This window comes from Nicotiana tabacum, chromosome 17, assembly GCF_000715075.1.
Source record: "Nicotiana tabacum cultivar K326 chromosome 17, ASM71507v2, whole genome shotgun sequence".
Taxonomy (NCBI): Eukaryota; Viridiplantae; Streptophyta; class Magnoliopsida; order Solanales; family Solanaceae; genus Nicotiana; species Nicotiana tabacum.
Genome location: NC_134096.1, coordinates 69,955,047 through 70,027,135, shown reverse-complemented (window position 1 = coordinate 70,027,135; position 72,089 = coordinate 69,955,047). Strand labels below are relative to the sequence as shown.

Below are 72,089 nucleotides of genomic sequence, written 5' to 3'. Positions count from 1 at the left end.
AAAGGCTATTGCAATGATTGATGGACATATAAATGATCAATTTAGTATATTATGGGATTATTGTAATGAAATTGTTAGAAGCAATCTCGGGACTTCTGTTTTCATGAAACTAACTCCTAACAAGCCGATGAGATTTCAAGAATTTTATGTTTGTTTTACAGCTTGTAAAGTTGGTTTTAAGGCTGGTTGTAGGAAAATTGTTGGGGTCGATGGGTGTTGGCTTAAGGGCACTATGTATGGGGCACAATTACTGTCAGTAGTTACTTTAGATAGGAATAACAATATCTTTCCTATAGCTTACGCAATTGTCGAGAAGGAAAATAAAGAAACATGGCAATGGTTCTTAACCTATTTGATGAATGATCTTGAGATAGAAGAGCAGTACTTATGGACTTTTATGTCAGATAAGCAAAAAGGACTCCTTGAAGCTCTTGAAACAGTGTTGCCTGATGTTTCTCATAGATTTTGTGTGTGACATTTGCATACCAATTTCAAGAGAGCTAGGTATAGGGGCATAGCTTTAAAAAATGCTCTTTGGAAGGCAGCTTCAGCAACAACTGTTGACAGGTTTGATGCTTGTATGGATGATTTATTTGAATTAGATGAAAATGCATGTGAATGGTTGTCTACTAAATTGCCTAGTGAATGGTCAAGACCATATTTCTCTTCGCTTCCTAAGTGCGACATTCTTTTGAATAACTTATGTGAGGTGTTTAATAAGTTTATTCTTGATGCGAGAGACAAACCAATTTTGAAACTTTTAGAAACCATTAGGCACTTACTCATGACTAGAATTAATTCAAATAGAGAGAAAGCTGAAAAATGGAATTTGGGTGTCCTACTATTAAGAAGATGTTGGCCAAAACTATGAAGGATGCTGCTAGTTATATTCCTAAAAAGTCGAACACATGGAATTATGAAGTCATTGGACCTATCAAAGGTGATACTTGGGTTGTTGACTTATATAACCAAACATGTAGTTGTAGGAAATGGGAACTTTCAGGAATTCCTTGTAAGCATGCTATATCGGCCATTTGGTTGAAAAAGGATGAGGTTCTAGACTATGTTGATGATTGCTACAAGATCGAGACATATAAAAAAAATTATGAAGCTTCCATATTGCCTATAAATGGCCCTGATTTATGGTCTAAGTCACCAAATTCTCCACCATTGCCACCTTCTTACTTGAAGATGAAGAAAGGAAGGAAACATAAATTAAGAAGGAAAGAAGATGATGAGCTAGGAGCTAGCAAGACAAAGTTAAAAAAGAGACCAAAATCAGTTGATTGTAAGAAATGTGACAGACCTGGCCACAATAGTAGAACTTGCACTTCAACATTAGATGCTATTGAAATTCATCCATCACACTACCCTTGCAGTTTGAACTCTATTATGGCTGAGGGAGCGTCAAGTTTTCATAATGTTGAAAAGCTACCGCTAAAAAAAATTTATTTCAGTTTTTTTAATTTATTACAGTTTACAAATAAAGAGAGTCATATTTAGTATTTTAATTTGTTCTTTCAAGTTAAAAGAGGCACATCGCTGGTCACTCAACAAAGTTGCATCTTTTCATCATCTCAACAAAACGACAATTCTTGAAGAATTTTGCCTTCTCATTATATTGAAGAAATATTGATACTTTCTTGTCTTTACTTCGGTTTCTGGTGTTTGGAGTTTTTTTTTTATTTCTTATTAATTAGCTACTGGTTTCTGCGTTGGTGTTATGTTGCTGGTTGTTATCTTTAACTAATCAATGGTATTGCAGTATATGAATACTGATTTTTGCTAAAGTTTTTTTTTTTTTTTGCTCTTGTTTGTTGTTTTCCCTTGCTCATTATTGCCTTTTGCTGGTGCTCGTGTGATGTTCTAAAGGTATCAAGTAGTAAAGGGTATAAAGGCGTTCTTTGCTAGTTTTTCACTGATTTTAAGTATTAACAAAGATGAAAAGTTAATTGACAAATACTTTATTGCAACGTCTCACTGCTTCACTTAACAAAAATAAAGAATTAGTGGTGTTAGTGCACTTGTGAGAAAAAACAAAATGATACTCTTAGGCAGACATACTACTTTTTATGAAAGTGGAAGATGATTGGGCAGGAGAGTCACTCTTCGAAACTTTAGGAGGAAACCCACGTGATTGGTATGCTCTTTTTCTTGGCCATTAGTTTTTTTTGGAAGGATGATTATTGCAATAGCTTAAATAGTACAAGGATATTTTTTGTTCACTAAAGCATCACAAGGATGTAATATAGGTTTGGGCTATAGTTCAAGGATGATTTTTGCCAAAAAGTCGATGAATGTGTACTATAAAGCTTTGATCTTTATAGTTACATAGATATTGTGTTATAAAGAATTACATTGACTGAATAAGAAGGGGAAATTTTTTTCTAACATTTAAAAACCTATTCATTCTGTTCAAAACACAACATTATAATGTGTAAAATGGACATGATATTGACCTTTAGATTTAAATTTGATGCATCTGATTTGCAACATTTTTAGTAGAGGTCTCAGCATATTTACTGAGTAATCTTGTTGTGATTGAAATTGGAATTTCCAAATCAGCTGGTCAAGTTGTCTTGATGGACACAAAGCCTTCGCATGTTGATTTTGTTCCTCCGAGTTTCTATTTTTTTTTAATTAGAAGTTATAAAAGATGAATTACAATTTCCCAGAAAGAAATTCTGAAAGAATCTAATCTGTTTATCTTTACAGAATATTTCTTTACAATAGCTTTTTATATGAAAAGAAGATTTAAGATTCTTAGAATTAAAGGTAGAAGGATCTATTTTTCTAAAGAATGATTAGTTAGTAGAAAATTAAATAACAAAAATAAATTAGAGACCACTTGAAAACAATTACAATTTTCTTTTTTAACCCATTGTTAATGAAATATCACTTTCGGCTTTTTAAAGCTGCTATAACACTAGGGATTAGGGGAAGGGAGAACGGGACTAGTTCAAGACGGATTCATTCAGTTGAAATTGACATTTTATTAATGAACATTCAATTAAATACTTATGTAAATCGACTTTTTTTTTCTTTTTATTAAATTAAAATCACCTTTTTTGCAAATTTTTTGTGTCTTAAAAGGACCAAACAAAAAGAAAATCAGGCAAACGGGAATTGAATAATTTCACTATCCAAGCATGAATTTATTCTGCCTAATCCAGATATGGTTCCCAATTGTAAACAAAAGAATCTCCAAGTACACTTTGCCAAACTCCATATATTCATATGATACCTGCCACCCCAAAACAAGGTTTTAGTAACAGTAAAACCAAACAGCAGATATAGAGAGAGTGATGGCAGAAATCATAGGAGCACCAGCTGCAGCAGCTATGGTTAAAACAATATTTGTATATCCCATCAAATCATGCCGTGGAATTTCTGTTTCTCAAGCACCTATCACTTCCACTGGTATGCTCAACTTTTCCTTTTAACTCTTGAAATGAAAATTGTTTCTTTTTCTGTCTACTTACTATAGTTTTGGAATGTAAAGGGTGTCTTCTTGAAATTAAGATGGATTGGTGACAATTAAAGGAAGGAAAATAAGATAATGAGGAAAGAAAGAGAAATTTGGTTGCCAAACTTCCAAAACACAAAGTAATAGAAATGAAATATGTTATTCTTGTAATTAGCTAATTTGTTTTTGGTCACCTTCTAATATGGAGTACCTTGGACAAACTTTAAGTGCTATGGTTTTTCTTACTTTTAAGTAAATAACATTCTTCCTTAAAATTGTTAGTGAACATTTTTTGTTCCTAGACTTGTTTCTTCATTCATATTCTGCTTGAAAGTTGATGTCTTGTTGGATTTAAACAGGATTTCGATGGGATCGACAATGGTTAGTGGTGAATTCCAAAGGCAGGGCCTATACTCAAAGAGTTGAGCCAAAGCTTGCTCTGGTTGAAGTGGCCTTGCCAACTGAGGCATTTTCCAAGGGCTGGGAACCAAATAAGGATTCATATCTAGGTAGCATCATAGTTTTCAGTCACCTCGTCCAAGATTAGGTTGCTGTTTAATTTCACTTTTTACTATTGCATTAGTCATTGCTGCAGCATCTCTTTTAAGCTATGGGATGCTGAAGTAGCAATCTATTGCTACTTCTGTGGTGACAAGAAAGAGAGAGAGGATAAGAAATGTTGAAAGATAGATAATTTTACTTGCAAATGTTGATATGCAGAGCTAAGAATCAGTATTTGGTTCCCCGTGTAACTGTTAAGAGTTTAAGATATAGGATATTGATGTTCAAATCGTACTATCATTATTGTTTGTTTACTGCTGTAACATCTCCGTAAGCTTTGTGGTTGATTTTGTGAAGTCAGTGAGGCATTGCTCAGGATCTACCGAATCAATCATACAAGCTTATTGTCATACTGAAAGCCCACAAGAAAATGAGAGGGGGAGAGAATTTTAATGATTGGCCTTTCTTTTCCATAACTCAAATTACTTTTGTGGATGTAATGATCATGTAGTTATCAGGGCTCCCGGCATGAGTCCACTGAAGATTCCACTAAGTAATCCATCTGAAGTAACGGACGGTGTCTCGGTCTGGGAGTGGTCTGGTTCTGCCTTGGACGAGGGAGCTGAGGCAGCAATGTGGTTTTCCACGCATCTTGGAAAACCATGTCGGCTGGTTCGCTTTAGTGAAGGTACAGCTCATCCCCTTAATCTAAATATTACTCATATGAAATCACTGCTCTTAACTTCCAATATCCTTGTCTGAAATTCGCTCTGTATATCTCTTCCAACAGTTATGCTAACTTTTCTAGAAAACTTGTTCAGATTCTTAATGGAATTTCGATCTTTATATCTTGTATTTAACTATATTTTCTTGGAACATATTTCCTGCATTCGTTTCATCTGGCTGCTTTCAGTAAATAGTTAAGAAATCAACTCATGCTCCATGCCATCTTCTTTGCTAGTTGTTACTTTTGCTATTTTTACTCTTTTTTGGGTAATGAAGTTTGAGCAAGCGTGTAGTTGCACAAGTAGTGGGAGCTACCATTTTGCCAGAAGCTAAACAGAATTGTACATCCTTAAGTTTGTTAGAAAGAATCAAAGAATTAAGAAAGCTCTTCACGATAGGATAAACCTCTTACTATGAACTAAATTTGTGTTCCATTTGATGGCTCTTTTGGGGCCCTCAAGTTTTGATCTCAGAATGTCACCGACTGAATCTGAACAATATCATTGCGCAAGTTAAATGAAGATGAATCGAGTTCCATTTTGTCTAAGTTTTCACAACTATGAAATAAGTCTTGGCATTGAGCAGACCCATATTGCAAAATTTTGTGTCATAGATTAGCTTATCGTTTATTATTAGGTTTATGCTGTATGCTTTTTTGTAGAGAACTGTTGGAAATAAATTTGACCAAAATAAGTTGCTTCCTCTTGATTCTTCCAGTGAAAGAAATGAGGGTTGTAGACCCTAATTATGCTCAAGGGTACAAGGTTATGTTTTCTGATGGATATCCATACCTTTTGCTATCCCAGGTTAGTGATGTCAGCATTTAAATTCAACAAGCATATCCATGAAACAAGAGTCTCTTAGACTGGATTTTTTTGGGTCTATCTTCTGCAGGGCTCATTGAATGCGTTAAATTCTCTTCTCAAGGAGCCTGTTCCAGTTAATCGTTTTAGACCCAAGTATATGCTTGTCTTTCTTGTCAAATTTGTTTCTGATTGGCTATATATTTTCTTTCCTCTATTTGTACAAAGTTTTAGCTCTTTAGATTAACTAAGTTAAATCTTTAACATTACCTTCTTTCGTAGTGTCCTTGTTGATGGATGTGAACCATTTGCTGAGGATTTGTGGAAGGAGATCCGGATCAATAATTTGACATTTGAAGGTGTCAAACTATGCTCTCGCTGTAAGGTAAAACCTTACGAATTTAATTTCTTACTGAACGGCTTAATCTGTGCAAACTGGAAGTGGTTTTCTCCACCTGATTTTTTGTATAAAGTTCATGCAACATGGTATTGGAGAGAAACTTAACATATTTGAGGGCATGTTGTCAGGGGCGGAGGCAGAAGCCGAGCTATGGGTTCGGCTGAACCCAGTCATTAACACTTGAAGCTGTCGTTCTAATTTCCAGAACCTATAAGTCTGAAATCATAGCTCTACCTCTGCATGTTATAGGCAGAAACAGTTCAGATTTGCCAAACTACGAAAACAACTCCATCTGTGTTTTTGTTTTCCAGACGTCGTGTGGCAGACATGAATTGGGATCTATTAATTCGAGGAACTTGTTTAGACAAGATGAAAAGAGTCTAGTCATGTTTCTCCCTTTATAATGCTATGCTGAGTACCATTGGTACGAGCCGTAACTAAGAGAATGGAGTTGATTATGAAAATATAACTTTTGAATTTTTGTAGTACTTCACCTTCCTAAGTAACCGGCATTTGAACACTCATGAGTCATGATCAAGTTGAACCTTTTTATATCTGACATTGATTCTGCTCATTATTCAAGGTACCTACTATAAATCAAGAAACAGCAGTAGCAGGCTCTGAGCCAACAGAAACTCTCACGAAGTTTCGATCCGATAAGGCCTTGCGTCTGAATAAGAAACAACAAGGGAAGGTAAGATCAAATACCATGAGAAGTTCCATGAGTATAAAATATTACCAAGCCCTTAGAAAAATCACAAGTATACTGATTTTTCATGTTATTTTGCAGGTATATTTTGGACAGAACATGGTTTGTTCCGATGCTCTTAGCCGTGGAAAAGGAAAGATAATCAAGGTGGGAGATCCTGTTTATGTCCTTAAGGTTGTCCCTTCTAGTGCTGAGGCTCCAGCTTGAACTCAAGTTCTATCACTTTACTGTGAAGTGATCATTTGAATAAAGGTGATTGGAAAAGATTAAGAATACTAATGTAAGGAAAAAGGGTCTTTTAGGCTACTGCTATATATCTAAATAAAAGGATAGCTTGAATATCTCCTTTCCTCGTTGTGAATTGCATCAAGCCCGGTATAAAACCATGTAAATGTGAATACTAACAACTATATCTCAAATCCAAGCAAGTTGAGCTCGGCTATATGAATGGATGTCGCTTCAAAAGGGGAAAAAGAGAAGTTCTCTAACCATTTAGGTCATGTCTGAGAATGCAGTATGTTTTGCATAATAAGTGCTTTTAGTACCAAAAAAGCTTTAGGATGGTGTTTATAACTTATTAAGTACTTTTAGTTTGGAAGATTTCAGACCAAAAACTTTTGGTATGACATTAAGTTCAGAGCTTTTGAGTTATACTTGGGGCACATTTCAGTAGACAGTTGTTACAAGCATTTAACTGATCCTACCATAAGTTTTACATTATGGGTGTGTTTGGTATTCCCACTTTTCGTTGGCGTAAATGTTTTGGAAAATATTTTCCTTATGAACTCAATTGGAGGAAAATATTTTTCCTATCAAGAGAAAGAGAAAATGTTTTCCAAAACTCTTTTTCAACATTTCCCACCCTATTCCCTATTCCCCATCCCCACCAATCCACCCCGACCCACCCCCACCCCACCCTGACCCACCCCCACCGTCGCCCTCACCCCACCCCACCCTAAATAGAAATATTATTAATAGTACTTTCTTTTCATGTTATAGATAGAATTTTTTTTTCATTTCAACAAATGAGTATTTTCTTTTCATGATACAAAAAAATACTTTTTTTTTATTTTAACAAAAAGTACTTTCTTTTCGTGATGTAGAAAAAGTATTTTCTTTCATTTCAACAAAATGAGTATTTTATTTTGGGTAAAAATTATCTACACCCCCGAACTTTACTTTAAAAATCAAACTCCCCCTTCTACTTTTAACAATTGTCATTCTCCCCCATTTCTCAGTTGATTTTTTTAAAATACCTATTTTAACCTTTATATTATCAACATTTATTTCTTTTTGGTTTTAATCTTTTACCTTTTTAACATCATGATATTTTTTTCTTTTCTAATATTTATGCTATGTACCTATATAATAACTAAATTTAATTTTCAAATTGAAAAAGTAAAAAATGATAACCAAGCATATAATTTAATGACGTTGATGAGAAAAATAAAAATAAAAATAAAATAATTTAATCTTATTAATAATGTTATTAATGGAAATTAATTTTTTTTTTTTTACACAATCGAGAATAAAAAATTGTGAGAACCTTATAAATATATGCTCAATGCATGTAATACAAAATCTTCTAATTATTAAAAATAAAGACAGATTTTATAACAAACTTCTAAAAAATTATCTATTTAACACTAAGAAAATGTAACTCAAAGATATACTTAATGCGCGTAAAAATCATAAAAGTATGATAGATTTTTTGACAAATTTATAAAAAGGACTATTCTATTTATAATTTTAAATAAATCTAAATTATAATTTATAATAAGATATAACATAATTTAAATTATAGGTAAAATCATAAAAATAGCATATACAATAAAAAAGGATTTGAGGATGGAATTGAAAATAACAAGGGCAACATAGACATTGTATAGGATAAAGGGGGGGGGGGGGAGAGAATGATATGATCATAGTTGAGGGAGGAGTTTGATTTTTAAAGCAAAGTTAGGGAGTGTAAATGATTTTTACCTTTTTATTTTCATGATGTAGAAAAAATATTTTCTTTCATTTCAATAAAATGAGTACTTTATTTTCATGTTGTAGAAAAGGTACTTTCTTTTTCAACCAAAAAAAATATTTTTTTTAAAAGTTATGGAACACAAATTTCAACGTTGTTTTTGCGTAAAAAAGTAAAGCAGTACATTAGTTCATTTGGGTTTGTCTGAATTTTTAGAAGAATAATTAAATTCTTAAACAAATTAGAGTCTTGAAAACGTTGGGTATTTAGGAGGGAGGGGGAGCACAGGAAACATGGCTTGGGGGGAGGGGATGAGGAGAGTAGCATAGAAAATTATTTTCCTAAAAAATATTTTCTACTCTCTAACCAAACACTAGAAAATATTTTTCGGAAAAAATTTTTCACTCACTAACCAAACAAGGAAAAATAAGTGATAAAACCACTTATTTTTTATGAAAATATTTTCTAGGAAAATATTTTTCTTCGTACCAAACACACCTTATGTTATTCCATAGGCAATCCTGCTAAGATATGATTCCCTATTGTATCAAATATAGATACAATTCTAATAACTGATGCGTACTTTTTCTAGTAAAAACACAATCAATTAATCAATCACGCCTCAATCTGGAAATAGCTGGGGATACGTTATAAGAATCTTCCATGTCCATTTCATGCAAAACACAATCGAATAATTTTTGGTAAGCTGGCAAAAACAAACCGCATAGGCGCATAATCATTAACAATTTAGTAAGCTATCATTGTTATGAAAATAATTATATTGTGGATGTTTATTTATTACTCCGCTATAGATAATACTCTGTTGAAGTTTATCTACAAGCAGCCGATGCAGGCAGGTTGCAAGCAGCTCAATGAAATGATTTACAGCAGCTTCTTATTAAACAGGCAGGTTGCAAGCAGCTTACAAGCAGCTAAAGAAAAGCCTTGCAGCTGCTTCGTGAAAAGCCTCGCAACTGCTTCCTTTCTTCTATAAATAAAGGAGTTTTCAGTTCATTATGTACATAAGTTTGAAGTTTGAATAATATATCAGTTTCTCTCTATACTTGTCTTTACTTTACAGTTTTTATTTCATAACACGTTATCAGCACGAGACTCTGCCATCTCGAGAAAATACTTTGAAAGTATCAGAGGTACGAACTTTCTTTTTCTAAATAATGTCAAATCTTTCTAAACTTAAGTTTGTATCCCTGGATATATCGGGCAAAAGCTACATGTCTTGGGTGCTTGATGCCGAAATTCATCTTAATGCGATGGGTCTGGCAGACACCATCAAAGATAAAAATCAGGCATCAAACCAAGACCGTGCCAAAGCAATGATATTCCTACGCCATCACCTTGATGAGGGCCTGAAAATGAAATATCTTACTGTTAAAGATCCAGTCATACTGTGGAATAATTTGAAAGATAGATATGACCACCTGAAGATGGTCGTTCTTCCACAGGCACGTTATGATTGGACTCATCTAAGGCTACAAGATTTTAAATCTATCAGTGAGTATAATTCTGCTATGTTCAGAATTATTTTCCAATTGAAACTATGTGGTGATAATATTACTGATCATGATATGTTGGAAAAAACTTTCACCACTTTTCATGCCTTGAATATGCTCCTGCAGCAGCAATATCGAGAGATGGGATTTAAAAAGTATTCTGAACTTATCTCACATCTTCTTGTAGCCGAGCAACATAATGGGCTATTAATGAAAAACCATGAAAGCCGACATATTGGTTCTTGTCCATTCCCTGAAGTGAATGAGACGAACTTCTGCCAAGCTAAGCGTGGAAGAGGACGTGGCCCCAGTCGCGGTCATGGCCGTGGTCGGGGAGGAAACTCTAATCGTGGTAATAATAATGCACCAAAGAACCCTCCTTACCACCAGCAGTGGAAAAGAAAGGAACAAAAGCATGAAGCGGTGTAAGAAGCAAAGCCAGAAAATACATGTTATAGATGTAGAGGAAAAAGGCACTGGTCACGTACATGTCGTACGCCAAAGCACCTGGTTGAGCTGTATCAAGCCTCCCTGAAGCAGACAGAGAAAAATGCTGAAGCAAATTTTATTTCTGAAGATAATTTAGACTTCATGCATTTGGATGTAGCTGATTATTTTGCACTCCTAGAAGGAGAAATAAGTCATGTGATCGGTAGTGAATCTGTAGAAATGTAAATATTTTAATTTTTATTGTTTGTAGTAGATAGTATGGTTATGTAATTGTTGTACATAAATAAAAGTTATGCTTTGATAATAATGTTTACTATCATATTTATTTTGTTTATGTCATTTTGAAGAATATGGATAATTCTCAAATTATGTTTGGATCAAAGACCAATCATGAAGATATTTGTGTAATTGATAGTGGAACAACTCATGCCATATTCAAGGATCAGAAATACTTTTCTTATTTGCATAAGGAAAAAGCAAATGTTTTTCAATTTCTGGTAATATAAGTTTGATTGAAGGCTCCGGAAGAGCTATTGTATTTCTGTCTAAGGGAACAAAACTTATTATAGACAATGCATTATTCTCCTCCAAGTCCCGAAGAAACTTGTTGAATTTTGTAGATATCCGCCGAAATGGGTATCATGTTGAGACAATAGATGAAATGAACGTGGAATATCTTTGTATTACAAATAATATTTCTGGCCAGAAATGCATTGTAGAAAAGTTACTAACTTTATCTTCTGGCTTATACTATTCAAAGATTAGTACAGTTGAAGCACACTCTATCGTAAACCAGAAGTTTACTGATTCAAATACTTTTGTACTTTGGCATGGCCGTTTGGGCCATCCTGGATCAATAATGATGAGATGAATTACTGAAAATTCGAGTGGGCATCCATTAAAGAACCTGAAGATTCTTACAAATGATGAATTTTCTTGTGATGCTTGTTATCAAGGCAAAATGATCACTAGACCATCACCAATGAAGGTTGGCATTGAGTCCCCTACCTTTTTAGAACGTATACATGGGGATATATGTGAACCTATTCACCCACCAAGTGGGGTGTTTAGATATTTTATGGTCCTAATAGATGTATCTTCAAGATGATCTCATGTTTGCCTACTATCATCTTGCAACCTGGCATTTGCAAAGTTATTAGCCCAAATAATTCGATTAAGGGCACAATTCTCAAATTATCCTATAAAGGCTATTCGCCTTGATAATGCTAGATAATTCTCATCTCAAGCTTTTGATAATTACTATCTATCAGTTGGAATAAAAGTTGAACATCCTGTAACTTATGTTCATACTCAAAATGGCCTTGCAAAATCATTTATTAAACGACTGCAATTGATAGCAAGACCACTACTTATGAAAATAAAATTGCCCACAACTGTTTGGGGCCATGCTATCTTGCATGCAACATCACTTATCCGTCTCAGACCAACACATTATAATAAATATTTTCCGTCACAATTAGTTTTTGGTCATGAACCAAATATTGCCCATCTACAAATTTTTGGATGTGCTGTATATGTGCAAGTAGCACCATCACAGCGCAGTAAGATGGGCCCCCAAAGAAGGTTAGGAATATATATTGGGTTTGAATCACCCTCTATTATTCACTATCTTAAACCATTGACGGGAGATTTATTTACTGCTCGATTTGCAGATTGTCGATTTGATAAAACAAATTTCCCACAATTAGGGGAGAGAAAAAGGAAATCAAAAGAGAAATCGTGTGAAAAGTTTCATCATTATCTCATTTTGATCCATGTACCCCTATATGTAATCAGGAGGTCCAGAAGATCATCCATTTACAAAATATAGCAAATCAAATGCCAGACGCGTTTACTAATTTGAAAAGGATAACTAAGTCACATATCCCTACAGAGAATGTGCCTATACGAATTGATGTCCCAGCAGGACCATCTACTAGCATAAGAACTAGTAAACCTAAAGCACGCCTGAAGCGCGGTAGGCCTTTGGGTTCTAAGGATCGAAATCCTAGAAAAAGAAAATCGACAAATGATCAAAATGATATTATGAAGGGATCTCCTGAAGAGACCCAAGATCTGATTAGTTCTGAGATTCCTGAAGAAATCAATGAACCCGAGACTCAAGTGAGTGAGGAACTTTTAATAAGTTCTACTGGTGATGTGATTAATTTAAATCGATCTGAAATAGTGATGGATAATATTTTTGCATATAATGTTGCACTTAACATTATGCAAGATAGTGAGGATTGTGAACCCCGATCTATCGAAGAATGTCAACAAAGATCTGATTGGCCAAAATGGCAATGGGCAATTCAATCAGAATTGAACGCACTTGCTAAAAGAGAGATCTTTGGACCAGTAGTCCAAACACATGCTGGTGTAAAACCAGTTGGTCATAAATGAGTTTTTGTGCGAAAAAAGGAATGACCAAAATAAAGTTGAAAGATACAAGGCTTGCCTTGTCGCACAAGGATTCTCACAACGACCTGGAGTCGATTATGAAGAAATATATTCACCAGTTATGGATGCCCTAACATTTCGATATCTCATCAGTTTAGCCTTACGTGAAAGACTTGAAATACATATGATGGATGTGATTACAACTTATATGTACGGGTCACTTGGTAATGAGATTTACATGAAAATCCCTGAAGGATTTAAAATGCTTGAAGCATATTCGAAATCTCGGGAAATATATTCAATCAGATTACAAAGATCTTTGTATGGTTTAAAGCAATCTGGGCGCATGTGGTATAATCGCCTTAGTGAATATTTACTGAAAGAGGGTTACATAAATGATGTTCTTTGTCCATGTATTTTTATAAAGAAAATGACATCAAAATTTGTTATACTTACTGTTTATGTTGATGACATAAATCTTGTTGGAACTCCAGAAGAGCTCCAAAAGGCAATTGAATACCTTAAGAAAGAATTTGAGATGAAAGATCTTGGAAAAACAAAACTTTATCTTGGATTGCAAATTGAACATTTAGTAAACAGGATCTTTATGCATCAATCTGCCTAGACAGAAAGGGTCTTAAAATGCTTTTACATGGACAAAGCGCACCCATTGAGTACACTAATTATTGTTCGATCACTTGAAGTGAATAAGGACCCGTTCCGACCTCCAGAAGAGGATGAAGAACTCCTTGGTCCTGAAACACCCTATCTCAGTGCAATTGGTGCGCTTATGTATCTTGCTAATGCTACAATGCCTAACATAGCATTTTCTGTTAATTTACTAGAAAGATATAGCTCTTCTCCTACTCGGAGACATTGGAATGGGATTAAGTATATTTTGCGATATTTAAAAGAAACTCTTGATATGGGTTTATTTTATGCTAACAAAGGTAGTACAGATCTTGTTGGCTATGCAGATGCAAGTTATTTATCTGATCCCCATAAAGCTCGATCTCAAACCGGGTACGTGTTTACATGTGGAGGTACTGTCATATCATGGCGCTCCACAAAGCAGTCAATTGTTGCTACTTCTTCAAATCATGCTGAGATAATAGCTATTCATGAAGCAAGTAGGGAATGCGTATGGTTGAGATTAGTGATTCATTTTATTCAAGAAAAATATGGTTTGGAGTGTGATAAAAGATCCACAATTTTATACGAAGACAATGCTGCATGCATAGCCCAATTGAAGGGAGGATTTATAAAAGGAGATAGAACGAAGCACATTTCACCAAAATTATTCTACACACACGATCTTCAGAAAAATGGTGACATTGATGTGCAGCAAATCCGTTCAAGTGACAATCCGGCAGATTTATTCACTAAATCTTTGCCAACTTCAACTTTTGAGAAGATGGTATACAAGATTGAAATGCGGAGACTCAAATATTTGAAACAAGGTTTTCATCAGGGGGAGTAAAATACGCGATATACTCTTTTTTCCTTACTAAGGTTTTTTCCCACAGGGTTTTCCTTATAAGGTTTTTAAGCTATCATTGATATGAAAATAATTATATTGTGGATGTTCATTTATTACTCCGCTATAGATAATCTTCCTCAAGAAGATTATCCATTTAGTACTCTCTTGAAGTTTATCTACAAGCAGCTGATGCAGGCAGGTTGCAAGCAGCTCAATGAAATGATTTGCAGCAGCTTCTTATTAAACAGGCAGGTTGCAAGTAGCTCATGCAGACAGCTTACAAGCAGCTCATGCAGACAGCTTACAAGCAGCTAAAGAAAAGTCTTGCAGCTGCTTCGTGAAAAGCCTCGCATCTGCTTCCTTTTTTCTATAAATAGAGGAGTTTTCAGTTCATTATGTGCATAAATTTGAAGTTTGAATAATATATCAGTTTCTCTCTATACTTGTCTTTACTTTACAGTTTTTATTTCATAACAATCATCAATTTCCAAGGTTGAAGAGGACAAAAAAATAAACAAAACAAATTAGGAAGGGTGTCATCTTATTTGAATGTGATCATTCAATTATATGTTCAAATGACGCAACATTAATCCTAAAGAATATTCTCCTACAAACTATATTTCTGTTTTTTTTCTATATATGCATAGAATTATTTTTTTCCTTTTTTGTTAACTTTATAAATAAGATTTATTTATTTATTTTATAGGTAAGTCTATAATATAGAGTAAAAAGAGAAAAAATCATAATATTAGAAAAGATAAAAATTAAAATTTAGAGGATAAAATAGATATTTGACCACAAAAAGTTTGAAAAATCTGGTTAAGTGACCTCCTGAGTGCTATAGAAATAGTTAAGCGATTTAAGAACATGACTTTGCTAGGCCATTTTGAATAATTGAGAGACCATTTGAATAATTGACTCCCATCTTTTTTGTCATTAAAATTAATACAGGAAAATGACATTGTGCATCCGCTCTCAAAATAATAGCAATATATATATATTGCTATTATTTTGAGAGCGGATGCACAATGTCATTTTCCTGTATTAATTTTAATGACAAAAAAGATGGGAGTCAATTATTCAAATGGTCTCTCAATTATTCAAAATGGCCTAGCAAAGTCATGTTCTTAAATCGCTTAACTATTTCTATAGCACTCAGGAGGTCACTTAACCAGATTTTTCAAACTTTTTGTGGTCAAATATCTATTTTATCCTCTAAATTTTAATTTTTATCTTTTCTAATATTATGATTTTTTCTCTTTTTACTCTATATTATAGACTTACCTATAAAATAAATAAATAAATCTTATTTATACACGGACTAAATTATCCCGGGATTATAATCCCAAGACTAATTTATACTATATGGGAAGTAGGATAAAATAATCGCAAGTTTGATGGGATAAGACGGGATAAGATGGAATATTCTGATATAAATTTATACCCTCAACCAAACACGATATAAATTTAATTTCACATCTTATCCTATCTTATTCCTCGTACCAAAGTGTTTTGAAAATGGACTCAGAGAGACTATTAAAAAAATGTTGTATTATAAAGATTCAAAAAATATTTACATGTGACCATACATGTCTTTTCAACAGATACTAAACAATTTAACTTTTTTGTTAATTTCTTACAAGTTTAAACACAGGCTTTTAATTTGAAGCACAGGACAATATTTCGAAGCTCAAAAAATTGAAAAACAAGTTTTTTTTTTACTTTTAGACAAACAAACACGTTTGTTTTTTTTTATTTTTGAAAACGAATTTCTCTCGCTAGAATGATGAAAAGAAAATTAAAAGAGCCAACCGCAAAGGGGTTTTAGGCCGAGTTCACTTCAAAATTCAAACCCCACCCCCACCCCCACCCCGGTTTTCTGCCCTACCCACGCTTGCCCCTCTCGTGTTTTCTTCTTCCTCGTCAGCTTCTCTAGGTGCAGAGACCTTCATTTTCTTGAACCTTAGCCTAAGATTCTTGAATTTAAACCCCAAATGATCATTTCCAGAAGTCTTTTTTCTCTCCACTTCATGAGAATCTGAGTTGACAAAGGCATGCCCTTTTGCATCCTTATAAAAAAGGCATGCCCTTTAACACTTTCACTACCAAACAGTTCATCAGCTCAAACCTAATCCCATGTAAGTCTTTCTCTAACTTCACCATTTACCACTTCTTTTCAGCTCTTTCCAACCCTTCTCATACTGACCATGAAATAGAAGCTGCCCCTTCTGATAGTTCTTTTAAAGTTGCCGCAAATCCCAAGTTGGGTTCTCCTGAAACTGACATAAAAATTCCCCCTTTTGATAAATCATTTAATGTTTCCTCAAAACCCAAGCTGGGTTCTTGTGAAACTGAAATAAATTTGCCCCCTTTTGATAGTTCATTTAAAGTTGCACCTACACCCAAGTTGGGTTCTTGTGAAACTGAGATGGAAGTACCAATTTCAGATAAGTTATTCAAAGAGGCCCCAAAGTTAGGTTCTTTTAAATTGGGTGATTCTACATTCTATTCCCTTGTTGAGAAATATGCTAATTCTGGGGACTTCAGGTCTTTGGAGATGGTTTTTGATAGAATGAAGAGCGAAAAAAGAGTCTTTATTGAGAAAAGTTTTATCTTAGTGTTTAGAGCTTATGGAAAAGCCCGTTTTCCTGAAAAAGCTGTCGAATTGTTTGATAGAATGGTGGATGAGTTTCAATGTAAACGAACCGTGAAGTCGTTTAATTCTGTTCTTAATGTGATAGTTCAGGCAGGTTTATATCGCCGTGCATTAGATTTTTATGCTCGTGTTGTAAATAATAGTAATATTATGCCGAATGGGCTTTCTTTTAATTTAGTTATTAAGACTATGTGTAAGCTTCGGATGGTCGATAGAGCTCTGGAGTTGTTCAGAGAAATGCCTTCTTGGAAATGTGAGCCGGATGTTTATACGTATTGCACTTTGATGGATGGCTTGTGCAAGGATGACCGGATTGATGAGGCGGTTATTCTTTTGGATGAAATGCAGATAGAGGGATGTTTTCCTGTTCCAGTAACATTTAATGTGTTGATTAATGGGCTTTGCAAGAAAGGTGACTTAGCTCGAGCCGCAAAGCTTTTGGATAACATGTTTCTTAAAGGGTGTGTTCCCAATGAAGTGACTTATAACACACTTATACATGGTTTGTGCCTCAAAGGTAAGTTGGAGAAAGCTGTTAGTTTATTGGATAGAATGGTGTCAAATAAGTATGTCCCGACTGATGTAACCTATGGAACTATTATCAATGGATTCGTTAAGCAAGGAAGAGCAGGTGACAGCCTGCAGATCTTGTTGGCAATGCAAGAGAAAGGGCATCTGCCAAATGAATATGTCTACTCAGCGCTAGTTAGTGGGTTGTTTAAAGAGGGAAAACCTGAAGAGGCGCTAAAAATATGGACGGAAATGATAGAAAAGGGAGTGAAGCCTAATACAGTTGTTTATTCTGCTTTTATAGATGGCTTGTGTCAAGAAGGCAGACCTGACGAAGCTAAGGAGATCCTTTCTGAGATGATTAAAATGGGTTGCACTCCCAATGCCTACACTCACTGCTCTCTAATGAAAGGGTACTTTAAAACCGGTGACAGCAACAAGGCTATATTTGTATGGAAAGAAATGGCGACCAGTGGTATCACATGTAATGAAATATGCTACAGTGTACTCATCCACGGATTGTGTCAAGACGGGAAGCTCAAAGAGGCTATGATGATGTGGAAGCAAATGTTAGGAAAAGGATTGGTCCCTGATGCCGTGGCTTATAGTTCAATGATTCACGGCCTTTGCAATGCTGGGTCTGTGGATCAGGGATTGAGACTTTTCAATGAGATGCTATGTAGAGGATCTGATTCTCAGCCTGATGTAATAGCATATAACATAATTCTTAATGCTTTATGCAAGGTGGATAGAGTTTCTCTAGCAATTGATCTTTTGAATACTATGTTGGATCAAGGTTGTGATCCCGACGCAGTTACATGTAATATTTTCTTGAAAACTTTAAATGAAAAAGAAAATGTATCCCGAGACGTGGAAGACTTCCTGGATAAGCTGGTGCTGAAACTGTACAGGCGACAGAGAATTGTAGGAGCTTCAAGAATTATAGAAGTGATGCTTCAAAAATTTCTTTATCCCAAGTCCTCTACTTGGGAACTGATTATTCGAGAACTCTGCAAACCAAAGAAGGTTCAAGGAGCTATTAATAAGTGTTGGAGTGATCTTTTCCTATGATATTAGAGGTTAGATTAAAATTTTCTTTTTTGGTTGCAAAAATGCAATATCCTGAAACTTTGTTTCCCATGGGCACATTGCTCCTAGGGGACAAAAGAGGACACAGACGTGCGATTCTTCAGAAGATCCATTCTGTGTATTTCAGAATTTGGGTCATTGTGCCTGATATGTGGCATCTAGAAATTATACAATGAGGATAACTGCTTATTTCCAAACAGACACTTGCATCCATAATTTGACATTCTGTTTGTTTAAATGCATGTCTGTTGAACATGTAAGTAACTGAAAATGACATATTTTATCGATTATTTCGACAAAGCTATTAAATGATACAGAAACCTTGCAATTATGATAATCTAGGTACAGATAAGTTGTTAGGATACTAAAAGAAAGCAAAAATATCATTGAATATTTTGTTCTTCAGTTTCTTACCATATGCTATACTTGAAATCTAAAAGTTGTAATCTACAAATTTGTTACACGTCAGTTTTGATTATTGATGATACTTTTATACATCTGGTCATGCATGATCATTTAGAAATGGTTTTGGTGGGTCTAAAAAGAGTTCATTTTAGGTTATTCTTTTTATAGTTGTTCACATTTCTTACTTACCTCTTACTTACTCTTTGTTTCAATTTGTATCCAGATAGTTGTTTAAATCCTAATTCAGATTCGTAGAAGTTATTTTCAAGTTTAATGTAATGTTAAATTATGAGAGTTTAAAAATGCTAACAAAGTTGTGTATGGCTTATGAAATAAGTTCAAATTTTTGTTTACCTTCATAAAAAGAAGTTCAAATTTTTGTTTGCTTATTTCTTCTTGATATAATATTCCCTGTGGTAAGAGACAGTGGCAATAGCAGGGGTTTTCATTTTCCAGTGTACATGCTGTTGCCAAATCTTTGGAGCTTTTCTGGAAAGATGTCAGCATGAAAAATTTATGTGGTTGTTTCTTGGAACAACTTTATTTTGGACCTAAAATAAGCTGTAGATATTTGCACGTAACTGATAATAATAGCAGAAGAGCCTTACTTAGATATTTAAAAAAATGGATATGAGAGTGTATGCTTTCTACCGATAACAGAAATGTATGTGCTTTCTCTGAAAGCATTCCTTTTATATAGAGATTGGTGCTAATTGTAGATAAGTTCTTATTTGGAAGTAGAAGAGAGACGAACAGTTTTGATGTTAAAACCAGCTTGTTAATAATTTTAAAATTATCAAAGTTCCTCTAGAAATGGTGCTACAAAAGAACAATTAGATAGAAAATCTCTACGTTTTGTATAACCTGGGCTTCATCCCTATACATCATCAAAACATTTATCTTAAGAAAAAAAAGATAATAGGAACGAAATCACAAAACAAATATAGTCGTTACAGAGTGACTACCACTGAGCTGAAGCTACTAGGTACTAATTTGTGGATCCATAAAACAGTATTACCGGGGCGGCAAGTCTTTCTTCTGCATGTTTTCCTCTGAACTTTTCTCTCAACCGTTCCACTTCAAAGTAAAAATGCTTTCTGTGCTCATGTGAAGTAAATTTATCTTCCTATATGCTGTGCTTCAGTGTGATTTGCATTTACTAGTGGTTTATTTCTTTGTTACTTTGGAAGCCAGATTTGCAATTTTTTCTGATTATTTGAGTCGTTTAAGTTATTAGGGGAATGTACATACTAATATCTGTCGTTCTTTTGATTGGTAAAGGAACTAAATGTATCTGATGGTCGTGCATATGTTAATTTAATTTTCTTGTGGTAGAGCTATTAGAGTTATTATTTTTTGCAGCTAACTTGAGATCACAATGGTGGATGAAAGAGAGATTGTGAGCGCGGTGGTTGCATATGAGAAGCTTGCAACTCAAGTAGAAAATGGTAGTAACAAAATCCACAGGGTCATCACATGATGCTTTCATGCCGTGCAAGAGGTTGAAGCATGAAAAAGCAGTAGAAGATGACAAAATTTTGGTGGTTGCAGCCAGTGAGATTACTGTTTTAGTCTGGTAATATTCATTTGAAAGTTTTCAAAATTCCGATGTTTCTGAGTTTTTGAATTCTTATGCTTGTTTCCATTTTCTAGGTTCATTTATCCATCAAATATACTTTTTTATGGATGTGAAGCTACATGATTTTCATTGGAATGATATGGATCTAACTTATTTATTATGAATGATTATTATGCAGAAATTGTGACTTTTGGAGGGGCGGGGGGCCATATTTTGTCAAGTGGCACTCGGATATGTGGCATGAAAGTTGGTATCCTGAGAAGCATAGCTTGTGTTTTAGAAAGTTTCACGAAAATATGAAAACGATACTGGCACTACTAGTTCCTTGAAGTGAGTTTTCAATCTTTAAACCTATCTTTACTCTTGATTTAGAATGTGCTTCCTATGTGCTGACGTTTATCTTCTTACCTTACATGGTTTCCCTCCTGTAGCATCTATCCTTTTTTCTCTATTTGTGGACTTGACTGTAATTGAAATTCTTGAAATGTTTTTCTCTAAAATGAGCTGTAGTTGACAGTTTTCATTATTCATAATGGTACGATTTTGTCTGGTGCTATTTCTTCAGCAAATGACTTCATCTAACATAAATCTTATGATTGCAGGTGCAATGGGGACTCAAGTCCAAGATTCCTTGGTAGGTGTAAAGAAATTTATGACCTGGCTTTAAAATGCTAACAAAGTTGCTGTATATGGCTTATGAAAATAAGTTCAAATTTTTGTTTGCTTATTTCTTCTTGATATGATATTCCCTGTGGTAAGAGACAGTGGCAATAGCCGGGGTTATCAATTTCCAGTGTACATGCTGGTGCCAAATCTTTAGAGTTTTTCAGGAAAAGAATTCAGCATAAAAAATCAATGCAGTTTCTTTTCTTGGAACAACTTTTTTTTTTTGGACTTAAAATAAGCTGTAATATTTGTACATAACCGATAATGATAGCAGAAGTACGCTGCTTTAAGACATTAAAAAAGGATATTTGAGTGTGTGCGCTTTCTACCGATAAAAAAATGTGTGTGCTTTTCTGAAAGCATTCATTTTATATAGAGGATGGTGCTTATTGTAGACAAGTTCTTATTTGGAATTGCAAGAGAGACGAAGAGTTTTGATGTTAAAACCAGCATTTTATTAATTTTAAAATGCTCAAAGTTCCTCTAGAAATGGTGCTACAAAAGAACAATTAGATAGAAAATCTCTACGTTCTGTATAACCTAGACTTCATTTATCTTAAGGACAAAAGACAATCAGATAGAAGTCGTCAAACAAAGAATAGTTGTTACAGTGTGACTACTACTGAGCTGAAGCTACTAGGTATTAATTAGTTGAATTTATAATATTGTACTACCGTCCTGCAAGTCTCTCTTCTGCGCGATTTCCTCTGGCATTGCTCTCTCAACCATTCCATCTCAAGCTAAAAGTGCTCTCTGTACTCACGTGAAGTAAATTTCTCTTCATATATACTGCGCTTCTGTGTGATTTGCATTTACTAGTTGTTTATTTCTTTGTTCATGTAATAGTAGCCCCCCCCCCCCCCACTAACCTTAGAAGCCAGATTTGCAATTTTTCTGATTTTTTGAGTTGTTTAAGTTAGTAGGTGACTGTACATACTAATATCTGCCGTTCTTTTGATTGGTAAAGGAACTAACGTATCTGCTGGTGCATCTTTCATATGTTGATTTAATTTTCTTGTGGTACAGCTATTAGAATTATTATTTTTCGCAACTAACTTGGGATCACAATGGTGGGTGAAAGAGATATTGTGAGTGGTGGTTGCATATGAGAAGCTTGAAACTCAAGTTGACAATGGTAGTGAGAACTCCACAGGGTCATCACATGATGCTTTCATGATGTGCAAGAGGTTGAAGCATGAAAAAACAGTAGAAGATGACAAAATTTCGGTGGTTGCAGCGAGTGATATTACTGTTTTAGTCTAGTAATATTCATTTGAAAGTTTTCAAAATTCAGATGTTTCTCAGTTTTTGAATTCTTAAGCTTGTTACCATTTTCTAGGTTCATTTATCCATCAAATACACTCTTTTTTTATGGACATGAAGCTACATGATTTTCATTGGGATGATATGGATCCAACTTATTTTGGTGCTTTTATGAATGATCATTATGCAGAAATTGTAACTTTTGGGGGACATATTTTGTCAAGTGGCACTCGGATATGTGGCATGGAAGTTGGTACCGAAGCTTCTGAGAAGCATTGCTCGGGTTTTAGAAAAGTTCAAGAAAATATGAAAATGATACAAACACTACTAGCTCCTTGAAGTAAGTTTTCAATTTTTTAACCTATCTTTAATCTTGATTTAGAATGTTTTTCCTATCTGCTGATGTTTATCTTCTTACTTTACATGTTTTCCCTCCTGTAACGTAGCATCTATACTTTTTCTCTATTATGGACTTGACTGTAGTTGAGATTCTTGAGAATGTACGTCTAACATGAGCTGTAGTTGACAGTTCTCATTATTCATAATGGTAGAATTGTGTGTTGCTATTTCTACAGCAAATGACTTCATCTAACATAAATCTTATGATTTCAGGAATAAGTGCGATGGGGACTCAAGTCCAAATTTCTTGGTAGGTGTAAAAAAACTTATGATCTGGCTTTTTCCACGTCTTCTTCCGAGATCTTTGACGACATTACCTTCTTTGGTTGACGAGCCATGTCATAAGTTGCATGGAGGCCAAAAAGAATATAATACATCAGCATTACAGCCGTACATATGCCAAACCTTATAAATGCCTGAGCTCCTAATGATCCCATGAGAAACAAGTTTATTGCAATTGAGAGGGATGGGAACCATGGAACCAGTGGGACTCCCCAAACTTTTGGTGTTCTTTCCTGTGGCAAAAGAACTGATATTGCCAAAGTTGCCAGGAACCAAAGGGGAACAGTTATTGTGTAGCCAAGCCAACCATTAGGGTTCAGTCCCCAGTAAGCAGAAGTCCCTATGGAAGATAGAATTATGACCTGTAAAAAAAAGGTTAGCTTCAAAAAATTCGTTCGGGGGGTGATACCTCTGACATAATATCTCCTCACAAGCAGAGCAACAGCCATCATCATCGATATAAGAAGGCTGCTTACGGATAACAAACTTGTCAAGACATCCAAACTTGAAAAGAAGGCTATACAGGCACTTGCAAGTCTGATCAATAGAGTTGCATTTATGGGAGTTCCTGTCTTTGGGTGAACAAGTGCAAACCATGGTGGAATCATGTGAACTCGTGCGATGTGAGTGGTGTAGCGTGCGTGCCCAATCGCTCCTACCAAAAGGACAGTGGTCATTCCCTTAAGAGCTCCAAGGGCTACCAGATATTTTGCCCATTTCATTCCCACGCTTTGAAATGCAACAGAGTAAGCGGCATTAGGGTCTATATCAGTATACTTCTGCATCATACTCAGTGAAAGTGCCATCAAGCAATATATCACGGTGATAATTGACATTGACCCTAGCAATCCTAGTGGTATATCTTTTGATGGATTTTTTGTTTCCTCTGCCATGGTTGCAATGTTGTCAAAACCCCCATATGCAAAATACACAATTGCTGCTGCAACAAAAATACCTTTGGCACCATGTGGCATAAAGGGTGTCAAGTTTGAGCTATTGGCATGAGCAAATCCAGCAACTATGACAAATAAAATCACCATCATATTTACTGCGGATGCTATCCAGTTGAAATATGAAGTTCTTCTAGTGCTGCTTATTGCAATTATTGATGTAATTACTAGAACTGCAACAGCTATTGGATCTAATAAGTTGAACCCGTCTGGCGAGGTTTGTATGTATGCGTAAAGAGTTTGGATGAAGGTTCAGGAGTGTTGTAAAGTAAGAAGTCCAGGCTCTTGCTACTGCTGCACCTCCAGCAATGGATCCAAGAATTATGTTTCCTGCTGTGATAAAGGCCGCAAAATCTCCTAGTTCTACTCTGATGTACGCAAATGACCCTCCTGCTACAGGAATTTCTACCGCAAATTCTGTATAGCAGAATACAGAGAGCATCGCTGAAATGCCAGAAGCCACATAGGATAATATTATAGCTGGTCCGGCATGCTTGTGAGCTTCTTGGCCAGTGAGTACAAAGATGCCTGCTCCAATAACCGAGCCAAAGCCAAACCAGGTGAGGTCCCACCAACTAAGGCAACGTTTCATCTCATTCTCACTTTGTTTCCTTATCTCCCCAATCTCATCAGCATCCTCAGAACGGCTTGCAACTCGGTCCTTGAATCTGGAAAATGTTTGTGATAGTGCTGATCGGTATGTGCTCCAATTCTGGAAAGAGTCTTCTGGAAAAAAGTCTTGTTTGGTCCATCTCCAGTAACTTCTTGTTTGAATCTCGTCTTCCATTTCACCAACAGAGTCCAGTACTGTTGTATTCCTTTAGAACTCGTTAAACTGCTATAGAATGTTACTAATTACTAGCTCATATGGGAGGATATCCATCAAACTGCTGTTTATAGGTTCATTTTCTTGATGGATGGAGTCCCATATCTTTAATTATTGTTATTGATAAGGTTGACAATGGAACCTAGTGGCTGCTGTCTAACCAAGAAGTTCTGCTAAATTCGTTATTTTTTGTTTTATGCCATATGGTCCTGTCAATGATAAAGATGGAGCCAATGGAAAATTGGGGATGTGATGTATGTAGGGGGTGTCAATGGATATTTAAAAAATCGACTAAACCGACTCAACCGTACCGTACTGATTTTTAGGTTTATTTTAATAAAATCGTAGGTTTTTATATAAATCTATAATCGTATCGAATAAATTTACATGTGAAAAATATTTTTTTGTATTAAGTATAAAAATAACAAAGCATTAAATTTTTTCTTGGCCGTTGAAATTATAAAAACAGTTACAAGCCACAAGTAATTAAACTCAAAATCCTAGTTCTCAAAACTATTATGCTATTCCTATTGAAACTAAATTATTTCCAGCATATTCACTAGCAAGATACAAAGTATTCTAGCGATTATGAGTAGCAAACTACAATATATTGAATATGTTTTATTTCGTATGATTTAGTATTATCTTTTTGAATATTTAATCTTCTATAGATTTTATTCTTGAGTCCCAATTTGTTTAATATCTTTCCACTCGTGTGATTTATATTTTTTTTGTATTTGCTTAGTTTTTTTGACGCTGATGTAGAATAATTGACGGATCTATTCTGGCCATCTTTCAGATTTTTTTTAATTTATCACCCCTTAAACAGTAAAAATGTCAAGAATTTTGCTTAGTTCTATAAAACTAATGAAAGTACATATACTTCTACTAGTGACTTTTACATGACATTAAAAAAAATACCAAAAACTAATCTAACCGAGCAACCGACATAATTGGGACGGTTTCGAAAAGTCTAATTTTGATTATACATAATAGAATAACTGAAAAATTGATACGGTATAAATTTTATAAAATAACCGGTCGAACCGAACTATTGACATCCCTAGTGTATAGATAGGTACTAGTTGAGTGAAATAGTTTGTATCTTCCTTGAAAAACATCCACATTCATTTTAAGCTCCCTTGGCCTAACGTGAAATACGTCTTATGTAAAAAGAGAGAAGGCCAATCTATCAATTCATCAGCCTGCAGCTAGAAAGAGTAACAGGCTGGATATTTTGTCCTATATCACTTGCAGTACTCCAGGATTTCGCTAACATTATTGGATTGACATCTACTTCCTCCTTATGAGGTTTTACTACTGTTATAGCCTGTTGGGCCAAGTTTTTTTGAGGCCAAAAGTGCTCTTTTTTTTTTTTTTGTCAAAAGTGTTTTAGGCCAAAAATTGAGGTGTTTGGCCAAGCTTTTATAAGAAGAAAAAAAAAGTATTTTTGATGAGAAACAGAAGCAGAAAAATATAGCTTCTCTTCAAAAAGCACTTTTTTGAGAAGTACTTTTGAGAAAAATATACTAAGAAGCAGTTTTCAAAAGTTTGGCCAAATACTAGTTAGTGCTCAAAAGTGTTTTTCAAATTATTTAGCCAAACACATACCGATTCTCGCCAAAAATACTTTTTTAAAAACACTTTTGAAAAAAACACTTCTCAAAATAAGCAGATTTTAGAAGCTTGGCCAAAAAAACTATTAATCTTCATTATTTACTTCTTGACTCAGTAGGGTACAGCTGGAATGGAAATTAATAAGTAAGATGACATAGAGGGAGTTTAAACGATTAATAAATTGACCTTTTGGCTCGGTTTCATCGGATACTGTATTATTGTATTTTTCTTGACTGCATATTTAGTTGTCTTCAAGAGTAGCATCCTACTTGCTTAATCTTTTGAGAAGCGTCCATATCTTTGTCCTAACTTAGTAACTGATCTTAATCTGTAATTAATAAGCCACACTTTGATACTTCAAAAAAAAAAAAAAAAAAAAAAAATTGTTAGTCACTGTGATGTGCAAAACTTTGAATAACTTAAGGGGAAAATAGATTGAAGATTTTGATGGATAGCTTTTTTAGCAATTCATATTAACTTTGGGGACATCGATAAAATCTGAATGATACCACCACCTGCTCAACTTGCTGCCATTTGAAAATTTAAGTTAACTGGAAAATCATGATTGAAAGGAAATTCAAAGGAAAATATAAGAGAGAAATAGAAGAAAACCATACTTAAAAATGAATAGGTTGGAGATGTAAGCGTAGCTAAGGAAGCATGAGGATCAGTCCAAGCAACTTTTTTTTTTCTCTTTCGATTGTTAGGATCAGTCCACGCAATTTAGGAGACTACTTCTATGAGTGCTGCGAAAAGAAGGAAAAAAGAACGCGCGCGCGCGCAAACAGTAACAATAACAATTCCTTCTTTAATTGGTACATTAGGATGTTCTAAATCATAGAACAGCCTGACCTTTCCTGGAGAACTCTTCCCAACACTAAAATGGTAAAAGAGAAGATACAACAAGTGAATGCATTTTCAATAGGTTGTTTGGTTCTATTCCCTCTCTATTATTCCATTCGATGGTTTTGAAAAGCAGCTGGAGAGTTGGCAAAATCTATCCATGCTACTGAACACTATGGTTGAAGCGCCTGGCAACCGTTGTAACAAATTGTGGATATATCCCCGTGTCTGAAGCAGTTAACATGCAGTGATCTCATCCAAAAACAAGATGCAAGGTTAACACATTATACCCATGATTTCCAAGCCTTGCGCATCTTGTTTGCAACATATCTGACTCCATGAACAGCACCAGCAGTCAATAAACCTGCAATAGCTTGCCTCGTGCTAGAAACCATAACCTTACGTCTAACAAGCCTCTTCATGCACTCAGCAGCCTGTTCTTTTGAACCAATCACTACTTGTTGCCTAACTCTACCTACAAGACAATATGGCATAAATGAAATGATCTACTTTAGCTGAGGAGGGAACATTATAAAAGCTTATAATAAGAACTAAAATAATTACATAGAAGTATCTTTTTTCAGAAGTTCAAACTTTTAGATTAGACAAACACACGATTCAACATGCTATTAGGATAGACAGAGATATCTAGAGTCTCACCATCACCCATTAACAAAAAATATTTTTGCGTACTTGACCCAAGAAAAAGATCGATGCGTGAGAGTTACAAATGGAAAGTAACTAAACAAAAGTTTCCTTCACTAATGTGGCAGTAGATGCAATTCAACAGGAACTACTAACGAGAAATAAATCTGAAAGAACAGGCAATATTTTAAGATTATTTCCTTTCCAGAAATCCACTCTTTTTGCATTTGAAGTACGTACCAGAGTCATCGAGAATCCTCTTTTCTCCAAGTTTCATGCCCATCTCACTTCTGATTGATGGAGGAAGAGAAGAAACTAAGGTGGAAGCAGCACATAATCCACAATCCTGATTTCGATACATTAAAACATGTCAATCTTTGAGATCGATTTGATCTTGATTTTCCAATTCAAATATTCTCGACAGAGGTGTAACCAAAATCAGTCTCCTCAGATCCATCTGAAAGAAAAACGCGCTAATGTAGTAAAAGAATCTCATACAGATGTATTCTAAAAGCAATATGAAAAAGTCAAGAAAACACTCAAGGATCGAGAATGACTCAACAACCAGAAAAGTGCACAAGTTACAATCATGTAAAAGTACAAACTAATTTTCATGCAAGGAAACTAGTGACGTCCAAAGCTCTAATTGACAAGTCATGCAAGCAAATGACTTTGCAGCTATTTGAAAAACGAGTAGAATAGAAAGACTAACATCTTTGACCACAGAAGTTACCATTCAAGGCCAGAAAATTAGTATTAAAATGGAAAATAATGGGCAACAATATAGGGATCCTGTCAGCATGACTCATGCTGTATATTCTTGATTATCCATTGACACAATAATGATTTTTTATGCTTCAGTAGAAACGTGTTTTATCGCGGATATTGATAAGTGCACATATTAAGACACACATAGATTACAAAAGATTTATCAGCATCATTCAGCAGAATTAACCATGACAAGGAAGCAACAAGAGAAAAAGCTTTAGAAGGAGAGAGACCTGAAATATGTGTACTTGCTTATCACCAGCTGATGAAAATCGCAACAAGTTCTTAGCCGCATATTCTTCCAGAGATGACTTATACATTTTCTCAAATAAATGATATTGTCCTTGTATAATTTTGTTGACCTGGATCAATATGCAGCGAAGAAATTCATGTCCAAAGAATGGAAGAATCAGTTCAATCACTTACAGTGGCATGAAAATAGCATATGCACTATGTTATACTATGCTAAAAGTTGGGATTGGAATTCTAGTCCAAACCGGGTACCCTGTAGATAAGATACCATACACATTTTCAATATAAATTAATTGATTTTGTTGATCTGCTGGAAGTAATATCAACTATAAAATTGAGAAACTACCCATTTACATCTAGAACTTACACGTAAAGTGATGCTTTCATGTGGTACAGTTAGGGCCACAAAAATCTAAAACTTAGGCTCCACTCAAGTCTCAACTCTACCTTATTTTTGTCCTCTGCAAAAAGCATACGCAAGTCACCCATATATGAGAGGCTACAGATTTTGGCATATAAATCTTCCTGCATAAACACCAAATTCCAAGTGGCATTTGTTATGTGCCTGTACTAATTGACAAGAAATGAATAAAGAGACGAACCTCTGTAAATTTTGATGGCAAAAGGAGAAGAGCGGCAGAAGTTGCAGCTTTTAGGTTCACAGTGTTCACATTTTCTACATCCAAGTTATCCACAAGAATGTTCACCTGAGTTAGAAGTAAACATAAATTATGACTGAAAGACAATCACTAGGCTCACCACTAAAAGCAAAGAATGTTATGGTTGAGTATGAAACTAAGGTAGGTTGAAGGATATCTGTTGAATGCATCACAGAATATAATTCAAAGAAATCAGACAAGCCTTCCTATATTTTCAATCCACAGTAGAATTAAGACTCTCTATTCAGGACGCACATTAGTTAAGCCATGACTGCCCAACTAGAATGCATAAAAATGCCTGATAAAAGTTAAACAATAGGTACTAAGCCCCAAGCCACTATGATTAAGGAGGAAACAAAAACCAGACAGGGTAGGGGATGTAGGTTCTGCAATGAGTTGCAAACTACGATGCTATATAGAGCTTTGGCGGTCAAATGTCAAGTTTGTTCAAGTCTAAAATTTTTGAGCGAAGAAAACAAAGCATCTCAATCGAATATTTTCAACAGAAATTCTTCTTTTTGACACTCATAAGAAATGTCCGAGTGAATAGCTCATGTTGGGTGGATCTCTGAGAGTATAACAAGTTAACCACACTCACTGAACTTTTCACTTCTGACTAAATGGGTTTTTCATCTTCAGGTCAACACAAGAGAGACAGAGACAGAGACTAAACGCTAACAGTGGTGTGCCATCAAAAGCTAACAGTGGTGTGTCATAACATAAGTTATGACTAAAAGACAGTCATTAGGCTCACCACTAGAAGCAAAGAATGTTATGGTTGAGTATGAAACAAGGTAGGTTGAAGGATATCTGTTGAATGCATCACAGAATATAATACAAAGAAATCAGACAAAGCCTTCCTATATTTTCAATCCACAGTAGACTTAAGACTCTATTCAGGACGCACAGTAGTTAAGCCATGACTGCCCAACTAGAATGCATAGAAATGCCTGATAAAAGTTAAAGAATAGGTACTAAGCCCCAAGCCATTATGATTAAGGAGGAAACAAAAACCAGGCAGGGTAGGGGGTGTAGGTTCTGCAATGAGTTGCAAACTATGATGCTATATAGAGCCTTGGCGGTCAGATGACAAGTTTGTTCAAGTCTAAAATCTTTGAGCAGACATACACAGAAGAAAACAAAGCATCTCAATCGAATATTTTCAACAGAAATTCTTCTTTTTGACACTCATCAGAAATGTCTGAGTGAATAGCTCATGTTGGGTGTATCTCTGAGAGTATAACACGTTAACCACACTCACTGAACTTTTCACTTCTGACTGAATGGGTTTTTTAATCTTCAGGTCAACACAAGAGAGACAGAGACAGAGATTAAAAGCTAACAGTGGTGTGCCATCAAAAATCAAAAGCACATGCCAATTTGTTTTGTATGAAAATGCATGCTGAGATATTTAAGTTTCAAGTACAGAACCGGTCATATCATGATATACTTTTCAGTGTTATCAAATGCCTGCTTAAAGCACACTTAAGCCCTGAAGCGAGGCTCAAAACATGTTGAGTGCTTCGCTCACTTAGTGGGAGCTTCACTATTTTTATCAAGGCTCTAAGACATACTTTTACTTGCCAATGAGCGTCATCTTGAAGAGACGACACTAAACAATTGATATATTTCACTTTTATCGTAAACTTTCTTCAATTTCCTTCTCCATATATTTGGTATTCATGCTTATAGATATTAGTCTTGGACGATACATAAATATTTGTAGTTTTTCTCCATTTACGCCTTTCTTATTAAAGCCCACGCTTAATTTGCGATTTGCGCTTAAAGCCCCAATAGACCTTAGAGCTTTTTTGCGCTTTTCGCCTTTGATAACACCGATACTTTTAGCACATACCTGGGTGTCCACTAATTTAGCATCGATTCTAAATAGGATTATAATTTTTTTTGGATGAAGTTCCACATAGGGTTATAACACAAATACATTATGATAATTTTTTATTCTTTTGGTCTGTAGGCAACTTGAAGTTGAGATCGTAAGGCTAAGAGAACCCACAAGAACTCATGGATATTACCTTGATCAACTTAAGTTTATTTAACGGCCACAAATAGGAATAAAAACATATTACCAAGTTTTCTAACTTTTGTTATACTAAGAATAAGCTGACATTTCCTAAACGATGATTCCTTGCTACTTTAAGTTACAAGTATTTATAGCGGGTCAGGGGAGTTACAATCATCGATAAAGACCTAACCTAATACCATCATTTTTATCAAATTCAGTTACAACAATAAATAAGATTCACTTGACTTGCCAGTACTACAATAATGATTAAGAGGCACAAGAGGATTACAAAAATTCTGACCAACTTAAGTTAATTCATCCCGTTCTTACATCAATGTAACTAATACTGAAATTGAAGTCCATCAAATATGTTATTTAAATAGCAATTTAGAACAAGCCATACGGGTTTCTGCAGACGACCGCTGAGATAGAACCTCTCCCATCCCAATATGTCTTGAATCAAGTCATGCATTCGAACAACTCCATACTTGAACATCTGTAAAAATTACTCAATGTGGAATTTCGAATCTGTTAACAAAAAGTGCATCTTCATTAAATGGTCAATACCTTGTTGTTGCAAGACACAAATGGGTTGAAGTGTACGCCAACACCAATGTCATTTGCAATATCAGTTATCTGGTTGAGTGCATCGTGAATTGTTCTTTAGTACAAAAAATATGTATATGAAGTTGTGAAAGAATGAGAGAAATTAAAGTAAATTCAAGAAAGAATATAGCACCATTCTTGCTCCACCAAGGTGAACGAGCCATGAAGCGTAGTGATCCTTGTTTAATTTTAGATTCTGCATAGTAGAAAGACGTTAGATTTTGACAACAAAGATGGTCGAGAATTGCTTAAAATTGAGCAATTTACCTTAGAATGCCATTGCTTAGGATCAGCTACTCCAATAATGTAATCTATCATAGATGTCTAGCAATTAAGTTGTTAGTAATGTACTATTGCAGCATGTTACAGAACTTCTTGATCAAACAAAACCATAAGTGGAGTGACTAAAGATGCATTCATTATCAGGCTAACACTTTAAAGAAGAAAATCATATCTTTGATATCAGAGAAAGAAGAAGTAAAAAAAAACCTCATCTTTATTGTTGGGATGGAGTTTGGAACCATATATACAGCAGAACTCAACAGGGGGTAGAATTTCAATCAAACTCCCTAACTCAGCTTTATCATCAGCCACCATTTCTGCATTAACATTTCAAAACAAAAACCATGTAATAAGCTACATGCAGATGTATGTGTAATAGGAGCAAAATCTTGAAATATTTTCAGTGGAATTTCATCAAACATCTGGGAGGCATGCATGACTGAATAAAGTACTTAACAGATTTTTGTCTTTTATTATTTTCTACTTACTGATCACTACAAAGGTACAAATTCGAATCCCTTAACAAGCTTTGCTATCAATTTGGTAAATCTTTAATTCTTTTTTCAAAAAATTTCGTGGGTTTTTTCAAGGGTTTAAGGAGGTGGGTTTTTTGGGTCTGCCACTGAAGAAGAAGCAACAGCTCCAAGTCAAACATGAGTCAAAGCCCATATCTGATAATTTTGGTTGGGCTTAGCCGAGGCACTCCTAATTCTATACTTGTCTTGGACTATAGCCCACCAAGTTTCTCTCTTCTCTTTACTTTCCTGATATTAACTCTGATCTTATAAACCGTTGAAATAAGATAAACTGGCTTTTTTGCTGTGAAAAATGACATTAGCGACTCTCAAATTAATAGGCGAAAAAATATATATTTTTTGTATAAGTATATATATATTTTATATGTTATATATAAAAATTATATAAATTTCGAAAAAGGTCCTGAAATACACCTCTACTATTAGAAATTGTTTAAAATTACCCTCTGTTATACTATTAGCTCAAAAAAGCTCCTACCGTCTTACTATTGAAACACATATACCCCTAACTTGACGGACTAGACACGTGGCATTCATCCAAGAAGGATGTTGGTCTATCCGGTCTAAAATTAATCGCGACCCGCCCGATTACCCGGTGTATGACCCATAAAGTTTTACCCTCTCCCCCTTTCCATCTAACGCCACCATCTTTTTTTAATAGCAAAGAATTTCGTCAATAAACAATCACAAACTCACAATAGAGATTCCAACATATGACAATCATGGTCAACACACTCCAAGCTTCATTAACAATAGAGGTTTTCCCTTTTAAATGTAAACTCTCTCCGAATAGTACTTCTCCTTAAAAAGTAATTGATGGAGAAATAGAAAGAAATGGGGGAGAAGGTGCGGTAGTGAAGAAAATTTAGAAAGTGGGTTTTAGGGGGAGCGGGCACAGGAAATTCAATAAGGATGGTTTCTTGCTTTATTAGACAGTTTGGCCTGTAACTTTACATTCTTATTGGCCTGTAATAGTTAGTAATTTGTTAGTTCTTGTTCATAACATATTAAGTAATTTTTCCCCATCTACTTAAATTTTGATGGACAGCGTGAATCGGTACTAGTACTAGTGGGATATAGTAGATATTCTACGAAATAATCGAGATATACGCAAGCTGATTTGGATACAACTATTATTAATAAAAAGAAGATATATAGTAGCGAGGATGAATTATAACCAAGTTCCATTTGTTTTCTAGATTTTCTTTTTTCTTATCTTAGAGAAGAACAAAACACCATCGCTGTGGCCAAATTTCTCCTCATATTTAATTCAAATCAATCAAGGAGCCACGGCTGCTATTCTTCATAGATCAAAGTAAATAGACAATTGTTCAATCACTATATGAAAAAAGTAAGTTAGTCTGACCCTTGAAGAGAAATTAATCCAATATAAATTTAATTGTTCTTACATAAAACCATAGATCCCTTATTCCTAGTCATGTAAAAATTTTCGAGCTACTATAGTTTCATGTTTTTCCACAGCTTCACACGTGCAATGTCCTCCTAGGCAGAGTGGACTGCCTCTACTAATGGGGACTTTACAGTAAGTCACACAGTCCTGGCTGACTTTACATGGATGGCCCCAAGCAGCATCCACACTTTGCAAACCTGTCAACAAAGTAAAATTTGAGTAACTATAATGTAAATGATTAATACGTGAGTGTGAAAATATTTCTTTGAATATGGTGGTCTATATATATGTCACTAATGTAATTATGAGTTAAAGATGACTATGATTAAGAATAGGGAAAGAATAGTTCTACTCATACTTTTGTTTATGTGAATTAAGACATAAGAAAAACCTTACAACACATGTTGGCAGAATATCTAATTGTAGAAGTTTACTTAAGGGTGAGTTAGGTTAGTCAATCTACGTGACTCAAGCATCATTTCCCAAGAAGGGATAATATTACTTTTAGATTCAACCCCCTTCCTCTCTTTTAATTTATGTTCGTCTTTCTCTACAAAGAATATATACAAAATCCTCTCAATGGGATAAAGGTACACACATAAAGAAATGTGGAAGATCATGAAATAATAAAATGGCTTTGAAGAAAATGTGGTCACTATACTCTTTACATTAATTTTGCAATTTTGTCATAAAAAGATGTAATTTCCAAATGGAATTTCAATATTAAGGTGTGTTATGTGTGTGTATAAATAAATAAATAAATACGAAGTGAGTGTGTATTATATATGAGAGAGAAAGAGCGAGAGAGACCAATTGAGATAAGAATGACAAACACCAATGGAAACAAACTGTATGCAGCCTTCCTCGTAGCCATGTCTTTATAGTGTCTTATGTGATTGGTGATTAAGAAGAAGCCCTATTATGATTTGTAGCTTTTAACTTGAAACCCCTATTGAGCTATATATAGTGTGGACACCGTTGATTTGAGGTAATTGCTATCTCTATGGTTTGGGCAAAAACGGAAGAAAATTGAAAGCTCAATATAGTTAATGGATGTCATCACAATCACTTAAGGCATGTAATTGGATTGTCATAGAACCAATTGCCTAAAGACACTGTAGATGTTTCACTCAATTCCTTCTCTTGTAATCTACAACATATTACTTTCGCAAAAAGGGGGAAACTAGCCTATTAAATATTTATTCCTTTCTACTCTCAAAGTAGATGAGAGTATTAGATATTTTGAATAGATTTACTTGGAAAAAAAGATCCAAACACACAATGTAGTTTTTTTTAGTGCAATTGCTTTAGGAAAGAAGTGATCACGTTCCGAAATAGACAATGACTTTGGTCGAGAGGAGATGATGGTAGACGCCCGCTCTTCCTCTTGCAACTTATGCACGGTTCAATTGTTAATAAAATAGTTTAGTGACTTTCGTAAAGTACAATAATAATTTTGGTACAATAAAATAAAAATTAATTAATCATCCGATAAATTATCCCACTTACACTTAGAAGGTAATGGACAAGTAGTGTGAATGAATTACATTGATTTCTCTTCTTTTTTTTTTTCCCTTCATCACATTTGTTTCTCATTGATTTCCAAGATTTTCTTTCCTTAGGAAACATCATTCTTCTACTTTCTTTCAACTAGTAGTCATACCCGCGCGACGCGCAGTCAATATTAAAAAATACTAATTAAATTAAATTTTGATCGAGATTGTTTAAACACATTAGATCGTATTGTTTTAATAAATTTCAATTGTCATCTCATTTGTCAGTACAATATACCCGATAACAAAATATCTATTAAATTAAAAAGGATTTTTTTTGTTTTGTATATTTTTATTATACATCCAACGTTTAATATTATTATATTTTAAATATAAATTTGTATTGGCATATCTTTCTCTTACGTTGCCACTTGTCGTAATTCTAGGCTAGACTTTCTTTCTTTTAATAATATATAAAATAAAATATAGATACAGATATATATTTTCTTACTCTTGAAATATTTTTATACTTTTTAACTTATGTTGTACTGTTCAAAATTCTTCAATTGTCTAAATTTATCAATAATTTTCTTGAGTGTTATTTATTTATCTTTTACTTATTAATTAATTCAAAATATAAATATCATAAAGTTATCTTTACCCTCCTCTTTTCGTACATTCTTTTCTATTGTAATATTTGATTTATTTTCTCATTTTATATTTTACTGAAAATATAAATAATGTAATATTTTTTTTACTAAATTATAGGAATAATTTTGAATTCATCAAAAGTATAAAGAGATAAGCCTTTTATTATTTTTATAAAAAATCTATCAATATTTTAATAATTATTAATTTGTTTTGTTCTTTGAATTATTAAATGTTAAATTAGTTGATTATTATTATTATTATTATTATTATTATTATTATTATTATAAAATATTGCATATATTGTCTTAAAATTGTCAAGTAGTTTATTTTTCGACACCATACTTGGCTTAACCTCATAATATTAGTTACTATGTCATACTAATTTCACTTGAACAATGAAGCTGGACGATAATGAATTTGCGTGTACTTCAAATTCAACTAAAACATTGCTCCTTAGCATTTATAATAAGCGATAGAGTTCCAATGCCACTCAAATTCACCTCGAAAATAACACAAGTACTTGTATCAAAATAAGACATTGATAGTGGATTACAAGCAAAGATACATAAAACTAAAATACTCTTCATATTAGAAGTCAAATTAGAGTATTTTTGAACTTAAACTCCCACGGCAAATTCTAAACAAGAGCTGTATTTTTATTTATTTTTGTTAGGAGTTCATCGTTTGTCACGATCCAAAATTCCACCACAGGCGTCGTGATGACACTTAATCTCTAAGACTAGGTAAACCGATTATAATTATATTTCGAGCCATTTTTTTAAGCATATAATTTAATACAAGTGTCGAAACCAAAAGCGAAAACAAATATAACAACCTCCCAAGACTGGTAATACAGAGTCACGAACTCTAACTGAATACATGCAATGATCTCAAGAATCGAGTGTACAATACTGTTTGAATAAGAGTGACAATACAATAAAAATAGAAAGACTCCAAGGGACTGCGATGGTCAAACAGCTCTACCTTGAATCCTTGCGATCAACACACTAACTCTGCCCGAGTACGATATCTCAAATACCTGGCTCTACACAACGATATCTCAAATACCTGGCTCTACACAAAAATATGCAGAAGTGTAGTATGAGTACACCACAGTCAGTACCCGGTAAGTATCAAGACTAACCTCGGTGGAGTAGTGACGAGGTACAGTCAAGACACTCACTAGTCAAATAACCTGTGCAACATAGTATACAAAAATAATAGAAAATAGATAACACTGATAACAACAATAACCAACTAATGATATAACAACAAGGCAGCAAGAACACCATAAATATTACTCACACGAATAATAAAGACAAGTGCAACCAATTAATCAAGTCCTTCAAAATATACATCTTTTATCTATAAGTTTTTCAAATAATTTTTTTTAGAATTTAATCCTTTCAATTTAATATATCCCCAATATACTTCCTCCAAATAAATATCTTACGAATGTAAGTCTTTCAAGTAAATACCTCCCAATATATTTCTTTCAAATAAATATCTTTCGAATATAATTCTTTTAAATAAAAACCTTTCGAATATAATTCTTTTAAATAAAACCTTTCGAATATAATTCTTTCAAATAAAAACCTTTCGAATATAATTCTTTCAAATAAAAATCTTTCGAATATAATTGTTTTAAATAAAACCTTTCGAATATAATTCTTTCAAATAAAATCACCGGTTGACACCTCACCTCAAAATCCTAAAAATCTCGGGTCTTAGCCCACTTTCATATCTCACGGCACCTCGTGCCCATATCTCTATCACAACCGCATGGACAATTCACAAATCAAAAAACAAAATAATATAATGAAATGACTGATAAGTGAACAAATGAGAATTTACAGAAAGGCAACAACACAATAAATAAAGGTAAATAACAAGGACGCTCCCGAGGTATCGCCTCGTAGTCCCAAAATAAATATGCAAGACATGGGGATCTCTTGAGATGCCGCCTCGTAGTCCCAAAGTAAATATGCAAGACATGTGTATCTCCAGACCTTCAATTTTCCAACTTTCGCCAAATGACCCCGAAATGACCTACAGACTTCCAAATCCACATCCGGACGTGGCCCTAAGACCAGAATCACCATGCAGAGCTATTCCCAGGCTCCGAATCCCAAACAGACATCGATACCATCAAAATCCACTTCAACCTAAACTTAGAAAATTCTTAAACTTTAAAAATGCCAACCTTCAGTAATAGGCGCCAAAATACTCTCGGGCCACCCGAGACCCGCACATACGCCCAAGTCCGAAATCATCATACGGACCTATTGGAACCTTCAAATCCCGATTCTGAGGTCGTTTACTAAAAATCCAAATCTTAGTCAATTCTTCCAACTTAAAGCTTCTGAATTTAGAATTTTCTTCTCAAATCAACTCCAAACCTCCCGAAATTCGATTCCGACCACACGTACAAGTCATAATACCTGAAGTGAAGTTACTCAAGGCCTCAAACCGCCTAACGCCACGCTAAATCTCAAAACGACCAGTCGGGTCGTTACATTCCCCCCACTTAAACATACGTTCGTCCTCGAACGTGTCAAGAATTGCACCAGAGTTGTCCAAAATTACTGTTGAACATCTTGTGCACCTACTCGTGCCATCACAATCCCAGTTTGTCACCTTGGCTCGAGCCGGACTGTAAGTCTTCCCTTTTATTCAATCAATAAGCCTTAGAACCAAATTCCAACCTCCGAATTTCTTTACAATACATGATCCTAACATACCAACACTGTATTAATCACCCCACAATGTGCTGAAACATGATTGTGTACTTGTGCTAAAATCGCACCATGCACCCACATAAGTCAGTTGCCCATAATGACATCCTCCGACCACAATAACTGAAATTTCACAAGTCCATTGCCCGTAATACATCTCATGACGTATATAAGTCTTGTTCCAATTCTCACATTACTTCCACGACAAAAGAGTCGTGTAGAAACTCATAACCACCTGTCAAATCAACAAATCATTGAGTCTCTCCCCCGGACAAGAACCATTACACCATTCTGAACTAAATGATGATATTTGCTTTTTAATATATTTTACATAAGTCTGATTGCATTGATTCCATGCCCAATAGTCTCGTCTCACCCAATACAAACTGCTCTGGCAACAAGCCACCTCAGACATTGCCAAAAGTCTCATATGACGCCCACAACGCGCCAATAAGCTACAAACTCGAATATGACTTATAAGGAAGAACGATCTCTGACCGGGAATTACCCAGCCCGAGTAACGAATAACACGGTCGAACAGATGCTATGAACTCTCCTTAGTGAATGAGAAACAAAATACACAGAAACCAATATATGGAATCGTACTCAACATCTCACTGTTGCGGCATGAACCCGATCCAACATGACACTATTGCGGCGCGCAACCCAATCCAAATAGTATATACCCGAATATCAACCACAAGCACGCCAAATATATAATGCAAATACCGGGGAGATGGATAGCGCCACCCGCTATGAAACTCAAGCACAACTAAAGCGCGATAATGACCTGCATCTCGAGAGCCATTCTGGTCACATTACACTACAAGCTCCACGGAACCTCATACCGATTCTGATCATATCATACTGGGCCAATATCATTCCAAAGATCCACAATAACCTTTTTCCATGACACACAATAACAACCGTTAAATCTGGAACAAACATCATACAATCCACAGCCCAATGAGTAGAATGCCTCTCTGGCATAAACTCACACGTTAGCGACTACCATGCCACTCCAATACAAATCTCCCAGTGGGTTATGCTCTCACAACCGTTCCGCACCAGGTGGCAACGACTGCATTCCCATACCACCGACCGTGCTAATTTGTAAGGTAATTCACAATCCGCAAACCAATACACAATGCCTCTTCCACCGAACAACATTCACAGGCGACACTAAGATAACGCCTGGTTACTCTAAACATCTGAATTCTTCCCTACTCATCTGAGCCTGTGACATTTTTGATAACACCGGATTGCGACCTTGATCCTTAACTCAATTTCCCATGTCGCTCATTGCACTTAAAATGCCGCTATGCGAAAATACCAGAATTTATTATAACTCCTGAACTACTAGTAGAATGAACAATTCGTTTGCTAGAAAACCCTTCGTTCATCTCATTTCAGAAGGATCAATGCAACATGCAACTAGACCCCCAACCCGTAGAAAATACAAACCTCAAACTGTGGTCTAAACCATTGCAACTCTTCCGGAGATCCATTACACCTCAAAGCCATTTGAATCAAATACTCTCCCAAATCAAACAGCTTGTGGTGACGCTCAAACCCACACATACAACCACAAACCACCTGTATGGCTTCACACTGAAGGAGATAATCACTGCCATAATCAGGCAGATTCAACCATTACTAACCGACCCAATTCCTCTAAATTTACTCTTGACTTGCCTTGAAAATAATAGCATCTCCAATCAAAGCACAATGAACTAAATCCGCCCTCAACTCATCCCGAGTGACCCGAATCACGAGGCTACATCGTCTCAATACCCATAAATCACTTTATACCTTCATCATGCGCACAATGGCGTCTCCAACTAGTATACCCATGACACAAGACTTCCTACAATTTTGGAACGGTTTCTTCCTTTTCCCCAATACTGCACCGCTTACCTGGTAATAACATAGAACACTTCAAGTCCCATTCGCAAACCACTACAGAACTCGATCTTTAACCATGCAATGGACCCGAAATCCTTAAGTACCAGACTTAAATTCTTGAACTCACTGATCCGTTGTGAAGAGTCACCCACTCTGAACTGGTCTCGAATGTAACCAACTTCAACACTCTGCTAGCAGATCAACACGCTCTCCAAGAAACAACCAGCTAAATTCGTTTCCTTATACATTACATCCGCAATTAGCATAAACTCGGAGTCTTCCCAAATCCAGCACCTCAATCGATAAGGCAAAATATAGCACACATTTATCAATTTCTCTACTCGAATTACCCTTGATGTTTCCTTTTATTAGTCATAAATAATCCACCAATGCACCGATAACCAGAAGCTGCACAAGCTGACAACCACTCGATCCAATCATGGACGGTGGGGCTCCCCCACTTAGCTTTAAGCTATAATCACAAAATGTTGATCCCACAATGATTCCTTTTTCTCGATTACCATGATCTCGCACCGTTATCCCGCCAAATTTCTCTAAGTGTTTTGTTAAATCTCGTCATGAACATTCTGAATCATCATCCACGATCTCATATCCGACCTCTTTCTACGACATTGTATAGGTCCGTTACTTCCTCATTAACATCAATTGAGAGTTCAACAATATCATCCGAACTCATGTCATACCGCATCTGTAACGATAGTCAAATCTTCACACCCCTCATCATCCCCAGCAAACTCCTTTCTGCCATATTCACTCTTTCTCCGTACGGTAACCATCATTACAAGAAAAATATGTATACCGAATCACCTTTCATCAAGATTCCCAAACCGTTCTACACTTTCTGAAGGCACGTGTCTATGATTACCACAGAATCCACATGCTACTCTGCCTCTCCCACTTTGGTCAAACCATCTCCTTTAAGCACCTTCCGACTTCCACTTCTCATACTTGTCCTACTAGTAAATTAACCACCGCAAGACACCTCCCCATGTCCTTACTCATTCTTCGTTACCCAGTGTTGTATCAAATAAAAATCTATCTATGTGAACCTGAGCTAATAAATTGCCACCAACTTTAAGCCTCCTAAAAAATCATTTTTCTCGAGCTATCATATTAGAAATACCAATTCATCCCTGAACCGCTGCACACCGCAGCTCGGGCACCATTTCACAACACCCCTCCCTGAAGGCAAAAATCAAAAAGACCATAGCACCGACAAATCGAAAATGCGTTCAAACCAGGACGACGACACCGCATCACAATCAAAATTCCACACGCTCGAAAATACCAAGTCTCGTTACTTCATCAACCCAAACCTGGACATTCATAGTCCAATTGCCTTTCCTTTGCTGGAATTAAATACTGAACCTTTAAATCATGCACTGAGAAATCCTCCTTTCGAGTAATTCACTAGCTTGACACGTAGGTAGGCACCCTATCATTACACCAACACCGTGCATAGCCTCAAAACCGTAGGAATTAACGATACTGAGCTGAAATGAAAGAACCTCCTTTTGCAAGAGATGATAATAACTTGTTTGAATGCACAGGGAGAAACATCCTGCTCCACGTCTGTAGTACTACTGAAACTCCTCGATGCCCAATAGACACGAGCGCTCAACATCGTGTAAGAATGCGTATGAAGGAAATAAAGGCACAGGTCTTAATGGAATCAAACCGCACTATAAATGAATCAAGAAGGGAAGTGCTCCTAACAGCCCTGTAGCCTCTCGAAGATAAGTACAGACGTCTCCATATCGATCCGCAGGACTCTATTAGACTTGCTCATGACTCGTAAAACCTACGTGAACCTAGTGCTCTGATACCATGTTGTCACGACCCAAAATCCACCATGGGTCATGATGGCACCAAACACCGTTGTCAAGCAAGCTAACGTTGATTTATCAATTTAATTACCCATTTTAGTATTTTTGTAATCAAAATTATTCCTTAATTAGATGGTGTAAAATAGAATTTACGGAGAAATTGAAAGTAGCTGCACAAACCACGATAATAATTAACGTGAAAGAACCCCCCAAAACCCGGTGTCGCAAGTGCATGAGCATCAACTAGGAAATATAATAAATGCAACATCTGTCTGGAATACAAATTAGACAGGAGTATATAAATAACACTGATGGAAACTTTGTATGTTGCGAATTCGTAACATGGAATGCAGCTCACCATAAGTCCCCGCAATAGCTGCGCCTCTACGCCCAAAAGATCACTAAACATACATGTACCTGCACAAAAATGTGCAGCAAGCGTAACATGAGTACGTAAACAACGTGCACCCAGTAAGTATCAAGTCTAATCTCGAAGAAGTAGTGACGAGAGGTCGACTTTGACGCTCACTATGGGTCAATAATATTAAAATAAAAATATTTAAATAGACATGGTTTATCCGAATAACAATAGTTTTCTTAACAAACGGAAATAAATAATTCTTTCAAATTTAATACTTTCCAATTAATCATTTATCTTCACAAGCTGCAATAGGATGTCAAGGTATCGTGTAATTATTATTATTAAGCACGATTTCTGCCGAGGTCGTACGGCCAGATCCACAGTGTCGTGTACACTACTGAGGGACGTGCGACACGATCCATAGATGCATATATACTGCCTAGGCGTTCAGATCGCTCCACAAGAAAGAAGGACATTTTCTTATGAACCTCCGGAATGAGAAGTTATTATAAGGCTAACACATAAGGATGTACAATTTCTATTAACAGTCAAGTAATTTGCACAAAAATTCAAGTATGTGAAATTTCGGTCTTTTACTATTTCCTCTAACATTTTCCAATATAATTTGAGTACTTTAATAAAATAAAGGATGCAATTATTACAAAAACTTCATGATTTGGGTCCTAAACTACCCGGACATAGCTTAATTAGTAGCTACGCACATACTCTCGTCACCTCGTGCGTACGTAGCCCCCAAAATTAGCAATAATTATTAATTAAATCACCTATGGAGTAAATTCCCTCTTACAAGGTTAGACAAGAGACTTACCTCGCTCCGAAGTTCCATAGCCGGCTCCAACGACACTCTAACACCTCAAACCGATGCTTGTCGATCCAAAACTATGCAAACAATGTGCAAACCAATCAAAATGTATACTCCAATGCTTAAAATTTAACAATTTTTAAGAATTCCCAACTCCGCTCGAAAAGTTGGTAGTGGGCCCCATGTCTCGGAACCCGACAAAACTCACAAAATTCGACAACCCATTCAATTACGAGTTCAACCATACTAATTTCATTCAAATCCTACTCCGAATCGGTATTCAAAACTCGAAAATTTGTTTTGTGAAATTAAGAAATTTCTTCCGATTTCGTCTTACAAAATCCACAATCTAACGCCGAAAATGAAGATTAATCCATGAAATATAATCACAAATGAGTCAAGAATGCTTACCCCAAGTTTTATGGTGAAATTCCTCTCCAAAATCGTTAAATCCTGAGGTTCCCAACTAAATATTACAAAATAATGGCTCAAAGGTCCGAAATAGAGGACTTATAACACTGCCCCGACTTCTTCTTCGCGTTCGCGAGCCTCCCATCGCGTTCGCGATGAACAAAATTCTCAAAAGCCATTTTCAAACTCTTCTCAGGCAGCCTCTAGTATAAGGGTCATAACTTTTTATACAAACGTCCAAATCATAAATGGTTTGACCTTCTGGAAACTAGACATCAAGGGCTATAACTTTCATATGTTGATCATATCCCCATTCCTTATAGATTTCGAGATATAAGCTTCCACAATCAGCTTTGTGCAATAGAGATTTCCAAACTCTTCTCGGACAGCCTGTAGTGTATCCACCATATCTTTTTGTACACAACTCCAAATGACAAATGTTTTATCTTTATTAAAACTAGACAACAAGAGATAAAACTTTAATTTTTGGATCTATCCAGATTCGTTACAGATTGTGAGATATAAGCTTCCAAAGTCAGATGACGGACATCAGAAATTCCTACTTCGCGAACGCGAAGAACAAAGTCCCAGCAGCAAAATCCTTCTTCGCGAATGCGAGAGGCTTTTCGCAAATGCGAGAGGCTCTTTGCAAACACGAATAACAATACCAGAACCAGCAGCATCAAAACACCCAAACTTGGTCCGGAACCACCCCGAATCACAACCAAGGCCCCCAGGACCCCGTCCAATTGTACCAACCAGTCCCAATACATAACACGAACCTGCTCGAGACCTCAAATCACATAAAACAACATCAAAACTACGAATAGCACCCTAATTCAAGCTTCATGAACTATAGAACTTCAAACTTCTACATTCGACGACGAAACCTATCAAATCAAATCCGATTGACATCGAAATTTACACACAAGTCATAATTGACATTACGGACCCACTCCCACTTCCGAAATTGGAATCCGACCCCGATATCAAAATGTCCACTCTCGGTCAAACTTCCCCAAAATATTCAATTTTCCAACTTTCGCGAAATGACCCCGAAATGACCTACATACTTCCAAATCCACATCCGGATGCGCCCCTAAGACCAGAATCACCATGCAGAGCTATTCCCAGGCTCAAAATCCCAAACGGACATCGATAACATCAAAATCCACTTCAACCCAAACTTAGGAAATTCTTAAACTTTAAAAAAGCCAACCTTCCGTAAGAGGTGCCGAAATACTCCCAGGCCACCCGATACTCGACCCGAACATACGCCCAAATCCGAAATCATCATACGGACCTATTAGAACCTTCAAACCCCGATTTTGAGGTCGTTTACTAAAAATCCAAACCTTAGTCAATTCTTCCAACTTAAAGCTTCTGAATTTAGAATTTTCTTCCCAAACCAACTCCTAACCTCCTGAAATTCGATTTCGACCACACGTACAAGTCATAATACCTGAAGTGAAGTTACTCAAGGCCTCAAACCATCGTAAAACGTGCTAAATCTCAAAACAACCGGTCGGATCGTTACAGTAAATATGCGGTACATGGGGATGTCCCGAGGTACCGCCTCGTAGTCCCAAAGTAAATATGCAGTACTTGGGGATCTCCCGAATAAATGCCTCGTAGTCCCAAAGTAAATATGAAAGATTAAGGACGAAAGAATAACTCAGCAAGAACAACCTCTTCTTAAATCCAAATTTTGATAAATATATTAACGCCTCAATTTATACTTATTTACTTAATTGTTTGTCAGATGAAAAATCCATAATGTGATTATTTACAAGAAATATCAAATCAATGAACACACGGAATTCACATAAAAATCCAAGTGGTAATCACACCAAATTATCATATAAATTATAAACTAGACAACAAGGAATGAGGCATGACAATAAAGGATTTAATAAGTACCAACAATTTCCAATTTAATACTTAAGGGTGTTTATGAATTTTAACCGACATAATTTGCATATATAAATCAAGTACGTACTCGTCACCTCACGTACACAGCTTTCACATTACAAATGGCACATACAACTCAATGCCTAAGGGGTAATTCCCCCGCTCAAGATTAGGCAAGATACTTACTTTTTTGAAGTTAGGCTGATATCCCAAAATAAACTTCTTGCTTGAATTGACCTCCGGACAATTCAAATCTATCCAAATTAATTGTATAACTTCATTAAAATTCATTGGAAATAATTTCGGATAATATAACGTGGACCTAAAAATTCACATAAACAAAGTCAATCAAAAGTCAACGCGGGGCTTGCCTCTCGGAACCCGACATAATTTTTATGAAATCCGAACACCCATTCCGATACGAGTTCAACCATACCAAATTTACCAAATTCCAACATCAATTTGACCTTCAAATCATCAAATCTTATTTTCAAATCCCTAGGCCCAAATTCTCGAATTACACCTCAGAAACATGTAATCTAGTCGAAATATTTGATGATAATTCAATATTATTGACTAACAATTGTGAGCACCTAATTTTTGACTATATTTAAATTTTTATCACCTTCTACTATGTAAATATTTTTAGAAATTTAATATATATTTTTTTAGCTTTGTTACACTTTTTTCTTATATAGAGTAAAATTTAAAAATAATTTAAAAGGTCAATTATTACTATTAATATTTTTTTTTTATTTTTATCTTTATTTTAAAATAAAATAAATTTAAAAATAGAAAAACAATAAATATTTTTTTAAATTTTTGGATGGGAATAAACAAATAGGAAAAGTAGAAGTATGGAGTTAAAAAGTAAAAGTAAAAGTAGGTGGAAATTGTTTAATAAAAAAGTAAAACAAAGTTGGAATTAAAAAATAAAAGTAAAGGTAGGTGAAAATTTTAAAACAAAAAAAGTAAAAGAAAGTGAAAATTCAAAAAAAGAAAAGTAAAATAAGTGGAAAATAAAAAAAAAGAAAAGTAAAAAAAGTGGGAATTTAAATATAATAAAAATAAAAAAGTGGAAAATTAAAAAATAAAAGTAAAGGAAAGTGGAAAATTTATTTTTTTTTAAAAGAAGAAAAATGGGAAGTGGGAATGTTTTAATTAAATAAACAATAAAATAATTAAATAATTAAACAAAATGTGAAAATATTCCGAATTTGTTCCTTTAAATAGAAGAGAAAATGTGAGGAAAAGGAGAAAAAAAAGAGAGGAGGGAATTGAGAGAATTTTGTTTTCTTCTTCTATGCTAAGGGAATTTCTACTCGTGTCATTCTTTCTTCCTCTTTCTTTCGAAAAATCCAGCCAAAAAGGAGCAGCAAAACCAGCTGCGAAATAGCTCGAAAACAACTTCAAAATCAGTTCCAAAACCATCGTTAAAGTGAGGTGATGTTCGAGTTCGCCGGTTCGAGATTCCGGCGATGTCGCCTTTAGAAGCCTCCGATCTTGGTTCAGATCTCTCTCAGAAGTATTAAGTCGAATCTCTTCATTGTACTTGGATTTGAGAGCTCCCATTTTAAATGAAAATTGCGGGTGATAGAGGTCCGTTCTTGCCTCTTTCGATTTATATTATTTTGGTCGATCTTTTCATTATGTTTGTTCATGAATCTCTGTTTATGTGTTTGCTTGTGGTATTTATTGAAGAATTTTTATTGGTTCATATCTGGATTTGCCAGAAGTTTTTATTGTTTTGCTGATTAAATTTTAGAGTTTATATATTAGGCCATATGATTTGTTTGTAAATGTGTCTTGGGCCATGAAGATTTGGCAATTAGTTGGGATTGGTTGACATATGATAGTTTAATTTGGACTATAATGAAAGAGAAGAATTTGGGCCTCAATAAGCTGAACTTCTTCCGACCAAGTATAACAATTCTAGCCCTTTTTCTTAAGTAATTGAATAAGTTAGTCCGCCTTTCCATAACAAATTTACTATATTTTCCATCAATAATTCCATAATTCTTGGACTTTCCCAATAATCTAAAATCTTAGGAAAATAATCAACTCATAAAACATTTGTAGAATACTTAGGTGAGCTTTTAATTTACTATCGTGATTGTGTACATGTTCACGTGACATAATTATGATTCCCAAAATAAATCAAGGTACGCGTTCGCGCGACTTTGGCCAAACAATCCTTAAGAATAATAAAGCGTGATTAATCGTGTACACGTACGCGTGACATGATTTTAGCGCCCCAAATAAAATGAATTCACGCACACGTGATCTGTTTCAAAGATAAATCCATAACACCATAATTTAAAAGCGGTAAAAGACAAAACGCGCACAGGTTCTTAAACACGTAATTAACAATTAAGCCAGGTATGATTGGAGCGACCGTGCTAAAACCATGGAGTCCGAAAATGCCTAACACCTTCTCCCGGGTTAACAGAATTCCTTACTCGGTCCTCTGTGTTCGCAGACTATAAATAAGAGTCAATTTTCTCGAGTTGGGACTTTAAAATAAATCGGTGACTTGGGACACCATAACAAATATTCCAAGTGGCGACTCTAATTAAATAAATAATCCCATTTCGAATAATGTCACTTTAATTGGAAAAACTCCCTACCCGTTGGAAAAAAGGAGGTGTGACAGCTGTGGCGACTCTGCTGGGGATAAGAACCCAGAATATCTGGTTCGGGGTTCAAAATTTGAGCTCAGAATAACTGTTATACTTGAATTTTGTTTATTATCTGATTTTTACGTGTTTGAGACTAATGTGCTAAACTGTGTGAACTGTATATAAACTGTTATGATACCCTTCTTCTTTCCGAGTCTTTTAAATCTTCTGGGAAGCATGCGCTTCGCGTGTCTTCTTTTATGTTAGAGTCATATCCCTAATTTTAGAACGAGGATCAGACAAGTTGCAAAGCCGGTGAAGCTTCTGTATTCCCGGTACACTGCCCCCTCCCATCCCCCCGTAGGAACGTTTGTTTGCATCACGTGCATTTGACTTTGGGGACTCAACACAGGGGTTGAGTCCGTCTAGGACAGGTGTACCCAATTTAAAAAACCATCCTGATGCATTTAACGTGCTACTTGTGCATTTATTTGTTTCGGCTTGCATGTTGACCGGCTTCTAGAATAGGGAAATAAAATCAAGAAAAACCAAGAGTAAGGAGAGAGAAACTTACCCGGTTTATAAAAATCTAGGTATTTGAAAATCCCAAAACTCTGCCAAAAGTTTGAAAAAACAAAAAAAAGGAGTCATTTCAAAATACGCCAAATATTTTCAAAAACAAAAGTCATGCTTTTCTGACGGAACTACGCGAGCCTGATCCTCACCGGATATGAGATACGTAGGCAAATCTCATCGGTTCCGGCCCCAATTTTTAAAAAAATCCAAAAATATTTTCTTTTAATTCCTTCTTTAGAAGTCTTTTCTTAGAAAATCCCAAATATTAAAAAAAAGATTTCAAACCCAAAAATATTTTTCTTTATTTTAGAAGTCTTTCATTTGAAAAAAGAAAACAAATCAAATCAAAATCCAAAAATATTTTCTACCTTTTTTATAAATCTTGCTCCCAAAAGTTACAAAAAATAAATGAAAATCTAAAAAAATATTTTCTTTCTTTCAAAAATTCCCAAAAAACAAATGAAAATCCAAAAATATTTTTTTTCTTGTTTGGAAGTCTTTATTTCGAAAATTTTCAATCGAAAAAAAGAAGAAGAATTTAAAAATCCAAAAATATTTTCCTTGTTAGGAGCTTTTATGTCACGACCCAAGTTCTCCCTCCTTGAACCGTCGTAACGGCACCTACTCTCTACGACTAGGTAAGCCTAACACCTTCGCGAAAATGAAACGAAAACATTAAAACTAGCAATTTACTGGTAGATTCTAAATAAGAAATTTAGATGCCGCTCGGCATATACCACAGTCACTCTCGAATTGTACATAACTCTCCCAAAATCAGGAATATCGTAAGTCACAAGCTACAGAAAGAGAACAATGTTTCTATATTCCAGAATCTAACAAAAAGAAATACAATAAGTGTTTGACATGGGGAAGAGTAGATAGGGACTCCAAGGTCTGCGGACACGGCAGATATACCTTGAAGTCTCTACAGCTGCCTCGCCTCACTGATAATGCGGATGATAAGCGATGCCTGGATCTGCACACAAAAAATATGTGCAGGGAAGGGCATGAGTACACCATAACGGTACCAGTAAGTGCCAAACCTAACCTCGGTCGAGTAGTGGTGAGATCAGGTCAGGGGCCTACTGGTATATATATAATAAACTAAGACATAATGAAATATTGCAGTAAAAATAAGTACTGAAATTTAACAAGAATGAAATCATAGCAAGTCAACAAGTCAGTACACAAAAATAACAACAAGGGATCTATCGGAATACCATTCCGTAGTCCCAAAGTAAATATGCAGAGCAAGGGGATCAACCGGAATACCGTTCCGTAGTCCCAAAGTAAAGATGCAAAGCAAGAGGATCTACCGAAATACCGTTCCGTAGTCCCAAAGTAAATATGCAGAGAAGGGGGATCTACCGGAATACCGCTTCGTAGTCCCAAAGTAAATATGCAGAGAAGGGAGATCTACCGGAATACCACTCCTTAGTCCCAAAGTAAATATGCAGAGCAGAGGGATCTACCGGAATATCGTTCCGTAGTCCCAAAGTAAATATGCAGCTCAAATAATAGAATACAACTACATCACGAAATCTTACAATTTAGATTAAGTACCAGTCAAGGAAGAAGCAGGAAATTCACTAAGCATGCTGCACAGAGTTCACATAAGCAATTAAGACACGTAGACATGTTGTTCTAGACTAAACGGGATAAATTCATATGCTAGTGTAGCTCAGTTAAAGGAAGACAAGTATTTTACTTAATGAAAATGGAGTATTGCAATAATAGCCCGTGTACGCACTCGTCACCTCACGTTAGGTTGTGTACTTAGCATAATTCAACCATGTTTCAACCTGTTTTGCACTTGTGTACAACAATCTTTGTCAATCCTGCAAACATGTTCTTTTCTCAACTTCGTTTCAGCATATGAGTGCTTCTGCGCTAAGTGTGGGACCTATTTCTGAGTTTACATTCAACTTGCTTTTTAAAGTTCTGTGATTTATTCAACTGTTTGCTTTGTTTGCTCAATTTGGTCGTGTATGTTTAAATCCCTCAATTCCTGTTTCTCAACTTTGGTCCCTTCTTTCACTTGTCACCTGAGCTCTTTGAATCCTATTCTCAGCCGGCTGAAAGCCAAGGCTACGTAGGTTCTGTCCTTTGACCTCCCTAGTGTGAGCACTGCTCAGGGTTCATTTGAGACCCTTGTGAACTCTGACACACTAGGACTTAGTCCCTAGTCTCTCCTCTGAATTATCTCTGTTAACCTCTCTAGTGTGAGCACTGCCCTGGTTTCTTGAAGCCCTTGGGAACTCTGACACACTAGGGTCTTGGTTCTATATGCTCAACTCTGTTTTATGTCCACTAGGTGAATCACTTAATTTTTGGCTGCCTTATGTCCATGAAGATGTAATTTTGGGCTGTTATGAGCCATGAGAATGAAGGCTTGGCTTGGCTGGGTATACCTTTGGGCCTGCTGTAGGCTCCCTATAGTTATTCTACTTTGTAATTTATTCCATTCATTCTGGTTTGTAATAATTCTTGTAATAACATTTTGGGGTATTAGTGAAATTGGGAAAGGGGTTTATTTTACACTTGTATTGAAATGGGTAGAAATCCTGCCTATAGGTTCATTACTTTGCTCAAATGTGCGTTACCTGTTAGAAACCATGGTTATTGTGATGACTCAAAAGGTCATCTTATATTTTAGAACTCGAATCTGTGCTCTTAAGCCTTAAAAATCTCATTTTTACCCTCCTTGATTTGCGTGCGTAGTCCGGGCAGGTTTCCGGAAAGCTTTTATGTTGAAAACTAATAAAAATAAGAATTTTTACCTTAAAAGTTGATTTTTGTTGAGTTCGGTCAATATTTTTGGTAAACAGGCTCGGATCCGTGTTTTGATGGTCCCGGTAGGTCCATATCGAATTATGGGACCTGGGCGTATGCTCAGAATCGAATTCGGAGGTCCCTAACTCAAGTTATGAATTTTTGATGAAAATTAAAAGTCTAAAAATTAATTGTTTTTAAGAATTGATTGATGTTTGGCATTGTTGGTACCGGGTCCGTATTTTTGTTCCGGAGCCCGGTACAGGTTCATTATGATATTTAGGACATGTCTGTGAAATTTGGTGAGTAACAGAGTTGATTTGACGTGATTTGGACATCCAGTTGAGAAAATAGAAATGTTAAAGTGTTCTTGAGAATTTCATTTGATTTGGTGCTAAATTCGTAGTTCTAGGTGTTATTTTGGCGATTTGATATTGCGATCAGGTCCGTATGATATTGTTAGACTTGTGTGCATGTTTGGTTTGGAGCCTCGAGGGCTCGGGTGAGTTTCGGATAGGCCACGAGATGTTTTGGACTTTGGAAATCTGGTTTTCTGCAGATTCTGGTGTCTGTCATATCCTTCTTCGCGTTCGCGAAGGTCTTCTCGCGGACGCGAAGAGTAATCTGATGAGGCTGAGTCTTCTTCTTCGTGAACGCGAAGTGATGGGGGGGATTTACCCTTCACGAACGCGACCGGCTCAACGCGAACGCGAAGCATGTAGGGACCTATGGGGGAGAGGGGGGTTGGTCGTTCCTTCACCGCGAACACGAGCAACATCTCGCGAACGCGAAGGCCAGGGGGGAGTAACCATCGCGAATGCGAAGGCTTGGCGGTCAGTACCTTTTGCGAACGTAACAGTGGCCTCGCGAACGCGATGCACACTGTCGCCCAGTGCATAAAACATAATCAAAAACGGGATTTTAGCAAAAATTCATTTTTCTCAAAAACATAACGGCGAGAGGCGATTTTTCAAGAGCCATTTCTTCCCCAAATTGTTGGTAAGTGATTCTAAACCATTTTTTTCAATTACCCATTACATTTCTTGAATTTTCAACCTAAAATCTAGAGTTTTCATGGTAGAATTAGGGGTTAGGGTAGAAACTAGGGATTTCGGGAATTTGGAAATTTATACCTCAATTTGAGGTCGGATTCCAAAACTAATTACATATTTGGGCTCGAGGGTGAATGTGTAAAAGGATTTTGGTCCGAACCTCGGGTTTTTACCAAGCGGGACCCGGGGTCGATTTTTCAACTTTTTGGAGGAAAATTTGGGAAATTTAATTTATGCAATATAATTGATTCCTTTAGCAATATTTGATATTATTGAGTCATTTTTGAATAGATACGAGTGGTTTGGAGGTGAATCCCAAAGAAAAAGCTGTGATTGAGAATTAAGTGGCCTTCAGAGCGAGGTAAGTGTTGTGTCTAACCCTGACTTGAGGGAATTAGGAACCTTAGATTACTTGGTAAGTGAAATTCATGTGAGCGGCGTATATGTGAGGTGACGAGTACTTATGCGCCGCCAAATTTACCTGTTTTCCATGTTTCTCAGTTTTACTTATATTGTCTCATTCCTATGCCTAATTGCGATGTGTTATACCAGTGTTGTTCAATTTATTGTTCTTATCATGTTTACGGATTTTCTGGTGATAATTGAGTTTTAATTTCAAAGTTGAGATTGATGTTATGGAACCAAATGTTGAGGTAAGGTTTGTACTTATTATTCTATCTCACTGTTGATATTTATGCATTGCATTATGGTAAGGGAGAGTGTTAATGCATGAAGGGTGATGCCGTGCCATATTGTGAGTGTTAATGCACGAAGGGTGATGCCGTGCCATATTATGAATGTTAATGCACGAAGGGTGATGCCGTGCCATATTGTGAGTGTTAATGCACGAAGGGTGATGACGTGCCATATTGTGAGTGTTGATGCACGAAGGGTGATGCCGTGCCATGATAAGAGAGTTAATGCACGAAGGGTGATGCCGTGCCGTTTCTATTTATTTTATGGTGAGATTGAGAGTAAAAGCACGAAGGGTGATGCCGTGCATTTTTCCTTACTGTATTCACTATTCCTATTGATTCATGGTATATTGACTGCTCCGATGATCACTCTATTGTAGTTCTTTATCTTGTATTCCCCTCAGTATGTTCCCCTCCCGATATTTTCTGTTTGGTTCTTCATTTCTGTTATTTGCATATACACTGTTAAATTGTACAGGTTGATTTGTAGGTGCCTTGCCTTAGCCTCGTCACTACTTCGTTGAAGTTAGGCTCGACACTTACCAGTACATGGGGTCGGTTGTACTGATGCTGCACTCTGCACTTTCTATGCAGATTTTGATACCGGCTCAGGTTGATCGAGATTTGCTACTGGTCCGCTGTCCGGAGACTCAAGGTAGATCTGTCGGCGTTCACAAACCTTGAAGTCCCCGTCTATCTTTTATGTCATACTGTTTCCTTTCATTCAGACAGTTGTATTTCTTTCAGACAATTACTTGTAGTAAATTCTAGAATGCTCGTGAATTGTGACTCCAGATCCGGGTGGTAGTAATTAATACAGTGTTATAATATTCCACACTTAATATATTTCATCTTAGTTAATTATGGTTATTTACTGAATGGAAATAAGAAATTGGTTTAACGATTTTTTTAAACATTGGCTTGCCTATCAATTGAAATGTCAGGCGCCATCATGGTCCCATCGGTGGGAAATTTTGGGTCGTGACAGTTATAGGATATTGAATGATTAATATCTCAATGTGTGCATATGATTCTGTTTACCTACGGTTTAATCTACAAATTAGATGCCATGCCTATAGGATCTAAAATCAGTTTTTAATTATAGAAATCATGCCTATAGGATATAAAATCAGTTTTTAATTATAGAAATCATGCCTATAGGATATAAAATCAGTTTTAATTCTAGAAATCATGCCTATAGAGTCTGAATCCGTTTTAATTATCGCCCTGCTCGTTTCTTTAAGAGTTTTCAACACTGTGCTAATTACCATTCTAGAAACCATGCCTATAGGACTCGATTAAGAAATTTTGAACATATTCTTGTGATTACCATTGTTAGTTACTACGTGAATCACCTAAACATCATGCCTATAGGTTTTAATCCCTTATACCTGTAATCAGTAGGCAATTATGTCGATTTTAGAAATTGTATTAAGAGAAAAGTCTTTTACGTATAAAATGTCTGCTCATTAAATTCAGTGTCACATAGAGATCCTGCCTATAGGGTTCTGCAACCTTAACTTATTAAAATCTGCAATTGTCAATGCTAATCAGTTTGGCGTGCATTTGATGTCTAAATGCGGAGGGTAACTTGAGCCCATACTTTTTTCTATTTGAAAGTCCTAACTGTTTTTGTATGTCACCTAGTTTTTCTCCTTTTGAGCAACCTAAGTTAAGGTTTAGAACCACCCTGAAATAGAGGTCCAAATGCCTCCTGGACCCTAGGCATGGGACGGGTAGTGCACGCATAGGGTACGACTTAGAGTTGACTAGAGCGCTTTAGGTAAACAACTTAAAGATAGTAATCGGGTAGCAGGAGATGATAGTCTGTGCCCGCTGAATAATATGAGTAACACCCCGTCTTGAGGGAGTTACGAAGTATTATTTATGTTGCACGGGGTGATCCTTTAGGCTAAAAAACTTAGGACCCCCCCATTTCTGTTTTAAAATAAATCGTTTATTTCATTTGTCAATTGTTTCTTTTCTGTTAGACTAATTCACATGATTTGAGTTCGGCCGGGACCCACCGTTGCGGACCTCGAGGAGTGCTGAACACCTTCTCCTCGAGGTAATTTGAGCCCTTACCCGATCTTTGGTGATGCAAACTAGTAAACCCGAGTCATTTGCAATAGGTGCCCTAACGTACCTTAATCCGTTAGGTGGCGACTCTCTCTTTTAGTAACCCTTCCTTTTAAAAGAGTTGTCAATGTCGAAACCCGATTTCGCGAGAAAGAGGGGCGCGACAACTTCATTAGGGCCCATAGCCTGGGTGTTCTGATAAAATCCACCCCTCCCAAGTCTGGGACAATCTCTCATAATGTGCCTAGTGTCACCACATGCATAACAACCCCTCTGAGGTCGCGGTTGCTCATACTGAGTCTGTGCCAGATAACTGGAATAACCATTATAGGAATCCCGTGCCGGTGGTGCATTGTAAGAACTTACTGGAGCACTCTGAGTAATCTGATGTGCAGACTGAGCTGGCCGACCGCTCGAGCCTCCGCTATAAATGGGTCCTAGCTGAAGTGTAAAATCCACTGAACCCTCCAAATCTTCGAGACATGTTGTCCTCCTTTGACTCCCTTTCCTCGCCTAAACCACCCTCTATATTCCTTGCAATCTCCACTAGTTGTTGAAATGGAGTATCAGTTTGCAACTCTCGAGCCATGCATATTTTAATATCATAATCGAGCCCCTCAATGAATCTGCAGACCCGTTCTCTGACTGTAGGAACCAAGATAGGTGCATGACGGGCTAACTCACTGAACCTGATAACATATTCTGACACTGTCATAGTGCCCCGATGCATCCGTTCAAACTTTGTGTGCCACGCATCTCGGAGAGTCTGGGAACAAACTCTTTCAAGAACATTTTCGAAAATTGAGTCCAAGTTGGTGGTGTTGCATCGGCTGGTCTACCTTCTTCATAGATTTTCCACCACTAATAAGCTGCACCTGATAGTTGAAATGTAGTAAAGGCAACTCCGCTCACTTCCACAATACCCATGGTGCGGAGAATATGGTGACAAATTTCTAGAAATCCTTGGGGATCCTCTATAGTTGGGCCACTGAAAGTAGGTAAAATATACCTCTTAAACCTTTCTAATCTCTTTTGTTCTTCTTCTGATGCCTCTGGCCTAACCTCAGGCCGAATCGGAATAACAGGTTGTACCGGTACTACACTTTGATGACCCAAAATGTCATCTTTAAATTTATTAATTAATTCTATGTTCTAAGACCTCAAAAAGCACTATTTATCATTACTTGGCTTGCGTGCGTAGTCCGTAAAATTTTCCGGAAAGTTTTTATGCGAAAAATGAATTAAAATGTGAATTAGAGCTTTAAAACTCAACTGAGTTGACCTTGGTCAATATTTTTAGCAAACGGACTCGGATCCATGTTTTGACAGTTTTGGTAGGTCCGTATCGTAATTTGGGACTTGGGCGTATGCCCGAAATCAAATTCCGAGGTCCCTAGCCCGAGATATGGAATTTTGAAGAACAATTAAAAGTTTAAATTCAAATAGTGACCGAATGTCGAATTATATACAAACGACCCTGGAATAGAATTTTGATGATTCCAACTGCTCCGTATGGTGATTTTGGACTTAGGAGCGTGATCGGAATTTTATTTGGAAGTCTGTAGTGAAATTAGGCTTGAAATGGCTAAAATAGGAATTTCAGTTTGGAACTTTTACCGGGGAGTTGACTTTTTGATATCGGGGTCGGAATCCAGTTTTGAAAATTTAACAGCTCCGTTATGTCATTTATGACTTGTGTACAAAATTTGAGGTCAATCGAACTTGATTTGATAGGTTTCGACATCGAATGTAGAAGTCGGAAATTCTTAAGATTTATTAGGCTTGAATCTATGTGTGATTCATGGTTTTAGTGTTGTTGGATATGATTTGAAGACTCAATTAAGTTCGTATCATGATTTAGAACTTGTTGGTATTTTCGAACGGGGTCGCGAGTACCCCGAGTGCGATCCGGATTGAAATCGGATCAATTTTTGGACCTAGGCAAATTCTGAAATTTGCAGCTTCTGGTGTCATCGCACCTGCAGAGGGACTGACCGCAAGTGCGGACTCGCACAAGCGAGCTGTGGCTCGCAGAAGCGGACGAAGGGCTGCCTAGATTGGAGCCGCAGATGCGACTCATGTTGCGCAGAAGCGCTTGCGCAGAAGCGAGAGGAAGGGCGCAGGTGCGGGCAGGTCCGCAGGTGCGATGGAATTTTCCGCACCTGCGAAGGCGCAGATGCGGTCCAAAGCTCGCAGAAGCGTAGGCAGCTGGGCTGAGCAATTTTTGCAGATGCGGTATTTCATCGCCGATGAGGGACCGCAGGTGCGAGAATTTTGTCCGCAAGTGAGAAAGCACTGACCAGATTACAAAAAACAGAGGGGTTTTGATATTTTTGTCATTTGGACATTTTAAACACGGTTTTGGGCGATTTTTCAGAGAGAATTCACGGGGAAACTTGAGGTAAGTCACATGTGATCATTGTTAGTAAATTATATTGGATTATCATTGAATATTTCGAATAGATTACATATTTTTGAGGGAAATTTGAGGATTTGGGCCTAGGGATTTCAAAATGAGAATTTGAGATTTGAAGGTCAAGTTAATGTCAGGTTTTGTAAAAATGGTATGGTTGGACTCATAGTTGATTGGGTGTTCATATTTCGTAACTTTCGCCGGATTCCGAGATGTGGTCCCCATGGGCCATTTTGAGTTAATTTCAGATTTTATTGAAAAATATAGTATTTTCTTATGGAATTGATTCTATAATTTTTGTTGACTGTATCGAATTAATTATGACTAGATACGATCGATCGGAATCGGAAAATCGAGGAAAAAGCATACTACTTGGTTAAATTGGAGCAAGTCGAGGTAAGTGACTTATCTAACCTTGTGTGGGGGAAATTTCCCCTAGAATTGATATTAATGTGATTATTGAAATATGTTGAAAGTCGTGTACACGAGGTGACGAGTGTGTACACGGGCTAAATGTGAAATATTATATTTTTAAATTGTGTAGTTCATTGTTGTGCATTTATTAAATTATTTTATCTTGTTATATTCTTCATCATTGATCTGAGATATATACCTTAAATTTGTTTGACCTTTTCCTGCTAATTGATATACCTGTTTAGTTGAAACTTGGTTTCTTTTATTCAGTGCATTACTTGAAGGGTGATGTTTTTTAAATTTAACATTATTAATATGAAGTATTTGACATTTTAAATTTGATATTGAAGCAACGTATTAAAAATTTTGAAATATTATTTTCCTGAATTATTTATTCTTGAATAGTTTTTAAGATTTTTGTACTCATTGTGATGGAGCCGTGAGCTCTTTATTGTGGAAAAATATTATTGATGATTTATTTTGTCATGAGCTGTGAGCTCTTTATTGTGAAAAAATATTGTTGTTGAATTATTTTGGCAATTTATATTATTTGAGCACTTGAGGTGCAAATTGTGATATATTGTGATATTTATACGCATGCGGTTGTATAAGGTCTGGGTATTGAAACGCATGCGGTGAGATAAGGTTGGTTTGATACGCGTGGCTAGTAGGGGGAACTACTAGAAGTCATGCGGTGTGATAAGGATGGCTAAACCGCGGGATGCTATTTCGGAAAAAATATTTTCTTTCAAATAAATTGTGAAGGCTCCCGCGGTGAGATAAGGAAATGAGATATTGTGAATTTGTTTATGATTTGGGACTACGAGGCGGTACCTCGCGAGTGCCCTTGTTGATATTGATTTATGGTCGCAGTTGCCTTGATTATTTGTTGTGATTTTAATTCTGTTTTGTTTCCACGAGATATTATTTGCCATTATTTTGCTTAATGATATGGTGACACACTACTTGATTTATTTCCAATGTCATTTTATTTTACTATATTGTTAAATATTTTACCATGCCATTATTATATTCTAGTAGGGCCTCACCTGACCTCGTCACTACTCTACCGAGGTTAGGCTTGGCACTTTCTGGGTACTGATGTGGTGTACTCATACTACGCTTCTGCACATCTTTTTGTGCAGATCCAGGTACATCTTACCAGCCTAGACGTTAGTGAGTTACCTGCGCATGAAGACTTCGAGGTATATCTGTCAGCGTCCGCAGACTCCGGAGTCCCCTTCTATCATTTTTATATTGCTTTCTTACTTTTCTTTAGACCTTGATATATAGAGACATTGAGAATAAATTCTTAAAAGCTTGTGACTTATTTCTACCGGGTTTTGGGAGTTGAAATTGTTTGAATTGTAGTTTATTTATTTCATATATTTATTATTATTCCGCATTGATAGGCTTACCTAGTCTTAGAAACTAGGTGCCATCACGACATCCTACGGAGGGAATTTGGGGTCGTGACAAGTTGGTATCAGATCACTAGGTTCATAGGTGTTATGAGTCACAAGCAGATTTAGTAGAGTCTTGCGGATCGGTACAAAGACGTCTGTACTTATTTTCGAGAGGCTATGGAACTGTTAGGAAATATTCACTTCTTTGATTCCTTATCGTGCGCCTTTGTTGATTTCAAAGTTCTAAACAATTGTCTTTCTATTCTCTCATAGATGGTGAGGACACGCACAACCGGATCTGATGATCAGACACCCGCGCCCCCTGTTGGAGCCGCAAGAGGCCGGGGATGGGGCAATGGTCGAGTCAGAGGCCGAGGAAGACCACATGGTGCAGCCAGAGCACCTGCACGAGCTGCTGCACCAGAGCCACCAGTAGCTCCAGTTGGAGAGCAGGCACCTGAGACGCCTGTTACTACTCCTGCACTTCAGGAGACTCTTGCCTAGTTTTTGAGCATGTTTGGCACGTTAGCTCAGGCATGATTAATTCCACTTGCTCCTGCCACATCTCATGCTGGGGGAGGAGCGCAGACTCCTGCCGCCCGTACTCCAGAGCCACGAGCCCAAGTTGACCATGACCCAGAGGTCATACCAGTGCAGCAGTTGTCCCAGTTCGGCCTGAGATTAGGACAACAGTATCAGAGGGAGAGCAGCTCATGCTCGAGAGGTATAAGAAGTACCACCCTCCCACTTTCAGCGGTTTAGCTTCAGAGGATGCTCATGGTTTTTTGGAGGAATGTCACCGTATTCTTTGTCCTATAGGTATTGTGGATTCCAGTGGGGTTTCTTTCACGGCATTCCAGTTTAGAGGAGCATCCTACCAGTGGTGGCGGGCATATGAGTTGGATAGTTCGACTGAGGCAGCTTCACTTACTTGGACTCAATTTTCAGATATGTTCTTAAGGGAGTATGTTCCTCAGAGTCTTAGAGATGCATGGCGCGCAGAGTTTGAGCAGTTATGCTAGGGTTCTATGACTGTGTCAGAATATGCGGTCCGATTCAGTGGTTTGGCTTAGTTGCTACTGTTCGAGAGTGGGTTCGTAGATTTATTGAGGGTCTCCACTCTCGTATTGGATACAGTATGGCCCGAGATCTAGAGATGGATATCACATACCAACAAGTGATGTTAATTGCTAGGATATTGTAAGGTATGCGGACTCGGGAGAGGGAAGAGAGAGAAGCTAAGAGACCTTGAGATTCTGGCATATATAATAATTCTTGTGCCCCAGTTGCAGCCCGTCATGATAGAGGTTATGTGAGCCGTCCTATTCATTCAGCACTTCCAATGGTATTTCGGCTACTCCCAGATCTCAGGTTCCATATTATGCACCGCCAGTGTCTTCTGTACCTCTGGTACGTGGTGCTTTCAGTGGGCAGTCTAGTCGATCAGGCCCGAGCCAGTCCCAGCAGCCACATGCTCTGAGGGCTTGTTTTGAGTGTGGTGACACTCGTCATATCATGAGGGATTACCCCAGACTTAGGAGGGGTGCACCTCCACGGATTTCTCAGGCCCCACCTATTCCACAGGGTCCTCAGGCTTCTCAAGCCATGATTACTGGACTAGTTGCCACTGCACCTGCACAGCCAGCTAGAAGTGGAGGTCGGGAAGGTAGAGGTCGCCCTAGAGGGGGAGGCCATGCCAGATATTATGCCCTTCCTGCTAGGATAGATGCCGTTGCATCCGATTCTGTTATCACAAGTATTATTCCGGTCTGTCATAGAGATGCATCAGCCTTATTTGATCCAGACTCCACTTACTCTTATGTGTCATCTTATTTTGCCCCGTATTTTGGCGTATCACGTGATTCCTTGAGTTCTTCTGTTTATGTATCTACACCCGTGGGTGAATATATTATTGTGGACCGTGTGTATCGGTCGTGTTTAATTGTTATTAGTGGTTTTGAGACCAGAGCTGATTTATTATTGCTCAGTATGATGGATTTTGATATTATTTTGAGCATGGACTGGTTGTCGCCCTATCACGCTATTCTTGATTGTTACGCCAAGACGGTGACGTTGGCTATGCTAGGTCTACCGCAGCTAGAGTGGAGAGGTACCTCAGATCATGTTCCTAGCAGGGTTGTTTAATTTATTAACGCTTAACGAATGGTTGAGAATGGTTGTGATGCGTATATGGCCTATGTAAGAGATGTTAGTATTGATACTCATACCGTGGAGTAGTTCCTATAGTAAGGGATTTTCCCAATGTATTTCTAGCGGATCTTCCGGGTATGCCACCCGACAGGGATATTGATTTTGGCATTGATTTGTTACTGGGCACTCAACCCATTTCTATTCCACCATACCGTATGGCCCCGACAGAGTTGAAAGAATTAAAATAACAGTTATAGGAATTGCTTGATAAGGGTTTCATTCGGCCTAGTGTATCGCCTTAGGGTGCTCCTGTCTTATTTGTAAAGAAGAAGGATGGTTCTATGTGGATGTGTATTGATTACCGCCAGTTGAACAAGGTTACCGTGAAGAACATGTATCCATTGCCACGTATTGATGACCTATTTGATCAGCTTCAGGGTGCCAGAGTATTCTCTAAGATCGACTTACGTTCAGGCTATCATCAATTGAAGATTCGGGAGCCAGATATCCCGAAGACTGCTTTCAGGACTCGGTATGGTCATTACGAGTTCCTTGTGATGTCTTTTGCGCTGACCAACGCCCCAACAACATTTATGCACTTAATGAATAGTGTATTTCATCCCTATCTTGATTATTTCGTCATTGTATTTATTGATGACATTTTGGTGTATTCCCGGAGTCGGGAAGATCATGAACAACACCTAAGGACTGTGCTTCAGATTTTGAGAGAAAAGAAGTTATATGCAAAATTCTCAAAGTGTGAATTCTGGCTTGATTCGGTGCGATTTTTGGGTCATATAGTTTCATGTGAGGGGATCAAGGTAGATCCGAAGAAGATTGAAGCAGTGCAGAATTAGTCCAGACCGTCCTCAGTTACGGAAATCCGGAGTTTTCTTGGTTTGGCAGGGTATTATCGCTGATTTGTAAAAGGGTTTCTCTTCTATTGCTGCATCTATGACCAAATTAACCCAGAAGGGTGCTCCATTCAGGTGGACTGAAGAATGTGAGGAAAGCTTTCAAAAGCTCAAGACAACTTTGACTACAACCCCAGTATTAGTATTACCTACAGGTACAGGGTCTTATACTGTGTATTGTGACACGTCACGTATTGGTCTCGATGCGGTGTTGATGCAATATGGTAGGGTGATTGCCTACGCGTCCAGACAGTTAAAGGTGCATGGGAAGAATTATCCTGTACATGACCTGGAGTTAGCAGCTATTGTTTATGCCTTAAAATTTTGGTGGCATTATTTGTGCGGTGTCCATTGTGAGGTCTACACCGATCACCGGAGGCTACAACATCTGTTTAAATAGAAGGATCTTAATTTACGGCAGCAGAGATGGTTGGAGTTGCTTAAGGATTATGATATCACCGTTCTCTATCATCCTGGGAAGGCCAATGTAGTGGCCGATGCCTTGAGTCGTAAGGCGGAGAGTTTGGGCAGCTTAGCATATTTACCGGTAGTAGAGAGGCCTTTAGCCTTGGATGTTCAGGCCTTAGCCAACCAGTTTGTAAGGTTGGATGTTTCCGAGCTGAGCCGAGTTTTGGCTTGTATTTATCAGTCTTCTCATTTGCTTGTCCTTAAGGATACAGTTCAGCATAGTGATGCCAAGGAAGTCAGTATTGGAGATGACGGTGTACTACGGATGCAGGGCAGGCTATGTGTACCCAATGTAGATGGCTTGCGTGAGTTGATTCTCCAGGAGGCTCACAGTTCGCAGTACTCCATTCATCTGGGTGCTGCAAAGATGTATCAGGACTTGAGACATCACTATTGGTGAAGGCGGATGAAGAAAGACATAGTGGAGTATGTATCTCGACGTCTAAATTGTCAACAGGTGAAATATGGGCATCAACGACCGGGTGGATTAATTCAGAAGTTAGAGATTCCAGAATGGAAATGGGAGCGGATCACTATGGATTTCATTGTTGGGCTCCCACGAACTCATCGAAAGTTTGATGCAGTTTGGGTGATTGTGGATAGGCTGACCAAATCAGCTCATTTCATTCCTGTGATTACTACTTACTCTTTAGAGCAGCTGGCTCAGGTATATATTCGCGAGATTGCCAGACTTCACGGTGTACCAGTATCTATCATCTCTGACCGGGGTACACAGTTTACCTCACGGTTTTGGAGGGCAGTACAGCGTGAGTTGGGTACTCGGGTAGAGTTGAGTACAACATTTCACCCCCAGACGGACGGGCAGTCCGAATGCACTATTCAGATACTGGAGGATATGCTTCGTGCGTGTGTGATAGATTTTGGGGGTGCTTGGGATCAGTTCTTACCACTTGCGGAGTTTGATTACAACAACAGTTACTAGTCAAGCATTCAGATGGCTCCGTATGAGGCCTTGTATGGTAGGCGGTGCCGGTCTCCAGTGGGTTGGTTTGAACCGGGCGAGGCTAGACTATTGGGTACAGACTTGGTTCAGGATGCCTTGGAAAAGGTTAAGTTGATTCAGGATCAACTTCATACAGCCCAATCTAGACAAAAGAGTTATGCAGATCGGAAGGTTCATGATGTTGCATTCATGGTTGGTGAGCGGGTATTGCTCCGGGTGTCGCCTATGAAGGGTGTGATGAGGTTCGGGAAGAAGGGAAAGTTGAGCCCTAGGTATATTGGGCCTTTTGAGATTCTTGAGAGAGTTGGAGAGGTGGCTTACAAACTTGCATTACCACCTAGTCTCTATGCGGTTCATCCGGTATTCCATGTTTCCATGCTTCAGAAATATCACGGCGATCCGTCTCATGTGTTAGACTTCAGTTCGGTTCAGTTGGACAAGGATCTATCTTATTTTGAGGAACCAGTGGCTATTTTGGATAGGCAGGTTCGAAAGCTGAGGTCAAAGAACATTGCTTCCGTGAAGGTTCAGTGGAAGGGTCATCCGGTCGATGAGGTGACTTGGGAGACCGAACATGATATACGCAGCTGTTATCCACATTTATTCACCAGCTCAGGTGGAGAATGTGATGACCCAAAATGTTATCTTTAAATTTAATAATTAATTCTGTGTTCTAAGACCTCGAACACTATTTATCATTACTCGACTTGCGTGCACAGTCCGTAAAATTTTCCGGAAAGTTTTTATGCGAAAAATGAATTAAAATATGAATTAGAGCTTTAAAACTCAACTGAGTTGACCTTGGTCAACATTTTTAGCAAGCAAACTCAGATCAGTGTTTGACAGTTTTGATAGGTTCGTATCGTGATTTGGGACTTGGGCGTATGCCCGGAATCAAATTCCGAGGTCCCTAGCCCGATATATGGAATTTTGAAGGAAAATTAAAAGTTTAAATTCAAATAGTGACCGAATGTCGAATTATATACAAACGACCCTGGAATCGAATTTTGATGATTCCAACAGCTCCATATGGTGATTTTGGACTTAGGAGCGTGATCTGAATTTTATTTGGAAGTCCGTAGTAAAATTAGGCTTGAAATGGCTAAAATAGGAATTTAAGATTGGAAGATTGACCGGGGAGTTGACTTTTTGATATCGGGGTTGGAATCCAATTCTGAAAATTTTAACAGCTCTGTTACGTCATTTATTACTTATGTACAGAATTTGAGGCCAATCAGACTTGATTTGATAGGTTTCGACATCGAATGTAGAAGTTGGAAATTCTTAAGATTTATTAGGCTTGAATCTATGTGTGATTCGTGTTTTTAGTGTTGTTGGATGTGATTTGAAGACTCGACTAAGTTCGTATGATGATTTAGGACTTGTTGGTATTTTCGGACGAGGTCCCGAATACCCCGAGTGCGATCCGGATCGAAATCGGATCAATTTTTGGACATAGGCAAATTTTGAAATTTGTAGCTTCTGGTGTCATCGCACCTGCGGAGGGACTAACCGCAGGTGCGGACTCGCACAAGCGAGCTGTGGCTCGCAGAAGCGGACGAAGGGCTGCCCAGATTGGAGCCGCAGATGCGGCTCATGTTGCGCAGAAGCGAGAGGAAGGGCGCAGGTGCGGGCAGGTCCGCAGGTGCGATGGAAATTTCCGCACCTGCGAAGGTACAGATGCGGTCCAAAACTCGCAGAAGCGAAGGCAGCTGGGCTGAGCAATTTCTGCAGATGCGGTATTTCACCGCAGATGCAGTACCGCAGGTGCGAAAGCACTGACCAGATTACAAAAAACATAGGAGTTCCGATATTTTTGTCATTTGGACATTTTCAACACGGATTTTGGCAATTTTTCAGAGAGAATTCACGGGAATACATGAGGTAAGTCACATGTGATCATTGTTAGTCAATTATATTGGATTATCATTGAATATTTTGAATAGATTATATATTTTTGAAGTGAAATTAGAGGATTTGGGCCTAGGGATTTCAAAATGAGAATTTGAGATTTGAAGGTCAAGTTGATGTCGGATTTTTGTAAAAATGGTATGGTTGGACTCGTAGTTGAATGGGCGTTCATATTTCGTAACTTTCACCGGATTCCGAGACATGGGCCCCACGGGCCATTTTTGAGTTAATTTCAGATTTTATTGAAAAATATAGTATTTTCTTATGGAATTGATTATATAATTTTTGTTGACTGTATCGAATTAATCATGACTAGATACGAGTCGATCTGAATCAGAAAATCGAGGAAAAAGCATACTACTTGGTTAAATTGGAGCAAGTCGAGGTAAGTGACTTGTCTAACCTTATGTGGGGGAAATTTCCTCTAGAATTGATATTAATGTGATTATTAAAATGTGTTGAAAGTCATGTACACGAGGTGACGAGTGTGTACACGGGCTAAATGTGAAAGATTATATTTTTAAATTGTGTAGTTCATTGTTGTGCATTTATTAAATTATTTTATCTTGTTATATTCCTCATCGTTGATATGAGATATATACCTTAAATTTGTTTGACCTTTTCCTGCTAATTGTTATACCTGTTTAGTTGAAACTTGGTTTCTTTTATTCAGTGCATTACTTGAAGGGTGAATTTCTTTAAATTAAACATTATTAATATGAAGTATTTGACATTTTAAATTTGATATTGCAGCAACGTATTAAAGATTTTGAAAAAATATTTTCCTGAATTATTTATTCTTGAATATTTTTTAAGATTTTTGTACTCATTGTGATGGGGCAGTGAGCTCTTTATTGTGGAAAAATATTATTGATGATTTATTTTGTCATGAGCCGTGAGCTCTTTATTGTGAAAAAATATTGTTGTTGAATTATTTTGGCAAGTTACATTATTTGAGCACTTGAGGTGCAAATTGTGATATATTGTGATATTGATACGCATGCGGTGGTATAAGGTCTGGGTATTGAAACGCATGCGGTGAGATAAGGGTGGCTTGATACGCGTGGCTAGTAGGGGGAACTACAAGAATTCATGCGGTGTGATAAGGATGGCTAAAACGCGGGATGCTATTTCGGGAAAAATATTTTCTTTCAAATAAATTGTGAAGGCTCCCGCGGTGAGATAAGGAAATGAGATATTGTGAATTTGTTTATGATTTGGGACTACGAGGCGGTACCTCGAGAGTGCCCTTGTTGATATTGATTTATAGCCGCAGTTGCCTTGATTATTTGTTGTGATTTTCTTTAAGTTGAAAGGAAATTCGGTTTTGTTTTCACTAGATATTATTTGAAATTCTGTTTGGTTTCCACGAGATATTATTTGCCATTATTTTCTTAATTAAATGGTGACACACTACTTGATTCATTTCCAATGTCATTTTATTTTACTATATTGTTAAACATTTTACCATGCCATTATTATATTCCAGTAGAGCCTCACCTGACCTCGTCACTACTCTACCGAGATTAGGCTTGGCACTTACTGGGTACCACTGTGGTGTACTCATACTACGCTTCTGCACATCATTTTATGCAGATCCAGGTACATCTTACCAGCCTAGACGTCAGAAAGTTACCTGCGTACGGAGACTTTGAGGTATATCTGTTAGCGTCCGCAGACTCCGCAGTCCCCTTCTATCATTTTTTTGTTGCTTCCTTATTTTTCTTTAGACCTTGATATATAGAGACATTGAGAACAAATTCTTAGAAACTTGTGACTTATTCCTACCGGGTTTTGGGAGTTGAAATTGTTTGAATTGTAGTTTATTTATTTCATATATTTATTATTATTCCGCATTGATAGGCTTACCTAGTCTTAGAAACTAGGTGCTATCACGACATCCTACGGAAGGAATTTAGGTACCGGTACTACACCAGGAACCTGACCAACGTGAACCTGCTGCTCAGGAGTTGTGGTAGGAGTCTGAGCTACTCCCCCAATCAGCGAAATATTTGGTGCAACAGAAATCAATCCCACCTGAGTTAATGTACCAAACATACTCAGGAACTGTGCCAAAGTCTCCTAAAGTCCGGGGGTAACAACAACAGGTGCTTCTGGTACCTGTCCCCCAACTGGAGCTACTGGCGGCTCCTCAACTGCTACTCTGACAAGTGCTCTAGTCGCGGCACGTGCCCTTCCTCGACCTCTGCCACGAACTCTACCTCGGCCCCGACCTCTTGCAGCCCTAGCAGTATGTGCAGATTCCTGCTCAGCTAACCCGGTAGCACGTGTCTTCACCATCTGTAAGAGAATATAGATACAAAGGCTCAAATTCCAAAATCAACAAATCCGCACGACAAGAATGAATGAAGTGAAAATTTCCTAACAGTTATGTAGCCTCTCAAAGATAAGTACAAACGTCTCCGTATCGATCCGCAAGACTCTACTAGACTCGTTCGTGACTCATAGAACCTATGAACCTAGAGCTCTTATACCAACTTGTCACGACCCGAAAACCCATCACAAGCGTCATGATGGCACCTAGTCTCTAAGACTTAGTAAGCCGATTTCAATTACATTTTTGGAGTTTTTATTTTATATTTTATATATGAATAAGTAATCAAAACTAACAACGGAACAAATATGAATATACAACCTCCCAAGATTGGTAGTACTGAGTCACGAACTCTAACTGAATACATGGGATGATCACGAGGACCGAATATACAATATTGTTTGATTAAAAATTAACAGTACAATGAAATGAAAAGACTCCAAGGGACTGCAACGACCAAGCAGCTCTACCTTGAATCCTTACAATCCCGCTTAAACTCTGTCCAAGTCCGATATCTCCAATACTTGGCTCTGCACAAAAATATGTAGAAGTGTAGTATGAGTACACCACGGTCGGTACCCAGTAAGTATCAAGACTAACCTCAGTGGAGTAGAGACGAGGTACAATCAAGACACTCACTAGTCTAATACCCTGTGCAATATAATATACAAAATAATAGGAAACAAATAACAATAAGGGCAACATAAAACAACCAGTGATGTGCACAGTAAGACAATAAAATCACCATTAATATCGCTCAGCAATTGATAAATACAATTACACCCAGCTAAATCAAGTTCTTCAATTAAATATCTATCACACATAATTCTTATGAATAAAACACTTTCTCAAATATAATTTCCTCAAATAAACATCTTTCGAATATAAAATTCTTTCAATAAATCTCTTCAAATATAATTTTCTCAAATAAATATCTTTCAAATACAATTCTTTCATATAATTCTTTTTGAATAAAAATCCTTCCAAATAAATATTTTGAATATAATTCTTTCAATTCAAAAGTCACCATGTGACACCTCATTTCATAATCATAAAAATACGGGTCTCACCCCATTTTCATATTTTTTGTAAACACGTGTCTCGGCCCATTTTTATATTTCCAGGTCACTTCATGCCCATAATTAAATCATTATATTTTCCTCGGCACCTCGTGCCCACTTTTCATATCACAGTTGCACGGACAGTTCACGTGCCAATATTATTATCATTTAATCACAGCACCTCGTGCCCACATTTCATATCACAACTGCACGGACAATTCACGTGCCAATATCTTCATTATTTACTCACGGTACCTCGTGCACACATTTTATTTTGTAATCGGCTTGGCAATAGCCACAAGCTCTCAATTTCAACATAATCAGATTGTTATCAATTTACCAACAACAAGACAAATTGCACAAGGTATAAAAATAAACATAAGAATATCACAACATCACATAAAAATAACCAACATCACAACTCCACATCATCACATATCGTCCCTGATAATAGCCACCCTTATCGCTCCGCCCAGACAATATCAATAGCCACCCTTATCGCTCCTATTGCCACCCTTATCGCTCCGCCCAGACAATATTCCAACAAACACAACAACAGTGAAATGCCACCCTTATACCCACATAATATCAATGGTGAAATGCCACCCTTATCTCCCCAAAATAATAACTCACACAACACAATAATTTACACGAAAAATTATCACGACAACATAACAAAAATACATTCATATCATAATTTTCCCAATGGCCACAACCAAAGTTCCAAAGATACAACCAAATCAATTAATTTCACAACAAATAGCCGAAGGCCCCACACAATGTGTATAACACCCCCAAAATAATCAACAAAGATAAAAATTACTCAGCATAAAGCAAAGCCTTCATTAATCTAAACTTAGATAATTATATTAACACTTCTTTTTAAAAAAGAATTGCTTAATTAATTATTTGCATAGGAAAAATTCATATTGAAATTAAATTCCAAAAAATATCAAACCAACAATACTCACGAAATTACATAAATTTTCAAGTAACAATCACATCAAATTGTCATATAAAAACAAATCCAACAACAAGGATTTAGGCATGACAAATAGATGATTTAATAAATACTAACAATTATCCAGATTACTATACAATTTGCCCAAGACTTTAACTCAATGAATTTTGCACATATAAGCCCGAGTATGTACTCGTCACCTCGCGTACACGGCTTTTCACATTTCACAAATGGCATATAAGACTCGATGCCTAAGGGGTAATTCCCCCACTCGAGGTTAAGCAAGACACTTACCTTTTTGAAGTTATGCAAATATTTCAAAATTGCCTTCTTGCTTTAATTGACCTCCGGACATCTCAAATCTATCCAATTCAATTGTATAACTTCATTAGAATTCATCGAAAATAATTCCAAATAATAATATTTCGACTTAAAAATTTATTCCAAAAAGTCAACAAAAGTCAATGGGGGATTCGC

At 36.8% G+C, this 72,089-nt stretch overlaps 3 protein-coding genes and 1 pseudogene across 5 annotated transcripts; 2 read left to right on the top strand and 2 right to left on the bottom strand.

Annotated features, from left to right (window-relative positions):
• Window positions 1–3,112: 3,112 nt before the first annotated feature.
• On the top strand, window positions 3,113–7,256 carry LOC107814341 (uncharacterized). 2 transcript variants are annotated; one of them, XM_016639749.2, is made up of 8 exons: window positions 3,113–3,420; window positions 3,826–3,975; window positions 4,479–4,655; window positions 5,411–5,499; window positions 5,588–5,652; window positions 5,779–5,881; window positions 6,480–6,590; window positions 6,687–7,256. In XM_016639749.2, the coding sequence occupies exons 1-8, from the start codon at window positions 3,306–3,308 to the stop codon at window positions 6,810–6,812; spliced, it is 936 nt and encodes a 311-aa protein (XP_016495235.1). In that variant the 5' UTR covers window positions 3,113–3,305; the 3' UTR covers window positions 6,813–7,256. The 2 variants fall into 2 exon arrangements, with proteins under 2 accessions (XP_016495235.1, XP_016495236.1); XM_016639750.2 differs by lacking the exon at window positions 3,826–3,975 and having other exon boundaries at window positions 3,169–3,420.
• Window positions 7,257–16,249: 8,993 nt separating this feature from the next.
• On the top strand, window positions 16,250–25,245 carry LOC107775862 (uncharacterized). The gene is made up of 6 exons (XM_016595656.2): window positions 16,250–18,663; window positions 20,441–20,654; window positions 20,836–20,987; window positions 21,260–21,291; window positions 22,777–22,926; window positions 23,199–25,245. The coding sequence occupies exon 1, from the start codon at window positions 16,502–16,504 to the stop codon at window positions 18,653–18,655; it is 2,154 nt and encodes a 717-aa protein (XP_016451142.2). The 5' UTR covers window positions 16,250–16,501; the 3' UTR covers window positions 18,656–18,663; window positions 20,441–20,654; window positions 20,836–20,987; window positions 21,260–21,291; window positions 22,777–22,926; window positions 23,199–25,245.
• Window positions 23,086–25,004, bottom strand: LOC107775863 (cationic amino acid transporter 5-like; annotated as a pseudogene).
• A 2,174-nt stretch (window positions 25,246–27,419) lies between the features above and the next one.
• Window positions 27,420–33,496, bottom strand: LOC107775861 (uncharacterized). 2 transcript variants are annotated; one of them, XM_016595654.2, is made up of 11 exons: window positions 33,227–33,496; window positions 32,946–33,055; window positions 32,724–32,780; window positions 32,590–32,652; window positions 32,418–32,486; window positions 32,254–32,337; window positions 29,771–29,875; window positions 29,616–29,693; window positions 29,150–29,278; window positions 28,389–28,494; window positions 27,420–27,978 (listed from the first exon to the last, which is right to left on the bottom strand). In XM_016595654.2, the coding sequence occupies exons 2-11, from the start codon at window positions 33,051–33,053 to the stop codon at window positions 27,788–27,790; spliced, it is 990 nt and encodes a 329-aa protein (XP_016451140.2). In that variant the 5' UTR covers window positions 33,054–33,055; window positions 33,227–33,496; the 3' UTR covers window positions 27,420–27,787. The 2 variants fall into 2 exon arrangements, with proteins under 2 accessions (XP_016451140.2, XP_016451139.2); XM_016595653.2 differs by having other exon boundaries at window positions 32,254–32,346; window positions 33,227–33,492.
• Window positions 33,497–72,089: the final 38,593 nt, after the last annotated feature.

Excerpts from the sequence above, each read along its gene's own strand:
- LOC107814341 (XM_016639749.2), top strand. The coding sequence starts at position 3,306 with ATGGCAGAAATCATAGGAGCACCAGCTGCAGCAGCTATGGTTAAAACA. Across the intron at positions 5,653-5,778 it reads GTTAATCGTTTTAGACCCAA|TGTCCTTGTTGATGGATGTG; the intron begins GTATATGCTTGT and ends CTTCTTTCGTAG. Across the intron at positions 6,591-6,686 it reads ATAAGAAACAACAAGGGAAG|GTATATTTTGGACAGAACAT; the intron begins GTAAGATCAAAT and ends GTTATTTTGCAG.
- LOC107775862 (XM_016595656.2), top strand. The coding sequence starts at position 16,502 with ATGCCCTTTAACACTTTCACTACCAAACAGTTCATCAGCTCAAACCTA.
- LOC107775861 (XM_016595653.2), bottom strand. The coding sequence starts at position 33,053 with ATGGTGGCTGATGATAAAGCTGAGTTAGGGAGTTTGATTGAAATTCTA. Across the intron at positions 32,487-32,589 it reads ACCTTGGTGGAGCAAGAATG|ATAACTGATATTGCAAATGA; the intron begins GTGCTATATTCT and ends GCACTCAACCAG. Across the intron at positions 29,876-32,253 it reads GCGGTCGTCTGCAGAAACCC|GTGAACATTCTTGTGGATAA; the intron begins GTATGGCTTGTT and ends CTTCTAACTCAG.